This window comes from Malania oleifera, chromosome 3, assembly GCF_029873635.1.
Source record: "Malania oleifera isolate guangnan ecotype guangnan chromosome 3, ASM2987363v1, whole genome shotgun sequence".
In the NCBI taxonomy this organism is placed as follows: Eukaryota; Viridiplantae; Streptophyta; class Magnoliopsida; order Santalales; family Ximeniaceae; genus Malania; species Malania oleifera.
The window spans coordinates 60517391-60589479 of record NC_080419.1 but is presented as its reverse complement, the minus strand read 5'-3'; the positions used below and the strand labels follow the sequence as shown (position 1 = coordinate 60589479).

At 36.2% G+C, this 72089-nt stretch overlaps 1 protein-coding gene and 1 pseudogene across 1 annotated transcript; both read right to left on the bottom strand.

The window, feature by feature from the left end:
* Window positions 1-11805: 11805 nt before the first annotated feature.
* LOC131150649 (probable pectinesterase/pectinesterase inhibitor 35) lies at window positions 11806-15915 on the bottom strand. The gene is made up of 2 exons (XM_058101499.1): window positions 14825-15915; window positions 11806-12708 (listed from the first exon to the last, which is right to left on the bottom strand). Exons 1-2 carry the CDS (start codon window positions 15810-15812, stop codon window positions 12023-12025), a joined length of 1674 nt encoding a protein of 557 aa, XP_057957482.1. The 5' UTR covers window positions 15813-15915; the 3' UTR covers window positions 11806-12022.
* A 28804-nt stretch (window positions 15916-44719) lies between these two features.
* On the bottom strand, window positions 44720-57399 carry LOC131151325 (uncharacterized; annotated as a pseudogene).
* Between the last annotated feature and the right edge of the window lie 14690 nt (window positions 57400-72089).

Sequence of the window (72089 nt, the reverse complement as noted above, 5' to 3'; positions counted from 1 at the left end):
GCAAATGTTTTTACTCATCCTTTCAAAAATATTTTAACATTAAACTAAACCTAAAAAATTTTAACAAAATTTCGGTAGCATGCCGTCTGTAAATTGGTCGTTTTCCCATAAAACCTGCACCTGATAGGTTCAAATAGATCATTTATAAGAAGTTGAAGGCACAAAAAAAACCTATATCCACTACTAGCATGCAATACACATCAACTGCATCCGCCATGCAGGAGGCATTCTAGACTATCATGCAATCATGTAGCATATTCACGACAGTAATACATGTAACCATATCTTAAATTCAGAATATAAATAGTAGAGAACAGTGGATAGTATTGTGTTCAGTATAGTATTGTTATTCATCCAGGAATTTGGACATGAACGTTATGAGATGATGAGAGTATTTAATTTAAATAATTATGAAATTGATGCTCCATGTGAGATATGTATATATTCAACGTATGCCTTTTTTAAATTTTCAAATCCTTAGCCAAGTGTATATAATATTTTCAATGATTTCGGCACGACAATGAATGCTTTAAGCTTACTGGACCAAAAACATATAAATGAATGTCCGTTCTAAATGAACTAAGTCTACATTGCCTCATTTATTATGATTCTTAAATTTCACTCATCATTTCAAAAATATTTTAACATTAAACCAAGCCTATCTTTTCTTTTTGTTTGGAAAAATTTTAACGCAATTTCGGCAGCATGCTGTTTGTAAATTGGACATTTTCCCACAAAACCTGCACCTAATAGGTTCAAATAGATCATTTATAAGAAGTTGAAGGCACACAAGAACCTATATCCACTACCAGCATGCAATACACATCAATTGTATCCGCCATGCAGGAGGCATTCTAGATTAGCATGAAATCATGTAGCATATTCAAGACAGTAATCCATGTAACCATATCTTAAATTCATAATTTAAATAAAAATTGTTATCTCGAGTCATCCGACAATATGCTCGTTGAAAAACTTTTAAATGACTTAAACATATCCTAAAAAATCGATATGGAATTGGACTTGTGGATTAATGGGTACGTCTGAAAATGTGACATGTTTGAACTCAGCTCCTATGTATTCACTGAAGACACCAGAGGTGTTGGATGTTGTCTGGGTTGATGAAGAGGGAAAGGTATACAATCAAAAAAAAAAAACTCACTAATGGATCAAGAATTTATATAGAAAATGGCAATTTAGAAATTATAATAAATTATTAATATTTTCCTAAGAATTCATATACCAAGATTTTTATTTAAAAAAAAAACAATGAAAAAACATCTTATTATGTAAATATTAAAATTTCAATTTTTTTCAAAATTTTAATCAGAGCATTAGTGTCATAATCTTTTTTATTAAAATTTTTCACGTATATAAGTCCTATATTTATATGATGTTATAATAATATCTCATATCAATGTTTGTATTTTATAATTTTTAAACAAGGTGTTAATTTTTATAAATAACTCTGAATATTCACACTTTAATAGTGGTAAACTAAATTATGACAATATATTATTGACTCATCTTGAAAATATATCTAAAGTTTATTGAAACTATAAAAATATTTTACACATTATTATTTACATAAAATTACATCCAATACATATGACCTTCCAACCAGCATTGAACTACTTCTTAAAGAATAAAAGAAAATTTTGATAGTCCTTAAAGTGATAAATATGTAATGTTAAGTTTACCCTTATATTAAATAGAAATTTCACGTCTCAAAACCTACATTTTAACTCCATTGAGACCCTTCCTTTCCCGATCTATTCGGCTCATAACTCTTCAAATTTTAGTCCAACCATCTTCTATGGAACCCAAAACATTCACAATGGTGAATTAGCCTTCAAATTTATGTTGCCTATTATTGCAATACACATCAACTGCATCCGCCATGTAGGAGGCATTCTAGACTAGCATGATTTAACATGAAACTCAATTTGTGATCATAATACCTTATAATTAATCAGAGGAGCCACCCGCATCATCTGGTCTAGATTGGCGCATCCTTTCCTCTAACCACACTTACCTATCCATCATGGCTTGCATCTAGTCTCGAAAGCTGGAGACCACCGATCTCAATTCCGCGTTCTCCATAGCGATTATCTGCATCTGTCGAGCCATCTCCTGCTTATCATACTCGGCCTCTCGATGCTGTCATTCCATCTCTGCACGAGCCGCCGCACCCATGGATGATGATGTTGTTGGGGCGATGTAACCACTTCCAAGACATTTCACCCAGCCCCCCGCTAGTTTCCCAAGCACCTGGGAGGTGATCTCGAAATCTGTCATGTGCTGACTCCCCTCTGAAACAGGTGCATCCCTCAGCTCGACCATCCGTGCCTAATTTCAATCATGAAAATGATAAAAAGGAATAAGTAAGACTACAACTTTGATGTTTTGAATAAAGTAATAAACTAAATCTTTTGCTTCACTTACATATCTATCCTGCGCACACTCGCACCACTCCCCTTATCGTCGTTGATGTGTTCTCTGATATAGATCCGGCAGCGGCTCCTCTGTGCTAGTCTCGGGATCACGTTACATTATCATATAAGACTTCATTAGTATTATGTCATGTAATGGTTAGATAATTTTATATATAGTAATTACCTGACGATGATTTACGAATAGCCTCGATCCACCTCAATGCATCGTAGGGAGTTTGCTATGGTTCGTAGCATTTGTTTCACATATGGCCTACAAGGAAGATGTAATAACGACATATTCGTGACATCATTGTGAAAAATTAGTGATTATAATACAAACACATCACCTGATAGTGCGGGTCGTGGAAATGGCGACACACCACGTCCCAATCTTCTTAGGATATCTCATCGTATGGCCACGCTTCTACTTCATCTCCCATCGCTCGAAAATGGGAGCGCATTTTCGAGCGATAACTCTTAAATTTATTACACAATTGGACGTCGACTGCCCTCCTCACATGGTCATCCTTGAGGATGTCCATATCAAACTCCTCCTGCATATATAGGTAATACAATTACAATGTTAGACAGTTGTTAATTGGCTAGTATATTAAAAGTAAAAAAATATTTAAATTAAAAACAGCTTTATAGGGTTTGGGAACTTACAAAAATGCACATGTAAAGAACCATGCGCTGCTCCTGAGTAACTTGTGGCCAACTGAATGCGGTGACTAGAGCATATTGTCGGCATAGAATGCCAAGCTCCCTCATCCACGCGGTGCACCAATCGTTCAGCAGGGCGGTGTATCCTGGAGGAATGTCGATCCGAATCCGCTGTTTAGTCCTATCCAGGTGCTTCTTCAGTGACATGTTCTTTGCTGCACCACGGCCTGACCTGACCGTGGACGTAGATGCTGAAAGTAGAGTTAATTTAAGAACAACATTATAATCATACACGTGAATAATTATCATCAATAGTTGACCTGTAGATAAATTAATCGTATCCATACCAACATTGCTCATGACGGTTGGCAACTCACCCTGCATTTCAGTCGCATAAGTGGTATCCATGTCTGGACGAGGATGGCTCAAACAATGGTGTCGCCGCATCATGACCGATGGAGTCCGCCGGTCTGGAGGATGTCAGATCATCCTTATGCGATGTACTCGTGTGCATGAAAGGATTTCTCCAACATCGGCCTCCTAGTGCCATATCTGCAAATTAATAGACAAGTAAATATAAGAAGTATGAATATTAGATGGATGCAACATACATCTATTTTTAAGTGAATTGTGTTTTCACATTTTAAATTGTCTAAACATAGTATTGAATATAGAGCACATAGTCTTTGATTCTTAGTGGTGGGTTAAGGTGCATTTGTTTCCCAAATTAGGATCTTACAAGACTGGATTGAACAAGGGTTAGCCAAATAACACAATTAAACTAAATTGGCTATAACAATTAGCCTAGCATGAGTTCCGACGTCATCTATAAAGAACAGACAATAATTTTTTTTCCTTCATCTTTGATTTTATTTTATTTTTCGCCTTCGGTTTATCTTTGCCTTAGGCTCGAATCTCAGCTTCTTCACCGTCAAACATAGGCTAGACCTAGCCACTCATAGCCCATGAAAAAACACACCTTTACACCCGCATATAATTGGGAAAAAAAATAATAATAAGCTTCTAGGAGATTGTATTGTGCTTCGGAGTTTCCCAAAAAGACATGAGGTCGATCCCACTAGTGTCAGCCCCACAAGGGTCTTTACAGAAGACTCCTGGATACAATCTCCTAAAAAGTCAATCAAACTCCTAATAGAATTTCAAAAATGTCTCATCACCATAGTTTTAAGTGCCACTATCATTTAAATTTGTACACAAACTTGTCAGAAACAAAATATAAAAATATAACATATTGTAAGATCTATACAGTTTCAAATTTGTGTATCATCCTAAAGGCTGCTAGGTCGTGTTTGGAGCCATGGCTTTTAAGTTTTAGATATAAATTGATGTAGGTTTGGATGGGACTAAATATAAAATTTGCATTTCATCCAAAATTCATGAAAATCTGAAAACCTGAAATTTATGCTCTAGGTTAAGAAATTCTACAAGAATAATGTTGAGAATGAAATTGGAACACTACATAATATAAAGTAGTTTTACTTACTAGGTTGAACTCACGTAGCCTGCTGATTAGATTAAGAGACCCAACTAACAAATATTCTTGCATTCTAGTGTAGTAAGCAAAAAATTTTATCTTGTGCCTAAAAATTATATTTCCCAAACTAAAATCGAAAATAATTTTTTTGCAACTCCAATGAAACTAGCTATCATCATCGACCAAATTTCATCCCTATGATACCAACATCAACACTAAAAGGCCAAACCCTAACCAAGAACCCAGAACCCAAACCCAGCCACCTTTTTTTTTCTTTCCCTTGAGGGTCATCAAGGCATCCTGCAAGCTAGTTTGACCGTAACCCCAACCTAGTTTTTGTCAACTAAAGCTTCTAGATCCTCACTAATGCAGTTATGTAGATGTTCCTTTTCAACTTAAATTTGCGGGTTATGTAGATGTTCTACATCCTCACTAATTCATTTGGCTTACAATTTTCTTAAGAGGAGATGCAGATGAGTATCATCTACATGCATATTTGTATGATGTGTGCATTATGAGTGATCAAACAATTAGTGATAAGTATATCTTTATATATTGACTATTTCATCACTAGTAATTTGATCATTCATGATAGACAAGTACCATACGGATATACATGCAAAGAATATTGTTCTGCACCCTTGCTAATGAGAGAATCCTAGGCAAAGTGTATCTTTTGGTATTGTTGTAAGAGGAAAATGTCTTAGCAGAAGAATGCAATTACCATATATGCTCCCCTACATCACTAAAAAAATAACAAAATCAAACACAATAAACCCTGGAAGTGATAAAGATATGTATGCAATGGATTGTCTACTGCACCTTTGCAAAAGAGAGAACCCATAGGCACAAGGAGGTTTTGGGGTATTGGTGTTGAAAGAACATTTCTTGGTAGAAGAATGAAAGTACCATATGGTAACAAACACAACACCCACTGGTCATATGAACATAGGATGGTCCTCTATACCCCTCCTAAAAGATTTTTTAGTTAGTAAAAGAATGCAAGTAGCATATCCACTCTCCCCTCATCACCAAAAAAAAAAAAGATGAAAAGAAAAAACAGGCACAACATCCCCTCTTCATACAGGTATGCAAAGGATGGTCCTCTGCACACTACAGAGGAGAAAATCTTTGCTCAGGTGTATTTTTAGTCTTCATGCTGCAAAAAAAAAAATTTTAAGTAGAAGAATGCAAATACTATATATTCCCCTCGTCCCCCCTCCCGGCGTCCCCAACTCACAAACAAAATCACTTTAAAAAATGGGATCAAACTGAAATCTCTTTTGAGCATCCATGATCCAACTGAGTCACTGGCATATAAGATACAAATATTAGCATATCCCAACAAATATAATTAGCATATCCCCCCATGACCCATGATCTCCTACTGCAATTGTTAATGACAGCAACCAAAAACAACTGAAGGAGAAATGAGAACTTACTAGTTGCAGAAAAGGGCAGTTTGCCACAACCAGATTACAGAGGGGAACCAAGAGACGGCCTACGGTGACTCACAGGTGGTGGCTTGCGGCCGAGAGCAGGGGGAGACTAGGAGAGACGATCGAGGGAGCAGGAGGCCAGGGAAGAGGAGGAGCTGAAGCAGGAGGTTCGCGGGGGCAGGCGGAGGGGAAGATGCCAGACTGGAGAAGGAGGGGAAAGTAGAGTGGGAAAATATCTCGCAGAAAACAAATAAGGGTTTTTGGGCTTTAGTGAGGGTTTCAAAATCGTCACTACTACTCTCCATCTATTTTTATTAGTGATGGTCCAAAATTCGTCACTAATAATGGACTAGAAGTTACAAATATCGGAATTTGTCACTAATAAGGAACCAATGGTGACGAATTTATAAATTCGTCACTAATATTTTGAACTTAAATTTTTTTAAAAAAGGAAGTAGTAGTGACGAATCTAAAAATTTGTCACTATTGGTTCCTCATTAGTGATGAATTTACAGCATCGTCACTAATACTCTAAATTGAAATTTTTTTTATTTTCTTTTTTTAAAAAAGGAATTGCTAGTGACGGTTCTCAAATCCGTCACTAATAAGGGACAAATAGTGACAAATTCATAAATTCGCCACTAATACTCTGAATTTAAAATATTTGATTTTTTAAAAATAGGAAATATTAGTGACGATTGTCTATCTGTTACTAATAAGGGGTCAATAGTTATGACTTTACAAATTCGTCACTAATTGTAGTGATCCAAAGAATAATAGCATTTTAATAATAAGAGGGAGAGAAAATAGATACAGAAACAGAAGGAGGCTGTAGACTCTGCGTTCGTCGACGACATTGCATTTTGGAGATAATATTAAATAATCATAATTTCAGAAAATTGCCAAGCTTCGTCGACGAACACAGGGTTTCGTCGACGAAGGCCTTAAGGATTTCGTCGACGAATACAGGGCTTTGTCGACGGGAAAATACCGAGAGACAGATTTTGGGCCTCTGAATTTCGTCGACGAATACAGGGGTTCGTCAACGAATTTATTGAAAGACTCATCGACGAGGTGATATGTCTCGTCGACGAATCTGGTCCTATATAAGTAAGGAAAACCCGATTTTATCTCATTTTTCACCGCGCCTCTCTCTCTCTATGCCAGACTCTCCCTTCTCTCTTTGATTCTAGCCCCTTTAGTTGCTGAATCGATGATCCAAAGCTACCACGACAGTCCTGGAGGAGTTCTCTACACATTTTCCGAAGTGGATCGTTGAGAAAACAGAGTTGGATTTTATCCCAAATTCAGGGTAAAGCCTTTTAGCTAATTTTTGGCTTTCTGGAAGTTATAGGAAATGATATAGACGGAAAAATACTGATATTTTGTTCTGGCATATGTTGGTTTCAGGGTGTTTTGTAGGAGGCCCTGCGGGTGTTAGGCTTGTTTTCCCTAGGGGCTTTTCAAAGTTAAGGTAAGGGAAATATGCTATGTTAGGAAATTTCTAAATATTATACAATGTATTTATTTACGAAAATTATGTATTAAAGTATGGTGTGGCTTGTGAATATGTATGTAGTACGGGGATATGTTTTACGAATTGTAGTTTCATGATTTTTATGAATTTCAGTACCATGATTTTACAGATTTAAGTACTATGATTATGTGAACTTCAGTACCATGATTTTACGGATTTTTAGTACCATGATTATACGAATCTCAGTACCATGATTATACGAATTCCAGTATTACGAATATGCAGTTCCATGTTATGATTATTCAGATTTCAGTACATTTTGTAGCATCATGGTTATTATGATTACTTCAAAATCATGGTAAATCAGATAAATATATATAGAAATATATTATATGATATCAGACCCTGTTGGACTTGCAGCTACAGAGCACGGTACTGTTGCTACAGATACTATGTTACTTTATGAGTGCAACCACCTATTCAGATAATACGTGGTAAAGTCGACCACCTAGGCCCTTGAAGAGGTTAGGCTCCCCATCCAGATTTGGGTTGAGGTGGGCAGGTCGACTGAAGGAGTTCAATGATTTATTCCTAGTTGGCCAGCCAGGGTAAATCCAGCCTACGGGCCGCAAAACCTTGTCATGAGGGGGCATGTCATGACACACAGATAGCCACAGGAAACAGTTTCAGTTACTATTACTTACGTATGGATTTACAGAAACAGGGACCATATTTATGTACACTAGAAGTACTTTGAATTATAACCATAATACTGTTATGTTAAGCAACAGGGAAAAAGGGTGGGTATTTTATTATTTGTATGGTACTTTCGTATTTAGTTATTCATGTTTATATGAAAACAGATTTCATGATATATAGTAGCTCATTTGCCATACACTAGTAATAGCATATTTCTTCTTACTGAGCGTTGGCTCACCCCAGTGTTGAAACATTTTTCAGGTGATCCAAGCAGGCGAGCAGATCAGGCTCGTAAATAGAGGGGCGTCTGTAGTGCCCTATCAGAGAGTGAGTATCATTTTTGGAAACGTTTTTGTATAGCCCTCACTAGCTGACGATATTGTGGGAATACAGTTATATTTGTAAATATTGGAAAACATTTTAGAACTTTGGTATTGTATATAATGGTTATGGATGTGTTTATATGATTCTACTTCTTGCTGCTTAGGTTAATGTTGTGGTATTAGAGTATGTTAATTGTTACAGTTTGGTATAAATTTTTTTTTTTCAGTTAATTAAGCAGGTCGTTACACTAATACTCTGAACTTAAATTTTTTTATTAGTGACGGTTGTCAAATCCGTCACTAATACCCTAAACTAAATTTATTTTATATTTTTTAAATAAAAGAACTATTAGTGACAATTTCAAAACCGTCACTAATACCTTATTATTAGTGGCAGTTCTCCCAAACCGTCACTAATACTCTTAACTAAATTTATTTTATATTTTTTAAATAATAAACTAGTAGTGACGGTTTCAAAACCGTCACTAATATCCTCTTATTAGTGACGGATTTGGGTATCCGTCACTAATACCCTTAATTAAATTTTTTCTGTATATTCATAAATATTAGTAGTGACGGTTTGTTAATCGTCACTAATAAGTGACTTTTAGTGATGAATAAAATCCATCACTAATACCATAGAATCGTTGCTAATATTTTCCTGAAAAAAATTTCGCACGAAAATTATTTACCACGCAGTTTTTAGTGACGAAAGTATTAGTAACGATTTTAAACCGTTACTAATAGTTTTGTATTAGTGACGGCTACTAAAACCTCACTAATGCTTACACTATTAGTGACGGTTTTAAAGAATAGTGACTAATACAACACTATTAGTGACGGTTTTAAAACTGTCACTAATACTTTCGTCACTTAAAACCTGTTTTTTTGTAGTGGTATTTGTTGCCGCAGATATGGTGACTAATTTTAAACTGTCACTATTGATTGAACTGTGACTAATACTATTAGTGACGGTTTTGTGATTATTAGTGACGCTAACCTTATTTATTGTTGTGGCAACCATTCAATGGAATGAGTGTTTGAGTGTGTTGGCCCTTTGAATTCTTAATAGTGGGAATTTAAAGTGTTGCCTTTCTTATACGCAATTGTACTCCCGAACCTATTATCTTTGAAAAAGGTTCTCCTTTATTTTGTCTTTTAAAAAATAAAATAAAGTGGCAACTCCATTTTTAGATGCGTCAAGGGTTGGTGGTCTATACTTACTTGGTTTCAAAATGGTCACCAAATGTTAGCAACCCAAATGGGTCCTCAAACCCTAATGTTGACAAGGTTGTTCCACCATTTAAATTTCAAATTAGGAAGATTTAAAAGTTTACCTTCCATATTCACAACTATACTCCCGAACCTTTTTCAATGAAAGGTTTTTCTTTGTTTTACAATTTTCAAAAAATTAATAAAATGTGGTGACTTTGTTATAAACTTAAAAAGTAAGTAAAGGAAAAAAGATTGGTTCATTTTATTTACTTTGATTTTTTTTCAAGTGAACGAATGTCGGCAACTCAAATGGATCACCTAAACTAAATGCCAATAGGGTTCAGCAATGACGACGAATGGAACAAATGTTATCCTGTAGAAGCAACTTTATTTATATATTTATTTTTAAATATGTGTCTGCGTGTGGGCAGTGTTTGATCAAAGCCATTCAGTACTATTTTGCATCATATGATAACCTTTTCACCTCATTGTTTTCAATTTCTCACTGAGGCAACTTTTGTCGGCAATATTATATTTGTTTCTTAATCATTTAGAGCAGTTTTTTTTTTTTTTTTTTCACTCCTCTTTTTCCACATTATTACATCTTACCTTATTGTTTTAGTTTCGTCGCCATGTTAAATCTGCCATATCAGAAGCTGATATTACTACTGAATTCACACTTTGTCGGCGTAATTGGAGAAGCCTTTGCACTTCAAAGTCACTGTCAACGAGGAAGACAACTCAGGACGAGCAGCTCATCAGATAGCATGTTGCTACTTGAAGTATATTATACATTCAAGTTTGAAGGGGCATAACGATAAAATATATACTCAAATACTCCCATGGAATGTCACTTGCAAAGGCCCACTGCAATAACAAAGCCTCATTGCTCCACAGCTAAACCTCATCACTGCTGGCTAGGAAAAGACCCATGGGTCACCATTTTTCCACTTATGAAGGTGATGTGTGTTGCTCAAAAGTTTCTCTACTAGATTGTCATGGTGTAGGTTGGGACACCTTGCCAATCTCTAAAGTTAATACAAGTTCATGTAAAACTCAACAAAATGTAAAGTTAACTATTCAATATGTATCTAAAGTTAGGTGTCATAACTTCTAAACACTAATTATGTATGAAATTTAAATTTTGAATTTGCATTTGTGTATAAATTTTAATGAAATATAATATTAAATTTCTTCTAAATCCACGAAAATTGAAATATAAATTGTCAAATTTCGTAAATCCAACATTAATGCTACATAAACATATTATCAGTTTATGTGATATAAAAACTCAAATAAAGAGTTTAGCAGATTATTAAATCATCAAATCAAGATGATATAGTTTAAAGTAAAAAGGCCATGTAGTTGTCAAAGAATACATAAGAACGCAATTTAGGAAAACTAAATTTAAATATAAGAACTTTGACTGTGTTGATAATGGTTAGTCCCTTGTATACTGGATTCTCGATACTTCAATTCTTTGTACCCCTTTAAAAAAATTCTAATTTTTCTTTTATTTTGTCATTCCCTTTTTGAACGTGTTTTCCTTGATCATGTCAATTTCTTCATTTATTAGTTAAGTTTTATGCTTTTTGAAGAAAGACCTAATTGTTTCCTTATAACTTTATGCAAACATTGAGGACAAAGGAAAGAGAGCGGAGTACCAAAGTCTTGAAATAAAAAAAGAATGTAGGAAAATGTTAACGACCACATGTTCACATGACAAGAAATGATTTGATGCATCAAGTGGGGCTCACAATGCTTGATCTCTCCTAGTATGCCTGGAAACTAAAAACACAGGAAGATGATCAAACAAAAGGACCTTGACTAATTAATTGCGTTAAATTGACTTTATTAGGATTGAATAGTATTATTTTTGGGTGATAATATATTTGATTTTTTGTGAGTTAAAACAAATTGAAATTTTGAAAAATAATGAACGCAAAAGAATTCTGAATAACATTTTTAAATATTCGACCGAACTTTCAAATTTTAGTTATGATGTCCATACAAAGGTTTGCTCTGCTAATTACTGACGAAGAGGCTTCAGACAGGAGAATTAAAAGATAAGAGCAATACTATTCATCACGGGTACTTACTTAAACATAATTATGTAAAACTGTGTCATTTTCCTGACACAGAAACTATAGCAAATAGGTCCCATTCTTCATTTATTATACACACTTAGTAAATGTAGGATCCCTTATTTTGCACATTTCACATCAACACAATTGTATAATTTCTCTCATTTCACTTGGTCTTTTCATCCAGGCTAACTAAGGAAGCAGTCCGGGATCAAAAGACACGCCAGTGGAGGGCAACCAAAGATTCCCAGATATAAAATTCGCCACCGTGAATTTTTGTGCTTCCGAGGGCGCGAGCGCCGCGTGGTAGCCGGCCCACTTCACCCTGCCACCAGTCGACGCCCCCGGCCCTGAGTTCATGTACTCCCCGTAATACAGCGTCCCCAGAGCGAAATTTCCATTCCAACGAGCCCATCCCTCCGCCGGTACGACGTCGTCCAGGTACGACTGCATCACCACCGTCCTCGAATACTCCATCCAAGGCCTCCCCAGATACGTCCTCGCACTGCCGTGACCCGCCCCTGACTCCGCCGTGATCCGGCAGTTGTGAATGGAGAAGCCGGTGTTCTGGTTGGGGTCGGTGCGGGACTGAGCGGTGACGAAGTTATCTCCCCCCGACTTTCGGGAATAAATGTTGCAGTTCTGGAAGATGGCGGCGGAGTTGCCGCAGATGAAGTCGACGGTGCCGTAGATGTCCGAATCTCGGTAGAACTGACGCTTAGAGTAAGTGTAAAGGGTGTCTTGGTAGCCGACGATGGAGCATCGGAAGAATACCGACTTGTCGGAGGCTACGACGAGTGCGACGGCTTGGCCTTTCCCGGGGCCTGCGCTGTTCATGAACGTTATGTCTTGAGCCATGAATCCGTCGCCCGTCACAGCTGAAAAAAAAAAATAAATAAATACTAATAATAATAATAATAGTAATAATAATAATAATTGATTTCGTTCATCTTGCTTGAGATCGTATTGTAATCATTATATTTTAAAAAGGAAGAAAAAATTAATTAACGTACTGGAATTTTGAAGGAAAAAAAAAAAAAGAAAAGAAGCAAAAGCATGATTAGAGTTCAATATATAAATTTAAAATTTAAATTACATAAATTTAAATAAAATATAATATAAAAATACGTTATTTTTTTTAAAAAAAATTACCAAGTTGTATTCGAAATTTCAGAATTGGTACTTGTATTTTGAATTTGAATAAAAGTGAGTATAAATTTGTATTTTATTTATGAAAATAAATATAAATATAAATAAAATATAAATTTGAAGTTTTAAATCTAAACTTCTAAATACATACATAAAAAACTCATTAAGCTGTCATTACTATAAAAGTGAATTCTCTTTTAGGGGAGGCATAATTTTGAACTAGTAAATTATTGTTGAAATGATTGGATCTTATTTCATAAAACTGTATCACATGATTGGAATTTTGGTTTTATACTACGAATTAAAATTTCTTTGTTACACGCTCATTACACTCAATTTTTTATACCAAAAAAAAAAAAAAACATTTATTAACTATGAGTAAAAAGTGTTAAAGATATGGGATCATATTAATTTATAATAACAATACCTTTAAAAATATAAACGCCTCTAAAAATATTGCAATTAATCAGTTCAATGTTTTTAATGTATCTTATAATTGTGTAAAGTAAATACATGCATGTTTAGTGGCGAAATGTTTTTGTACAGGCTACAGAAATATTGAAGTTCTCACAGTGAAACAAAAAGTCAAAATCAAAATTTTTGAAAATCTATGACTTAAATTTTCTGCTTGAATTAATTAAAACTAAGTCGATATTTTGAAAATAAACCAATTAAGATGGATTGATTCAACTAGTCACGCTAAAAATATACCTATTTTTCTAGCTAATGTAAACATCATATTTTATAATATAATAATTTAGATAAAATAGTAAAATGATAAATTAACTGACTTGAACAAGCTAATTTGTACAATGATTAACTAAATAATATAAAATTAAATAATTTATTTTTTATTCATTTAAAGATTTACATTTAGATATAAAAGAAGTGACATTCAAATTTATAACTTATGTTTTTTTTAAAACTATATTTGATAGGTTACTTAAATTTTAAAAATATTGAACTATATTTATTTATTTAAAGATGTATTTATTTAGTCACTTAATTACGATGGAAATTGAATATAAGGAACATTCGTAGGCTCATAATTATTTAGGTATCTTTCTAATATATTAATAATTTTTTATTTTTTAAATTATTTTAAATATTTTAAAAATAATATAATTATGTTATAATGTTGATAATACATGATTTATTTTCATTGGTCACGTCAATCATTATAGGAGTCACTTCTTTGGCATGTGATCCACTTTTTAATTTGACTTTTTATACATTCATATAATTAAATGTTTGCTTCTTATATCTAGCTAGATATAAAGAGATATACTTAGAAGGGATGGTCTCTTTAGTTACAATTTGTAAAATGAAAAAAAAGGAGAGAAAAAAAAAAATAATACTATGTTATATTAATATTTGGACTTGATATACTAAGGATTGATTTTATTGTTGAACATGAAGTGATATCATTAAACCAATATCAAATTTATATTTTTCAATCATCAGTTAAAATGACATATAATATGATTGATTGTCATGACGGACTTTAATTATTGCTATTATTGGTCTTAAGGAAATAGATAACAAATAAGTATCAATATTAAGTTAACTAGTTCTAATTAAAATTTCTAATAAAATTTTCACAAAAAAATTGCTACATTTTCTTTTGAAAATTATGATTTTAATATATTTCTAGACAATAGATTTGGGTATTAAAAGCTTTACTGAACTAAAATAATAGGATTAAAATAATTTTGAACATTTTTTATTTTTTTCTTGATTTTTTGAAAATTTCGGGCAATTTAACTAAAATGCAAAGTTCTTAAAATATTCACATCGGTACATCGTACATCGTACATCGTACATATTCATACGGTCAGTCCTTACCAAAAGTAGCCGAGTCGAAGGTTGACGAGCCGCCGCTAGAGCTTTTATCACCTACAATGACCGTTTTGCCCTTTCCATCGCCATATAGCAGGACATTTGTCTGACCCTTCGATACTTTTATGTTCTCACGATAAGTCCCCGCCTTCATATAAATTTTCTTACGCTCGCCACCCACGGCCGCCACCGCCGCAAGCGCCTCCGCGAGGCTACGGTAACTTCCACTCCCGTCCGCCGCCACTACTGCGTCCGGTGCAATCTCTTCCGCAGAAGCTTCCATCAGCCTCCTCTCTGCAGCCCCCACCCACTGCGGGAAGCCATCGTAAAGCAATCTCCGTCCGCCGCCTCCGCCCGAACCACCCTTCACCGTTTTCTTTTTTCCCCCAGACACATAAAGCGCTAGGGAATTTCTCACGGAGTGCACCAAGTTCTGGGCCTCGGCGCTAACCGACACTCCTCGGCGTCCTGCACCGGGAAAATTAAAATTATGAAGTATTTCGAGGCAGGTTTCTTGATTGGTTAAGGCGGCGCTAAGCCAGGTGTGGGTGTCGTCGTTGGCGTTCTTAGCTTTAAGGACGGAATCGAGCTGGTCGAGACTGTCGTCGAGCAAGTCAACGCAGTTGCCGACGTGACCGACCGCGCCGGCGCGAGATTTCGGTTGATGTGAAAGGGTGAGGTTGTGGGAGAGGGTTCGAGCCAGGGACAGAACCTGATGTCGACTGAACTGAACGGAGAGGCGAAAGAGGTCCGGTGGGTTAACCTGGTGGGGTGAGGAGAGGAGGGCCATTTGGCACGCGTGCTGGTAAGGGGTGTTTGAGCAAAGGGTTGTTTGAGAAGTGTTGGTGCATGAAGCTGTGGGAGTTAAAAGCGTGATGATTATGATGATGATGGAAAGGGAGAATCGCTGCAGAATGTATTTGTTTCTTGGTTGGCTACCATATTTATTTCTTGGTTGATTTCCATGGTAGCAGAAGATTGGCCCTTGGGACATGCTTAATTAGTTTTTGTTTCCTTATGAGATTTGAGGGATGGAGTTGGGGGTGGAAGGATAGAAGGGAAGCGTATAAGAGAGGAAGTGGCGAGTTTGTTCATATAACTTACTGCTATTTATAGGAATTTCTTAGTGTTGAAGTACCGTCGCACGGCCTCTACTTGCATAAGAATATACGGAGGACCCATCTGCGGTTGTGAGCTAATAAATTACCTAATATGAAGTGAACTAAGTGACGTATATATATATATATATATATTCTCAATTGGATAAAAACAAATAAATTCTTTACAAAATAAAGATTTCAAACATTGAGGAGTTAAAATTTGATATTTTAAACTCAAGTTTGAAGTTGTCTGTGAAGGGACTTGCGAAATACCCTTAAGATCTGGCTGTAATGCATACAAATAACAAAAAAAACTAATTGTTAAAAGAAAAACTCTCAGTATTTCTTATTAACACTGTACAAGGCTTTATAGATAAAGGAGGTAGGGTATACAAGGGTAACTAAGAAAATATACAAGGGTACAAAGGTAACTTAAGAAGTATACTAAGGTGGCATTGAAGATGTCAACTGATGTCTGCATACTAAAGCATGATGGTGACCAGGTGGATGATCCTTTGTGAAGATATCAATCAATTGATCAGTCAAAGGAACTAACAAGAGGCGAAGTGTCCCTTCCTGAAGATGATGACGTACGAAATGACAATCGATCTCGATGTGTTTGGTGCGTTCATGAAAAACATCGTTGTGAGCGATCTGGACAGTGCTATGATTGTCACAGTAAAGCGGAGTGCGCGAGGGCTGAGGAACACTCATATCGTGGAGAAGCCAACGAAGCCAAAGAAGCTCAGAAGTTGTATCAATAAGAGCCCGATACTCAACCTCAGTACTAGAGCAAGCAACAACAGTCTACTTTTTGCTTCGCCAAGAGATAAGAGACTCACTGAATAGAATAAGAAAAGTAGTGGTAGACCGACAATCAGTATGGTCCCTTGCCCAATCAGCATTTGAATAAACCTGCAACGTCAAGGACGAGTGAGAGGAAAAGAAAAGCCCATGAAATAGGGTTCCCTTCACATATCATAAGATGCAAAGAAAAGCTGCATAGTGAACGGAACGAGGAGCCGACATAAATTGGCTAACAAGGTGCACTGCATAGGCAATGTCTGGTCTAGTAATAGTGAGATAAATCAAGCTCCCAACAAGTTTTTGGTAACGAGTGGCATCAAGAAGAAGCTCCCCATCAGTAGGATGAAGTTTGATGTTGGGCTTTAGCGGACTATTAGTGATTTTACAATTTGTGATACCGGCACATGTCAGAAGATCATAAGCATATTTAGCTTGAGTCAAAGAGTAGCCATTAGAGGTAGGAGACACTTCTAAGCCGAGGAAGTAGTGAAGAGAATTGAGGTCTTTCATCTCAAACTGCTGACACAGAAATTGCTTAAGCTCATGAATACCATAAGTATCATCACCAGTAATGATCATATCATCAACATAAAGTAGTAGAATAGTGATTCCAGTAGTTGTGTGACGGGTAAAAAGGGCTGAATCATAAGGGCTAGAGGCAAACCCAAGTTGTGCAATAGTGGATCTAAACTTGGCAAACCAAGCACGGGGAGCTTGCTTAAGCCCATATAAAGCACGGCGGAGACGATAGACCTTACCAGAAGGATGAGGATATCCCAAAGGGGGCTGCATATATACCTCCTCAGCCAAATCACCATATAAGAAGGCATTCTTGACATCCATCTGAAATAAAGGCCGATGGCGAGTAGAGGCAATAGCGAAAAGTGAGTGAACGAAGGTAATACGAGCAACAGAGGCAAATGTCTCCTCATAATCAATGTCATATTCCTTTGCCACTAAACGAGCTTTATGTCTTACTTTAGAACCATCAAAGTTCGTTTTCCATTTATGCACCCATTTGTTCCCAACTACAGTCTTTCTAGGAGGCAGGTCAACTAGGTCCCAAGTATGAGTTTTTTGAAGGGTGTCAAGTTCTTCAGATATAGCCTGCTGCCAAACAAGAATAGAGCAAGCTTCACGATAATCGCGAGGCTCATGAAGGGAATCAAGAGTAGAAAAACAGTGATAATCACTAAGATAGGTAGGAGGTGCCCTTACCCGACTAGAACGACATACATCCAAATCAGAGGACTCAGGCGGAGTGGATGCAATGGCATGATCATCAGACGGGCTAGGTTTGGGAGAGGTAGACATGGAGTGATCACCTGATGAGCTGTCATGATCTGCACTAGAGGAAAAATTGGGTGAGAGATTGATGGCAGGGTTAGTAAAAATGGGAGAGTATGAGGGACAATCAGAAGAAAATGGAGACTAGTGAACATTTTGTGTTCCCAAAACTAAACATGTCGAGAGACTCAAAGATGCTTGGCTATGGGGTCGTAGCACCGATAACCTTTATGTTCAATGTCATAACCAAGAAAGCAACAGAGACGAGAACGAAGTTCAAGTTTTGTATGTTCATGATGTGGGAGCAAAACAAAGCAAGCACAACCAAATACTTTGAGAAGAGAATAATTAGGTACCTTTCCATAGAGAACCTCATATGGGGATTTATTAGAAAGAGTAGGGGTTAGAACCCGATTAATACTGTAAACAGCGATAAGAGCAACTTCTCCCCAAAAGGATTCTAGGAGGGATGCAGAGAAGAGTTGAGAGTGAATAGTGTCAAGGATATGGCGATGCTTACATTCAGCACGACCATTCTATTGGGCGGTGAATGGATAGGATCGATGGGATAAGGTGTCGGCCTCGTGAAGTTCTACAATGAAAGGAGTAGAAGTATATTCTAGGGCATTGTCAGACCAAAAGACTTTAATGGTGCCATTAAACTAAGTTTTAATCATTTGCTTAAAGTCACGAAAAATAGTAAGTAACCTAGTGCGATCATGCAAAAAATAAATCCATGTATATCAAGAGTAATCATCGATAAAAATAACAAAGTAACGAGACCCGCCCTTAGTAGGGACATGAGCAGGTCCCTAAATATCAAAATGAACCAAATCAAAAGGTGAAGAAGACAAAGAATTACTTTCATTAAAAGGTAAAGCTTTCTGTTTCCCAAGTGGACAAGGCATACAATCAAAAGGTTCAAACTTAACATTTCCCAAGAAACCACTTGAAGCTAAAGACTGAACACGAGATAATGAGGTATGACCAAGACAAGAATGCCAAACACGGGAAGACACTATAGCAGAAAGAGATGGAGGAGAACACGAATGAGGCAAATGTAGAGACGTGAGCTCGGAAAGGTGACCAACTTTACGCCCGGTCCCAACAAGCTGGCCCGTCTTCAGATCCTGCACATCACAACCTTTGTGAGAAAAGGTTAAGATCAAACCACTTTTAACAAGTTGACCAACAGAAAAGGAGATTGAGAGACAAGTTAAGCACAACATATGTGTTAGGGATAGAAAAAGCAAGAGTAGAAACATGACCAAGATGACTAACAGACATATGCAAACCATTAGCAGTATAAATTAAGGGAACAGGAGTTAAAGACTGCTTATGCGTCACTAAAGAGGAATCAGAGGTCATATGATTGCAATAGGTAAAATCAATAAACCAAGGTGTAGAGGTACCTATGGAGACTGATAAGGTAGTAAAAGTGCGGAAGAGAACTTGGGTGAGAATTGCCTCAAGGTTAGCTATAGAAAGAGACAACAAAGGAGGTGCAGAAAATGGAGCAGAAACTGAGGAGCTGGTGGAGACAGCAGCAACAGGCCTGGAAGAGGAAGATGCCTTAGCCTTGAGAGCATCCTTAGCATCCTTGGCCTTCTTCTTAGGACAATCAGAAACACAGTGATCGTCTTCCTTACAATAGTAGCACTAACCATTGAAACCGAGCGGTCTACAAGAAGCAACAGCCGCAGCAGGAGTAGAGGAGCTAGATGGAGCAATAGCCAAGATTATATTAGTAGAATGAACCCAACGAGTCTGTTGTCGTGTCTCCTCAGAAATGAGCTCCGCAAGAGCAATCTCAAGTGTAGGAAGAGGAGATCGATGTAACAAAGAACCTCGAGTAGTCTCAAATTCATCCCGGATATGCATAATAAAGTATAGGAACTGACGACGATCTCGATATGCCATAAAAAGCCTAATTGACTACTCATCAGAAAAAGTAGGGTCAGCATAAGAAAGTTGATCTCAAATGCCACTAACGTGAGCATGAAACTCGGCAATAGACTGTCCAGGTGCCTGATGCATCTGAGAAAGCCTAGTTTCCAAATGAAACTCGAGAGCAGTATCACGACCACAGTTGTATCATTTGACCAAAAAATCCCAAGCAAGTTTGGCATTACGAAACTAGGAAGAAGACTCTGAATAGTAGGAACTGATGTATTAATAAACTAGGAAAGGATCTTACAGTGAGTACTTTCCCATTCATCAAGAGCCTCATCAAACTCCTTCGTGGATTGCGTGGCAGTTTTGGAAGGTTTCGGTTTTGTTCTAGTGACAAAACGCCATAATCACCGACGAATCAAAAAAACTGACATTTGTTGAGCCCATGCATTGTAGTTGGAGCCATTTAAAACAATCTCGATAGGGCGAGCAACATCAGTGAAAGACGCCATTAAAAAAAAAATGCAAGGACAATATTGGAAAATTTGAATCACAGTAAAGAGAGTAAGAACTCAGCAATTTTTTTTTTTTTAGTAGTGTGCTTTTATTGGAGAGTAGGAAATTTTTTTGTTTTTATTTTTTAATAATTGATTGGAAATTGGAATCACAGTAAAGAGAGAAGGGGCTCTTCTCTGGTGTTGGGAGAGTTGCAGTGGAACAAAGCCGACCATGCAGAGGGACCACCAGAAGGCGCAGCAGTGGAACCGTTGCTATTGCTGCCGGAGGGACGAAGCTGACAAGACGATGTCGATAGACGAGAGAAGTAAGATCGTCAGAGAATCAAGAACGCCGGAGAATCAAGAGGGACACGAGACCAAGACAGCTGAGAACGGAGAGTGGTAGCAGTAAAGTCCATGAGACCACAACCACGATGAGTGCAGAGATGATGAATGGAGATGATGCCGAAGAAATAGAGACGATGCCGAAGAAGGAGACGCGAGATGGTGGAGAATTGAGACGACGCCGAAGAAGGAGAAATAGAGGCGAGCAGCGAATTAAGAGACCACGAACAGACCATGATGTGCATGAGAGAGTGGCGATGATAATGATAGCATCGAGAAGCCAAGTGAACACCGAGAGGGAGCTAGAGGATTGACGAAGGGTACCAAAAACCAGAAGGAGAGCTGGAGCAGACAGCGGCGGCGAAAAGAAAAACAAAATTAAAGAACCCTAGGCTCTGATACCATGTTAAAAAAGAAACTCTCAGTATTTCTTATTAACGCTGTACAAAGCTTTATAGCTAAAGGAGGTAAGGTATACAAGGGTAACTTAGGAAATATACAAGGGTACAAGGGTAACTTAGGAAGTATACTAACACTAATCATGCGATCCCTAATTACGTTATTAGGATTATACCTGTGAGATCTATTTAGTTTGATCCCAAATCTACAAGTACAAAAGCAATCTCTTGAAAACAACTAGGAATCTTCTACTGTATTCCTTGAACACACCTTACTCCAGAGAGAGTGGGCTCGTAAGCAGCTGCTAGGGTTTTCTTCTCTTACGAAATCGTTTGCTTCTGTGAGAGTTCACTCGTCTTCCCCTTAGCTGTTAAGCGGAGCACATATATATAGGCTACAACAGAGACCTCTGCGCAAATATGATTAGATCTTCCCACGTAATTAAGAATTCCTAATCCGACCCGAATTCATCCTTAATTACGTTAATTATAATTCATACCACTAAAGAATTATAATTGCACTCCCTGTCATATTTGAAATTAAATTTCGAGTTTCTACTATTAAATGCTTATTTATCTCCCCTCGTAAAGATTATAGATACTTGTCTATTAAATTAAATTACTGATAATTTAATTAATCGACATATTAATTCCTTAAGATCTTCCATTTAACTTATTTGATGTGTTAGATTCAAAATCCACTTGCAGGGTTTCACACAATCAAAACTTATAAGCTTCCTCAAGGGGGTATCATCGATCCTGATACCAATACATGGATTCCATTAATAATTAATGTTCACCATACACATAATGTCATCACCCAACTCATTGAATTTTTTGACACATAAAGAATCTCACTCTTCTATGAATCAAAGTAATAAATATTATATGCACGTGTCCAATAATCGTATCAGGACTAAGAGTATAAGCACTCATAATAACCATGAGGTATTAATTGTTTTATATAGTCAGTATAAAAAAAATCCCTCAAGATGGTCTTGTTCAATACACACAAAGTGTACTAGAACAAGGAGTTGGAACTGTATCATTTCCAATAGAAAATACAAACCTATTAGAACCTTGTGATACAGTCCTACCAATGGTGTGTCCAATTTCATTTAATACTGTGAATAATAAACTTATATTCCATAAGAATTGATGATCTAATCTTCTGTGTATAAGTCATGCTCTACACACTAGATCACTTACTATATAGAATAAAAGACACAAATGCATAGTCATTAAATAAATAATGTCAGACAAACATTGCTCACAAAGATTCTTATTAAAATGGAATAACTGAACTTATAAATAAATACTAAAACCGTTTACATAAAACATGTAGCATGTCTTTTAGTATAAATCCCTAACAATCTCTCACTTAGACTCAAAGTCATGTTGCCATACATCTCACTTCCATTCCCTCTACATGACTACCAAAAGTACTAGCTGGTAAGCTCTTTGTAAATGGGCTAGCCAGGTTGCTTTTCGATGCAATCTTGATCACCATTACGTCCCCTCTTTGCACAATATCTTGTATTAGGTGATACTTACGCTCAATGTGTTTTTCCCTCTTGTGGGTGTTGGGTTCCTTTGTGTTAGCAACCACCCTATTATTATCACAATAAAGTGTAATAGGCAATTTTACTGAAGGGACCACTCCTAGATCCAATAGTGTAAAGACCCGAAAAATAATAGTAATTAAATAAAGAGGAAAAAAGGAAAAAATTAAGTAGGCAAAGCAAGGTTTGTCGACAAATGCTCTGACTTCGTCGACAAACTCCCATATGCGGTTCATCGATGAATTACAGAGCCTCATTAAAGAAGAGATACTGAAAGGGATAATTCAGACCCTTTTGGTTCGTCAACGAGCTCATCACTTTCATCGACGAGGTCTCTTCTTTTGTTCGTCGATGTGTCTCTTCAACGAGGCCACGTGGCCAACCATCAATAAATGTGCAAAAATCACATTTCCAGCAAAAATTTCGCCCCTCTTTTATTTCTCTCTCTAGGTTTTGGTTGCTCTGACTTCTTGCTACAAATTCAGCCCCGTTTCTCTGCGATTCAACGATTAGAAGTTGCCACGTTGATCCTGGGAAGATTCTCTATAACTTAGATGGTGCAGAATTTCGATTTGAGAAGTTTGGGAACCATCCCAAAATCAGGGTAAGTAGATTATTTAAGGGTCATTTGGTTTGTAGGTGATTCTAAACCCAAATTGGGTTATAGATGTTATTAAAGTGGTGTTTGGGAAGATTTATGTGGGTGTTGTGAATTCAGGGTGTTGGGGCTTTTACTGCAGGCAGGCTAGAGAACCTAGAGGATGCTCCTAGGAAACTAGGTAAGATAATGAATGGTTTATAATTTAGGAAATATGAGTATGAAAATTATTCTGAGTATTCGGTTGACTGACAGGAAAATATATGTGTATAATTTCAGGATTATGGAGTTATGAACGTCATGGGCATGAGTTAGAATCAGTAGGCGATTTTAGTTAGCCAAGTAAGGGAAATATACTATGCTATTAATTTTAAAAATTTTATCTGTAATATGTATGTGTTTCGGGGTAAATTTTATAGAGTATAAATTATCTTCATTATCGAAAAATACAGATTTTAGTACAGGGGTTTCTATTTATTTAGTTGTGTGGCATGAGTTAATATTAGAACAGTTTAGAATTTATAACAATTATTGGAATTGGTGTATTCCCAAGAGGGGGGGGGGGAGTGAATTGGGTATTTAAAAATTTCTCCCCTAGGTTCAACTAGTTCAGCAACAATATATTCACAACCAAGGATCAGTTTACCCAAATGCGCAGATAAGTAAAATATGTGGAATTTAAATCATGTGCACCATTCACACAATAACATACACGTGCGATAAATATAAAGTGCAAAAATGTAAATAGACACACGATATGTTATCGAGGTTCGACCAACTGTGCCTAGGTCCCCACCTCTAGCTCGCAAGCCTGAGGATTCCACTAAATCTCATTTAATGGGTGTAGCGGCACCGATTACAATCAGGTCAATTAGCACGGGGCTGACCTCAACCTTTACAACTAAGTCAATTAGCAGGGCTGACCTCAACCTACACCTTAATAGGATGGTGCACTTAGCTTTCCTAACCAAGTCTAAGCTAATCCGGGACTATTTCAAAGGGCTAGTCTCCATCTTAAGGCTCATGCCTGGAAATAAAACGGTATGTTCACAGTCAATGAAATGGTACAGTGATTATGCTTTCTTGTAAAGCAGATGTACACCCAGTTACGTGCTATCATATACACCACCAAATGATATAATGAAGTAAGCTCAATGTGGCCATACATGTCTACTCTCAAATATATTTGCAATTGTTGTGACCAGTGTGTGAGAGTGCAACCAATATGATCTTTGTATCACAAAATATATATTCAATCTAAATGCTCAAGTAAAGATATCAGTCAAATTTCCTATATCTCAAACAACAGATTTTCTCAATATATAAAGCTCAAGAGATATATATGTATGTATCTATATATATATATATATATATATATATATATATATATGGATTTGATTTGCAAGAGGTTTTAATCTTTGTATTCAAAAAATGATATTACACAATGAATATTGCAACAAAGATTTTCACCACATAACAAATATCTCTTCAAAGATTTTTCAAGATAAAACGCACTAGATATTTGAAAATGATTTGAAAGGATTTTTGTAACCAAAATCAAGTAAGAACTGCACAAGATATTGCAATGACGATGCAATACTCAAAAGCTCCAACGAAGTCTTCATAGGAAAGATTTATTAATAAAGCCCCCTAAGAACATTTAAGGATGTGCTCTCAAATAAAATAATTTCACACAAACACAATATTGAGAGAGCAGTCCTTAAGTAACAACAACACTTAAATCACACTTATAAAAGATATTTGAGTAGTAAGATCTGGTAAGAATAAGTGTTGGATGCTAAAAAATGAGTATTATAGATTTTGGAATTTAAAAGAATTTCTCTTAATTAAGATTGCTCATCCTCTTGCTAATTATTCCAAATGAAGGGGTATTTATAGACTTCCCAAAAAATATGACCGTTAAGGGCACAAATGGAATAATTATAAAAGTTTTAACATTATTAAAATAAATTAACCCCGTTTAAAAAATATTAACTCCGGTAAAAACAGGGGGCAACCCGAGAGCACCGGTCGACCGAGCCAAGTTCAAGTTGACCAAAGTTCTTGAGGTTTTGTCGATCGGGCATTAAATGAACTGGGAGTTCGGTCGACGGGACTTATAAGTCCAAGGGCGATTTTCCCTTTTTGTGAGGTTCAGTCAACCGGGGCCATTTTGAACTGAGTCGATCAGTCGACCAGACCGTTGAGTTCCCACACGTGGGAACTCGGTCGACCAAGTTGGTGATATACAAATTATACTCAGTCGACTAGGAGGTCAATAAAGTTAACTCCTAGGGAGTTCGATCAACCAGGGTCAAATGAATTGCAAGACTTTGGTCAAGTGGGAGCTTTCTATTCATGGGGGGTCGGTCGACCGAGAGTGCACACTTAGTTTTTTTCGGTCCTGTTTTAAGCATCCAATCACCCATTTCAAATAATCATTCATATGCGTGCATGAGTGAGTGTCATAGGGTCATTTCTAGGTCTTTTTGAAGACACCAAAAAATCTGGTGTCGGTCAACCAAAGGGTGATCCCTAAGGTCTTTCTAAGGTCATTTTCATTTTGAGCTTACCTCATATACCATGCAGGTGATGCATACAAATATTACAAGTCAGACTCTATTTACTATTACAGACCCATGATGAATATGGAAATTAAATACAATCATAAGGTCTTCAAGGCTTCAACTTCAACTCCTTGTGCCATCACATTGATATGGCAACTGTATACCTACACATAACCTCAAGCATGCATCAAATATAATAGGTATTTGTCATTATCAAAACCGGGCGTGACCTGTCAGGTCAACAACAGTCTTTCAGAATATCATGATTTACATTATTTTTGTACAAGAATATGCTTTACCAGAATTTACAAAATTATGAATTACAGTGTATTTACAGACATATATTTTGCAGATAGATTTTTCACAAGACAAATATTTTACAAAAACATATTTTATAGTATTTTCAGAATATCATGATTTTCAGAATTTCAAAACCATAACACTCAGATATTTCTATTTATTCAGGCAGATATTTAAGTTATTTCAGTAAGATATTCCAGTATTTTCAGAATAGTTTACGATGCCATGGTTATTTTGGAATCATGATGAAAAGGTAAGATGTATATATAGAAAATAGTGTTATATAGTATCAGATCATGATGAATCAGTTTAGATATCAGCAGAGCACGGTACCGTTCCTATTTCAATTCAAAGTGCAACCACATATCTTAGATAGTATGTGAATTTTTAACAGTCGATCGTGCCTTTGTTGTAGACAGGTTCCCCATCAGTTAGAGTTGAGGTGGCCAATTTGACTATCAGAGTTTAGTTGACTTATTCTGGTTGGTCAACCAGGGTTAAGTTCCGCCTACGGGCCACACAACCCTATCATGAGGGGTTAATTTATGACTTTCACTTATCCATCCAATGAAGTTTTATCAGATGCTATTATATATCTAGATATACAAAAACTGCAGTCTTACCTATAGATATTAAAAGTATTTTGAATAGAATATTCAGGAAAATAGTTTATGTTAAGCAACGTAGGTGTGAGTTATATTGTGTTTTATTTATATGTGTTTTCTCAAACTCGGCTGTTTACAGCATACAGTACTTTTAAATTAGATATTGCAGTTATTCAAACTCATCTGCCACATACTAGTAATAACATATTTCTTCTTACTGAGCATTGTCTCATCCCAGTGACTTAACATATTTTAGGTGATCCAGCTAGATGAGCAGATCATGCTCGCAGGTAGAGAGGTCGTCTACACTACCCTGCCTATAGGGTAAGTGTTGTCAGGGGGTTGTATTTTTTGTGTAGCATTCAGGAGTTTTGAGTAGTAGATGCTGGGATGATGAGTAGTTATGTATGTATATTTTGGAAAAATACTTGATTTTGGTATTGTAAATATGGACGTATGACTTTATGTTTTTCGCTGCATAGGTATGTTACTTTGTAAACAGGAATTTCCTTAGTGCCCACCTAGGGATTGAGATGTTATAGTAGATATTATCAAGGGTATCAGAGTATTTTATTTTGTAGTATATTTTATAAAAAAAAAAAATTGTAAGAATTTTCAGTTCGTGATAATTTGGTATTAAAGCCTAGGTTGCTACGTTGTGCAGACTCTAGAGTACAACAGAAAACAATACCAGAATATAGGAATGAAATTTTGGAGAAAGATAGAACAGAATATCAGTGAGCTAATGTTAAGAAACTAAGATGAGGATTTAGGGTTCTGTTTTGCAGTCAGAGAAGCAGGAATTTTGGGGTGGTTTTTGTGTTTTTCCTGGGGTGGCGATTTCGAAAAAATCATAGTAAACTATTGTCGATTTCTATTTTCATATGATACGACTAGACCTTAAATTAGTGATAAGAGGTATGAGGTATTTTACATAGAATAGCACTATGAGGTAGGGATTCTCAGATCATGTTTATTTCTTTTTAGAATAGACCCTAAAAATAGCGTTAGGAATGCTGAAAGAAGTGGTAATGTAGGAGCATTCAGTATAGGTCGCAGTGACTGTGAGTAGATGCTATGTGGTGCAGGCCAACAGGTAATGGCATGAATTGTGTGGAACCTTAGGGGACAGTACTAGTCATTAGCTAATTCAGATTGCCCTATCAAGTAGTTTACCAATATGAATCCCTCAACTTTTATGGGAGGAGCCAATGAAAGTATTGTGAAGGAGTGGATCCAAGAGTTGGAAAGTATATTGACCAGTATCCGATGTGCATACGAGTAGAAAATTTTGTATGCTGTCTTCATAATGATTAGGGAGACTAAGCGTTGGAGGATGTCGGTGAAGATACTTGAAGAACAAAGGCCAGATTCAGCAACCCTGATATGGAAGCGTTTTAAAGAAATTTTCTATGATTGATACATTCACTTTTCCACTAAAGACGCTCAGGTCGAGGAGTTTATGAACTTGAGCTAGAGGAAGAGGCCTATGCCTCATGAATTTCAAGCTGCCTCTAGCTGGGGCCCAAGGGGAAGAGGTGGACATAGCAATGAATAAAGGCAGGAGATTGGGAGCCGTGAGGTTCAGGGTAAGCAGATGTACCCTATTTGCCCCATATACAGTAAGAGACATATGGGAGCATGTCGATTGGAAAACAATGTTTGCTACAAATGTGGTAGACCAGGTCATGTAGCACAAAATTGTCGTACGTAGTATATTACAGCTTCCGCTCCCAGGTGACTTTGGGGTAATACTCAGGCGCCCCGCGGAGGCTAGCAAAGAAATACAGTGCAGGCGCAGGTTTGCACATCGACACTGGGAGATGTTAAGGCTGCTGGAGACATTGTGACATGTATTGTTTTACCATATAAAGTGGTTGTTTTAATTTGACTTAGGTACCATCCATCTGATTGTATCATTAGGATATGTTATATAGTTGCTAGATGTTGGATTGTTCGTAGTTATGCCAACTGGATTAGTTATGAGGTGTAGAAAGGTGCTTAAAAAATATCTAGTGGACATTCAGGAGAAAGTATTACTAGCTGACCTTATGTGTTAGACATGCGAGGGTTCAATATGATATTGGGCATGGATTGGCTGGAAACTAATTATGCCAGCATTGATTGCTATAAAAAAGAAGTGATCTCCAGACCCTCAGGTGGGCAAGAATTCAGATTTATAGGTTCAAGTGTGCATGCCTCGCCACACTTAGTGTCGGCAATTCAGGCGAGGAAGCTGCTTCGGGGTTGTTGCCAAGGTTATAATGCATATATAAAGGAGATACTAGAAGAAAAACTGAAACAGATTAACATTCCAATAGTCAGAGAATTTCAGATATATTTCTAGAGGAATTACTTAGCTTACTACCAGACTGAGAATTTGAATTTACTGTGGATCTATTGCCAGGGTCGGCACCAATATCTAAAGTGTCATACAGAATGAATCTAACCAAAGTAAAAAGAATTGAAAGATCAGTTGCAAGAGTTATTAGATAAAGGGTTTATCAGGCCTAGTGTGTCGCCTTAGGGGGCACTAGTCCTATTCATGAAAAAGAAAGACGGGACCATGAGGATGTGCATAGATTATAGATAAATAAAAAAATTGACAGACAATAATAAATATCCTCTTCCTAGAATTGATGATCTATTTGATCAGCTCCAGGGGACTCAGGTTTACTTCAAGATTAACCTTCGGTCGGGTTACCACCAGGTAAAAGTTAGAGCATAGGACATTTTGAAGATAGCTTATCGAACCATGTATGGGCACTACGAGTTCCTAATAATGTCGTTCGGATTAACTAATGCAATGATATTATTTATGGATTTAATGAATTGAGTGTTCCATTAATATTTGGACTAATTTGTTGTAGTATTTATTGATGATATGTTGGTCTACTCGAAGAGTTTTGAGGAGCATGTGGGTCACCTAAGATTGGTTATACAGGTGTTAAGGGAAAAGAAATGTGAGTTCTAACTAAGCCATGTCACTTTCCTCAAGCATGTGGTTTCCAGGGATGGAATATCAGTTGATTTGAGTAAAATAGAGGCAGTAGTGAATTGGGTGAGACCAATGAATGTTCAGGAAGTCAAGAGTTTTCTAGGTCTGACAGGTTAATACTGACACTTTGTAGATGGTTTCTCCAGATTATCTGGTCTACTAGCACGACTCACGAGGAAAATGTGAGGTATGAATGGACAGATGATTGTGAGCAGAGTTCCTACGAATTAAAGTGGCAATTGGTTATTACACCGGTACTATCCATTCCATCAGGGAAGGATGGATTTTTTATATGCAGAGATGCATCTTTGAAGGAACTTGGATATGTGTTAATGTAGCATGGAAGAGTTATTGCTTATGCATCACAATAACTTAAAGAGTATGAAAAGAACTACCCTGTGCATGACCTAGAGTTAGCGGTAGTGGTGTATGCCTTGAAGATCTGGAGGCACTATTTTTATGGTGGGAAATGTGAGATCTTTACTAAGCATAAAGGTTTAAAGTATTTCTTTACCCAAAAAGATTTGAATACGAGGCAGAGAAGATGGTTAGAGCTCATTAAAGATTATAATTGTACTATCACCTACCATCCAGGGAAAGCAAACGTGGTGGCTGATGCACTGAGCCGAAAGTTAGTGGGAGTAGCATTGTCAGAAATGGAGATTCAACATTTTATTTAGATGAATTTGGAGAGGCTACGTGTGGAGTTGATAGAGGGTGATCACCAAGCATTTATTGCCAACTTGGTGTTATATCCTACATTATAATAAAGAATTAAATTTGCCTAAAGGAATGACATCGAGTTGGTAAAGTTGATAGAGAAAGTGTAGGATGGTCAGGGGGAGGGTTCAGTATTTCAAAAGATAGAGCTCTTAGGTTTTGTACCAGAATGTGCATTCCTACGGATGTTGAGATTAGGAGGACTATTTTAGATGAAGCTCATAGATCCTTGTACATAATTCATCCTGGTAGTACCAAGATGTATCAGGACCTTTGAAAGTATTTCCGGTGGAGCGGTGTGAAAAGGGAGATAGTTGAATTTGTGCCAGCAGGTAAAGGCTGAGCATGAGAGGCCAACAGGATAGTTGCAGCTACTCCACATCCTTGAGTGGAAGTGGGATCAAATATCCATAAATTTTTTTAGAGGGTTATTGCCGGCACTGCATGGTCAGAATTCTATTTGAGTGATTGTAGACCAGTTGATGAAGACTACCCACTTCCTACTTATTAAATTTAGCTACCCTATGAATAGACTAGTAGAGATCTATATTCAGGAGATAGTTCGACCCCATGGAGTTCCATCATCTATAGTCTCAGACCGTGACCCACGTTTTACATCACAATTTTGGAGGAGCTTACAGAAGACTTTGGGGTCTTAGTTATCATTTAGCATGACATTTCATCCTTAGATTGATGGGCAAACAGAGAGGATGATCCAGATACTTGAGGATGCACTGCGAGCGTGCATACTAGATTTCGGGGGTAATTGGACCCAGTATATGCCGCTGGTTAAGTTTGCCTATAATAACAACAACTAGGCTAGCATCAGCATGACACCTTACGAGGTGTTGTACGGTAGGAGGTGTCGTTCTCTATTGTATTGGGATGAAATGGGTGAGAGGAAAGTTCTGGGACTAGAGTTTGTGCAGCAAGCGTACGATAAAGTCGTGTGGAGAAATTATGCAGTAGAGAAGGCCTCAAGGGAGCTAGAGAAGGAAATATAGTGAAAATACCTATACCTATTTAGTGGGGATCAGTAATAGTTAGGAAACAAACAACAATAGTTCAGATAGAGTAAGTTTTATTTTGATATTGTACAGAATAGTTGATGTATAAGTTATATAGTAGAATATAGGATAACTAGTATTTTGATTTTGGGAGAATTTTCTTTTATATATGCGTGTAATCACCTCGAACCCTAATTATAACCGCGATATTCCTCCGCCATAAGGGAAGGTAATTAATAAAATAAGTAGCCAATTTTCCTTAGAGGATGGTGTTTAATACAGATAGTATATTTTGACGATGAAATTTTATAAGAACAGGAGAATGTAAAGACCAAAAAAATAATAGTAATTAAATAAAGAAAAGAAAATGAAAAATTTAAGGAAGTAAAGCAGGGTTCATCGACGAATGCCTTGACTTCATTGACGAACTCTTATATGTGGTTCATCAACAAGTTAGAGAGCCTCGTCGACGAAGAGATACTGAAAAGGGTAATTCAGACTCTTTTGGTTCGTTGACGAGCTCTTCACTTTCGTCGAAGAGTTCTCTTCTTCTGTTCATTGAAGAGGCCACGTGGCTAGCGATCTATAAATGTGCAAAAATCACATTTCCAGCAAAAATTCCACCCCTCTTCTGTTTCTCTTTCTAGGTTTTGGTTGCTCTGACTTCTCTCTACAAATTCGGCCTCATTTCTCCCCAATTCGATGATCAAAAGCTGCCATATTGATCCTAGGGAGATTCTCTACAACTTAGTCAGAGCAAAATTTTGATTTGAGGAGTTTGGGAACCATCCCAAAATCAAGGTAAGCAGACTATTTAAGGGTCATTTGGTTTGTAGGTGGTTCTGAACCCAGATTGGGTTATAGATGTTATTAAACTGGTGTTTGGGATGATTTATGTGGGTGTTGTGAATTCGGGGTATTGGGGCTTTTTACTGCAGGTAGGCTAGGGAACCTAGAGGATGTTCCCAAGAAACTAGGTAAGATAATGAATGGTTTATAATTTAGGAAATATGAGTATGAAAATTATTCTGAGTATTTAATTGATTGACAAGAAAATATATGTGTGTATAATTTTAGGATCATGGAGTTATGAACGTCGTGGGCGTGAGTTAGAATCAGTAGACAAGTTCAGTTGGCCAAGTAAGGGAAATACACTATGCTAGGAATTTCAGAAATTTTATCTGTAATATAAATGTGTTTCGGGGTAAATTTTATAGAGTATAAATTATCTTCATTATTGGAAAATACAGATTTCAGTACAGGGGTTTCTATTTATTTAGTTGTGTGGCATTAGTTAATATCAGAACAATTTAGAATTTTTAACAGTATTTCAAAATATCATGATTTACATTATTTTTGCACAAGAATATGCTTTACCAGACTTTCTAGAATTATGAATTACATTATATTTACAGACAGATATTTTGTAGATAGATATTTTACAAGACATATATTTTATAAATAGATATTTTACAATATTTGCAGAATACCATGATTTCCAAAATTTCAAAACCATAACACAGATATTTTAGTTTATTCAGTAAGATATTTCAGTAATTTTAGTCAGATATTCCAATATTTTTAGAACAGTTTTCAGTGTTATGATTATTTTGGAATGATGATGAGAGGGTAAGATGTATATACAGAAAATAATATTATACAGTATCAGACCCTGATGAATTAGTTCAAATATCAGCAGAGCACGGTACCGTTGCTATTTCAGTTCAAAGTGCAACCACATATCTAAGATAGTATGTGGATTTTCAGTAGTCGATCGTGCCTTTTTTATGGATAGGCTCCCCATCAGTTAGGGTTAAGGTGGCCGATTTGACTATCAGAGTTCAATTGACTTATCCTAGTCGGCCAACCAGTGTTAAGTCCCGCATACAGGTCGCACAACCCTGTCATGACGGGTTAATTCACGACTTTTAGCTATCCATCCAGGAAAGTTTTCTCAGATATTATTATATATCTAGATTTACAGAAACCGCAGTTACAATGACCTGAAGTATAATTGTATTTTAATAATAATTAAGAGAGAGAAAAATGGGAATAGAAAATAGGGTGCAGTAGACTTTGTCGACGAATACTTCACGTTCGTCGACGACACAGTAATTTGGCTCGTCAACGAGGGTATGTCTCATCAATGAGAAAATACCAAGGAGGTTTCTGGTAATTCTAAATTTCATCAACGAGAGGTGAAGGTTCGTCGATGAAACTCTTCAGGGACTCGTCGACGAGGTGATGTGTCTCGTCGACGTGTCTCATCGACGAATCTCATAAAATTTATTAATCTCTCTTCTCTACGGTTCCTCTTTCCCCTCTTTTCGATTTCAAATCTGTCGTTCACTGGATCAACGATCTAAGGCCACCACAACGCTCCTCGGGAAGTTCTCTCCAAATCTTCCTGAGTGGATCATTGGTGGAAGCGAGTTGAAATTCATCCTTGAGTTGAGGTAAGACTTTTTATACCAAATTTGGTCTTTTCATAGTTACAGAAAATGATATTCACGTGAAAATACTGAAGTTTAGTTATGGGGATTGTTGAATTCAGGGTGTTGAATGGGGAACCTTGCGGGTGCAGGACAAGTGGAATTTTTGGGGGGTTTCTTTCCAGTGTCAGATAAGGGAATAAACTAAAGTAGTCATTTTTCCATACAAATTAGTATTATTTATCAGCAAATTAATTTTCAGGAAAGCATGTGTTATATTTGAATATTATTGAGAAAATGCATATTTGGGAAAATACTGCTGTTATATAGGAAATGAAATTTTAGAATGAAATGTATGATTTTACTCAGCATTGTGTGGCATGAATATTATTTTACGTTATAAGTATTATGTTATGGAAAATTTTACAAGTAAAGCACATTTTCAGGAATTATGAATATGATTTTTGAAAATACATGATAATTGATTTATTTATTCAGAATGATATGCGGCGCAAGGCCGTGATTGATAGCCGGCACAGGGTCGTGTTTTACGTATGATTTTGGCGCGAGGTCGTATTTATGAAATGTTTGGTACGAGGCCGTATTTATGAAATTATAGAAAATGCTATCAATCCATTTATGTTAAATGCTATATTATCATGTATTATATATTATCAGAACCCGAATGTTAATTTAGTTTAGTTTTAGGAGTACGGTACCATAGCTATATAGATCAGATATCTATGTTCAAATTGGTGCTAACCACCCCACGAGGGGGTGGGAGATGGATAGTCGATGTGGCTTTTAGTGTAGAGTTGTAGACGTTCACCTGGCAGTCCGGACTAGGGTGTGACATGCCCATCGTACTTACATGCATTTTTTACTCGGTAGTGGTCAGCCAACCATTGTTGGGTCTCACCTTTGGGTTGCATAACCCGTCATGGGGGGTAGTACATGATATCAGCTAGCTATTCATCTTGGGTATGTTTTCTGTATTATTAGCTATACCAGATATATTGATTAGTATGGTTTATTAAAAATATGAAGGTATACGTTTATGTAGTTATTAAATGATTAATATTTTCTAGTATGGAAAATACACTGTATATCTGTATTATCATTAAATATTCATGTTGCCACATAGCTGTATTTAGTTTATTTTTCCTTACTCAGAAGTGCCTCACCCCTGAACTTAAATAATTTTCAGGAAACCCAGAAGGACTGGCCGGTCATGGCCGTCGTTGATTCCATCATGCTACCTCGTTAGGAGGGTAAGTTTGAACTAGGATCAAGAAATTCTGATGTGGGATCCTAAAGATATTTTTGTGTTTTTGAGAGATTGTATATAAACACAGTGTTTTGGGATTATAGTTAACTATGGTATTATGTATTTTATGGTATTGATTTGATGATTTACATTTACTGCAGCCTAGGTTCCACTGTGTATGACAGGTGTCCCCGCTACCCATGGGTTCAGGTTGACTATTTTACTTAATATGTTTTATTATATGATTAGTTAAGGGGGTCATTATAGTTTGGTATCAGAGCCTAGGATACTAGGTTCTGTAGACTCTATAATGCAGTAGTAATAATACCAGAGTATAGCATAAGGGGATTTGAGGTCTCGTTTTGTAGTCTAGATGCAGGACTTCAGTGGTGGTTTGTGTGATTTTCTTGGGGTGACGATTTCAGGAAACTCATGGTAAACTATCGCTGGGTTGGGTATCTAGGTTGCAGCATTTACCTTGAATTAAGATCAATAGAGATGAATTAATTAGGAGTATATACTATATTGGTTGGGTGATATGTATAATGAAAGGGTTCTGAGTTAAGTTATTTGTTTTTTAGGATGGACCCTGGTGGTAGTAGTGCCCATGCCAGTGGGAATGAGGGTGCTGGACCCTTAGGTGCTATGGCTGATGATTCGGATGCAGTATTACGCAACGTGGCATAGCAAATTATGGCCAAAATTGCCAGGAATTCCAGGGAGCTGGGTGGTTTGTCTACTGGCCATGGCAGCTCGATTGAGAAATTCATTAAGATGAATCCTCCAGCTTTCTTTAGAGGAATTGATCTTGTAGTTTCTAAAAACTAGGTGCAGAAGATAAAGAAAGTGTTTGCAGTGTTATAGTGTTCAGAGGAGTAGAAGGTGCTATTTGCTACATATAAACTGACTGGAGAGGCTGAGAGATGGTGATCGACGGTGAAACTTTTAGAGCTGCAAAGGATAGTAACTATGGAGATGACATTGGAGCGGTTTAAGGAGACATTCTTTGACATGCATTTTTTGGCTTCGTCCAGGGAAGCTAAGATAGAGGAGTTCTTGAATATGAAGTAGGGATAGCAAACCATACAGCAGCAAGGTTCATCGAATTATCTCGCTTCACCCTGTACATCATACTAGATGAAGCAAAGAAGGTACGATAGTTTGAGAGAGGTTTGAGGAGAAAAATACATAAGCAGGTATCGATATTGAAGTTACAAGATTTTACTGAATTGATGGATAGGGCCACTATAACAGAGGTTGGAGAGTGGTTAGAGGCTGAGGAGCGGAGATAGAAGAAGAGATTCTCACTTTTTGGTTCCCAGAAGGGAGTTGGCCGTGGTTCGTGGAAGAGAGGTGGTTACTATAGAGATTGGAGCTAGGAGACTAGGAATCGCGGTTTTTCGGGTGTGTAGCCATCCCCAGCTTTCCTGACGTACGGGAAAAGAAACTTGGGGGAGTGTCGTGCCGAGCGAGGTGTCTACTACCGGTGTGGGGAGTCAGGGTATATGATAAGGGACTTTCAGGCTTAAATTGGTGCTGCTCCTGCTCCTAGACCTACTCGAGGAGGCTACCAAGTGCCACATGGAGGTTAGTAGCAAAATATGGCCCCAGCTAGGGTTTTTGCTCTAACGTTAGGTGATGGTGAGATAGCTAGCGACGTGGTGACAGGTATGGTTAATATGTTTTCGTTAAAATTATTGCACTTTTTGACTCGGGGGCTACACACTCGTTTGTATCTTTGGGATGTGTTAAATTATGTGGGGCTGAAACATAGACATTAGATGTTAAGTTCCTAGTAGATACATCGATCGAGTCAGCAGTGAGATATAGTAGGGTGCTTCGTGGTTGTCTAGTTGATGTTTAGGGGAGGATTCTATCTGCTGATTTGGCAATGCTGGACACGCATGAGTTTGATATTATTTTCAGCATGGATTGTCTAGCAGCTAATTTTTCCAATATAGACTACCGTGTGAGAGAAGTAATATTTAGACCGCTAGGAAGACTATAATTCAGATTTATAAAGTCAAGAGTGCAATCTTTACCTCAGGTGATCTCAGCTATCCAGGCGATGAGAATGCTTCTAAGTGGTTGTCAGGGATTTGTAGCCTTTGTAAAAGAAATTTCATAGAATGAATTGAAGCTTGTTAACACGCCTATAGTGAAAGAATTTATAGATGTGTTTCCAGATGAATTTCTAGGTTTGCCACCTAATCGTGAGGTAGATTTTCCCATTGATCTACTTCCAGGTACATCGCCGATCTCTAAAGCACTGTATCGAATGGCGTCGATAGAGTTTGTAGAATTGAAAAATCAATTGCTGAATTTACTTGATAAGGGTTTTATACAACCTAGTGTATCTCTTTGGGGAGCTCTAGTACTATTTGTGAAGAAGAAGGATAGGTCTATGGGATGTGCATACATTACAGGGAGATTAATAAAGTGACAATCAAGAATAAGTATCCTCTACCCCGTATCGATAATTTGTTTGACCAACTCCAGGGTACACGGGTATATTCTAAGATCGACCTCAAATCAGGCTACTATCAGGTAAAGGTGAGAGTAGAAGATGTATCGAAGATGACTTTCAGGACCAGATATGGACATTGCGAGTTCTTTATTATGCTATTTGGTCTAACTAATGCTCATATGATATTTATGGATTTGATGAATAAGATTTTTCATCCATATTTAGATCAGTTTGTGGTTGTTTTTATTGATGATGTACTGGTCTATTCGAGAAGCTATGAGAAGCACGAGATACAATTAAGGCAGGTCTTGCAGATGCTCAAGGAGAAGAAGCTGTATGCCAAATTCGGTAAATGTGACTTTTGGCTCGAGAAAGTTGTGTTTTTGGGGCATGTTATCTCAAGAGATGGAATTTATGTGGATCCCAGTAAGATTGATGCGGTAGTGAATTGGGCTAGATCGAGGAATGTCTAGGAGATCAGGAGTTTCTTGGGGTTAGATGGATATTACCGTCGTTTTGTCAAGGGGTTCTCAGCTTTATGAAGGCCTTTGACACAACTGACTAGGAAGAATGCCATATTTGAATGGGATGACAGCTGTGAGCAGAGTTTTCAAGAATTGAAGCAAAGGCTAGTCACAATACTAGTTCTGATCATCCCATCAAGGGGTGAGGGTTATACTATTTACAGTGATGCATCCTTGAAGGTACTTGGTTGTGTATTGATGCAGCATGGTAGGATAGTGGCATATGCATGCAGACAGTTGAAAGAATACGAAAAGAACTACCCTACCAACGATCTTGAATTGGCTGCGGTGGTACACGCATTGAAGATTTGGAGGCATTACCTGTACGACGAGCAGTGTGAGATTTTTTCCGACCACAAGAGTTTAAAGTATTTCTTCACTCAGAGGGAACTGAATATGTGATAGAGAAGGTGTTTAGAGTTAATTAAAGATTTTTGATTGTACTATTAGTTACCATCTAGGAAAAGCAAACGTGGTAGCTGATGCACTGAGCAGGAAGTCTAGGGTATCGGCGTTGGCGGTTATGGAGATCCAGCATTCGATCGTGATGGATCTGTAGAGACTCGGCATTGAATTGATTGAGAGTAATCTTTCACTAGGTATCGCTAGCCTAGTGGTACAACCTACTCTGCAGGAAAGAATTAAAGCCGCTCAGAAGGAAGATCCAGAATTAGCAAAGGTGATAGATAGAGTGTAGATTGACCAGGGTGAGGAATTCTGCATTTCAAATGACGGAGCTTTATGATTCCATTCTAGATTGTGTGTTTCTACTGATGCTGACATCAAGAAGACTATTTTGGAGGAGGCTTACAAATCTTTATATACAGTTCATCTTCGTAGTACAAAAATGTACAGGGGTCTGTGAAAGTTTTATTGGTGGAGTGGTATGAAGAGAGAGATTGCCGAGTATGTAGCCCAATGCTTGACATGCCAGCGGGTCAGTTGCAGCCGCTATTTATCCTATAGTGGAAGTGGGATCATATATCTATGGATTTTTTCTCAGGGCTGCTGTCGACATCGCATGCCCAGAATGCGATTTGGTTAATAGTAGATCGGTTGACTAAGATTGCCCATTTCCTCCCTATCAAAATCATCTATCCCCTCGGCCTTTTGGCAATGATTTACGTCCATGAGATAGTTCATTCTCATGGAGTGCCTGTTTCCATAGTGTCAGATCGAGACCCGCGTTTTACGTCATGGTTCTAGAGAAGCTTGCAGGAAGCTCTAAGGTCTCAGGTATCATTTAGCATGACATTCCATCCTCAGTCAGATGGGCAGACTAAGAGGACGATACAGATATTAGAAGATATGCTCCAAGCATACGTATTAGATTTTGGGGATAGTTGGACTCAATTCATACCACTAGTAGAGTTTGCGTATAATAACAGTTACCAGTCCAGCATTGGCATGACACCATTTGAAGCTCTATAAGGTAGAAAATGTCGTTCACATTATATTGGGACGAGGTGGGTGAGCGGCGAGTGGGACCAGAGCTTCTACAGCAGGCATACGATAAGGTTCGGCTCATTAGGGATAGAATTAGTGCAACTTAGAGCCAAGATAAGATTTATGCTGATAATCGCCGTAGGAATTTGGAGTTCGATGTTGGTGATAATGTATTTTTGAAGATAGCTACATTGAAAGGGGTTATGAAGTTTGGTAGGAAAGGTAAACTTAGTCCTAGGTTTATTGGTCCATTTGAAATTTTAGAGAAAGTGGGGCTGATGGCCTATAGGCTAGCTTTATCACCTACACTATCCAGGATGCACGATGTATTCCATGTTTCTATGTTGAGGCAAATACGTCCCAAACCCTTCTTATATTATCAGTTAAAGTGAATTAGAGCTTAGGGATTCGTTAGTCTATGAGGAGGTACCAATGTAGCTTCTGGATAGAAAAGAACAGGAACTACGTAATAAGAAGATTCCTCTAGTAAAAGTTCTATAAAGGAATCATGCAGTAGAAGAGGCTTCTTGGGAGCTCGAGGAGCAGATAAAACAGAAATAGCCACAATTGTTTCAAGAAGTTCAGATGTAATTAGGAAATGTAAGTAAATGTGTAGTAATTCTTTTGCAGGTACATGTAATACTATAGTTAGTAAGTAATATTTTAGTTTTTGGAGAATTTCCTTTTGATGTATGTAATCTCCCAGGACTCAGAATGTAACCACGGTATTCCTCCGCCATAAGTGAGGGTAAGTAATAAAATAAGTAGGCCATTTTGCCTTCAAGGGATCATGAGTTGTATAAATAGTAAATTTCAAGGATGAAATTGTATAAGGAGGGGAGAATGTAATGACACGAAGTATAATGGTATTTTAATAATAATTAAGAGAGAGAAATAATGGGAATAGAAAAGAGGGTGCAGCAGACTTCGCATTCATTGACAATGCGACAATTGGGCTGGTCGACGAGGGTATGTTTCGCCGATGAGAAAATACCGAGGAGGATTCTGGTAATTCTGAATTTCGTCGACAAGAGGTGAACGTTCATCGACGAAACTCTTTAGGGACTCACCAATGAGGTGACGTGTCTCATCAACGAATCCAACTCTATAAATAGCCTAAAACTCAGATTAAACATAGAAAAATCAGAAAATTTCTTAGTCTTTCTCTCCTCTACAGTTCCTTTCTCCTCTCTCTTCGATTTCGAATCCGTCGTTCGCCGGATCGATGATCTTAGGCCACCACGACGCTTCTGGGGAAGTTCTTTCGAAATCTTCTGGAGCGGATCGTTGGTGGAAGCGAGTTGAAATTCATTCTTGAGTTGAGGTAAGTCTATTTATGCCAAATTTGGTCTTTTCCTAGTTATAGGAAATGATATTCACATGAAAATACTAAAGTTTAGTTCTGGGGATTGTTAAATTCAGGGTGTTGAACGGGGAACTCTACGGGTTTAGGACGAGTGGATTTTTTGGGGGGTTTCTTTTTGGTGTCAAGTAAGGGAATAAACTAAAGCAGTTGTTTTTCCATGCAATTTAGTATTATTTATCAACAAATTAATTTTTAGGAAAGCATGTGTCATATTTGAATATTATTGAGAAAATGCATGTTTGGGAAAATACTACTGTTATACAGGAAATGAAATTTTAGAATGAAATATACGATTTTACTCAATATTGTGTGGCATGAATATTATTTTATGTGATAAGTATTATGTTATGGAGACTTTTACGAGTAAAACTTGTTTTCAGGAATTATGAAATAATAAAGTACATTATGATTTTTGAAAATACACGATAATTGATTTATTTATTCAAAATGATATGTATAAGATATTCGGCACAAGGCCATGATTGATAGCCGGCACAAGGCCGTGTTTTACATATGGTTTCGGAGCGAGGTCGTATTTATGAAATGTTTAGCATGAGGCCATATTTACGAAATTATAGAAAATGCTATCAATCCATTTATGTTCAACGCTATATTATCATGTATTATTTGTTATCAAAACCCAGATGCTAGTTTAGTTCAGTTTCAAGAGCACGATATTATAGCTATATAGATCATATATTTATATTCAGATTGGTGCTAACTACCTCACGAGGGGGTGGGAGATGGATAGTTGATGTGACTTTTAGTGTATAGCTGTAGAAATTCACCTAGCAGTCCAGACTAGGGTGTGGCGGGCCCATCGTACTTATAGGCATTTTTGACTTGGCAGTGGTTGGCCAGCCATTGTCAGGTCCCGCCTTCGAGCTGCACAACCCATCATAGGGGGTAATACATGACATCAGCTAGCTATTCATCCTGGGTATGTTTTCAGTATTATTAGCCATACTAGACAGATTGACGAGTATGATTTATTAAAAATATGAAGGTATACGTTTACACAGTTATTAAATGTTTAATGTTTTCTGGTATGGAAAATGTATTATATATCTATATTATCATTAAATATTCATGTCGCCACACAACTGTATTTAATTTATTTTTCCTTACTGAGAAGTGTCTCACCCCTGAACTTAAATAATTTTCAAGAAACCCAGAAGGAGTGGTGGGTTGTGGCCGCCATTGAGTCTGTCGTGCTACCCCGTTAGGAGGGTAAGTTTGAACTAGGATTAGGAAATTCTGATGTGGGATCCTTGAGATTTTTTTGTGTTTTTGAGAGATTGTATATAAACACAATGTTTTGGGATTATAGTTAACTTTGGTATTATGTTTTTTTTGGTATTGAGTTGATGATTTACAATTATTGCTGCCTAGGTTCCGCTATGTATGACAGGTGTCCCCGCTACCCACGGGTTTGAGTTGACTATTTTACTTAATATGTTTTATTATATGAATAGTTAAGGGGGTCGTTATAGCAATCTTACTTATATATATTAAAAGTATTTTGACTAGAATATTCAGGAAAACATTTTATGTTAAGTAACGTAGGTGTGAGTTATATTGTGTTTTATTTATTTGTGTTTTCTTATACTCAGTTGTTTACAGCATACCATACTTTTAAATTAGACATTACAGTTATGCAAACTCATGTGCCACACACTAGTAATAGCATATTTCTTCTTACTAAGCGTTGTCTCATCTCAATGACTTAACATTTTTCAGGTGATCTAGCTAGACGAGCAGATCAGGCTCGCAAGTAGAGAGGTTGTCTACACTACCCTGCCTTTAGGGTAAGTGTTATTAGGGTGTTGTATTTTTGTGTAGCATTCAAGAGTTTTGAGTAGTAGATGCTGGTATGATGAGTAGTTATGTATGTATATTTTGGGAAAATACCGGATTCTAGTATTGTAAATATGGATGTATGAGTTTATGTTTTCCGCTGCATTGGTATGTTACTCTATAAATAGGAATTTCCTCAGTACCCACCTAGGGCCTGGGATGTTATAACAGACATTATCAGGGGTATTAGAGTATTTTATTTTGCAATATATTTTATAGAAAAATGGTTAGAATTTTGAGGTCGGGACAAAAGAAAGTTCCTGAGCCAAACGGCCTTCTTGGCCGCCTTAGAGGCTGCCATATATTCATCCTCCATAGTGGAATTAGCAGCACATGATTGCTTGATACTCATCCAACTAATGACTCCACCTCCAAGGGTAAACACATTTCCCGAGGTTGATTTTCCAAAATCCTTATCTGATTGAAAATCTGAGTTGGTGTAGCCAATGGGTACAAGACTATATGCCTAATAAACCAACATATAATCCCTAGTCCTTTTTGTTAGCTTTGATGTATTCCCAAAAGGGGGGTGAATTGGGTATTTAAAATTTCTCCCTAGGTTTGACGAGACATTTGCAGTATTACATAACCTAGAGTCTATCTATGTAATCCCAAATGTGCAGATAAGTATAATATGCGGAAATTTAAATCATGTGCATCATTCACACAGCAACATACATGTGTAGGAACATAAATTGCGCAAATATAAACTGACACACGATATGTTATCGAGGTTCGACTAACTGTGCCTACATCCCCACCTCCAGCTCGCAAGTTTGAGAATTCCACTAAAACTCACTTAACGAGTGGAGCGGCACCGGTTACAACCAAGTCAATTAGCACATGGCTAACCTCAACCTTTACAACGAGGTCAATTGGCGGGGCTGACCTCAACTTAAACCTTACTAGGATGGTGCACCTAGCTTTCCTAACCGGGTCTAAACCAGTTTGGGATTATTTAACAGGGTTAGTCTCCTTCTTTAGGCCCATGCTTGGTGTAGACACCCTATTTTTACTCTAACCAAATAGAACAAGAGATCATTTCTCATTGTATTATTATTATTATTACCTTATTTTTATTATTATTATTTTATTACCATTATTATTATTATTACTATGATTTTTTGTTATTTATATTATTATTATTATTATTATTATTATTATTATTATTATTATTATTATTATTTTCACTATTATTATTATTATTATTAATTATTTTCCTATATTGATATAAGTAATTTATTATTATTACTATTATTTTATTATTATTATTATTATTATTATCATAGTATTTTATAATTATTACCATTACCACTCTCATTACTATTATTAATATGTTATTATCGTTATTTTAAATATTATTTTATTATTATTACTTTTCTATTATTTTTCTTATTATCCTTATTATTATTTTTTATTATTCTTATTTTTAAATATCACTTTATTATTATTATTATTATTATCGTACTATTATTATATTATTATTTTCAAATCTTGCATTATTACATTATTATTATTTATTATTAATATATTATTATTATTAGTTATCATATTTATTATTACCATAAAAATACGAAAAAGAAAAAGGAAAAAGGATGTTTGGGTTTGGTTTAGCTTATAAAAGAAGAGAAGAGGCCCAAAGGAAACACGGCCGCAAGGGGGCGTCGGGGGGGGGGGGGGGGGGGGGGGGGGGGGGGGGGGGGGGGGAGAGGGGACAGCCAAAGAAAAAGAAAAAATTTTCTCTGCTTCAATTCCTCTTCTTATTCTTCTTCTTCTTCCTGCGGAATCTTCATCTTGCAGCCCCACCATTCCCTCATGCACAACACCATCCATCCGCAGCCACCATAATGCACAACCATCATTTCTTCCCGCTGCCGCCTCGCCTCCAAGCCGCTGCTTGTCTGAACTCTCCTGCAGATCCAACGAAAGCAGCCTTGCCGCAGCGCTGTTGCCGTCCACGCCCTCTGCTGTCGTCATCGCTGCCACTGGCCATCACCGCCACTCTCGGGTCTCCGCAGCGCACAAAGCCATCCCCCTCACCTGCACAGCAGCAGCAACTAGCTGCGGTACTGCCCTCCTCCGGCGAGTACTCTTCGCCAACTCCTGTAGTCACCCCCACGTTGAGTTCTCTGCACATACACAGCACCATACACAACACTGCACGCACACACAGCACATATCACACATCACACACAGCACACAGCCCACACACTGCACACACACAGCACCATACATAGCACACTACACACACACACACACACACACACAGAGTAAACACAAATACACACACAACACACATGCATTTTTTTCTTTTTTTTATTTTACATCTTTTTTTATTTTGGTATATTTTGAGACACTGAAACTGTTATTTATTTTTGCAGGCATATATACATATAGATATACATATTTTTTTGATTTTGTTTAGAAGCTAATATTTAAGGGTAGGAGTCTATGGTATTTAGTTTTGTATATGGTTATTATTATTGCTATTATACATATTTATCAATATCATGTTCATGTTGTCTTCCTTATAGAATTTTTATTTTTATTATATATATATTTATCTTGTATTATTATTTAAATGTTTATATGTGGGTTCTAATATTTAAAGTTTAAGTTTTTTTGGTATACGTGTGAGTGGTATTTGATATTGTATATTGTTGTTAAAGTTTGTTTGTTTTTTTTTTTTTTTTTTACTTATTGACATTTATTTATTATTATTATTGTAATACTTATTGATTATATAGTCCTTTTTTTTTTTTTTTTTTCTTTCTTTCACCATGTTTGTTATTTCCATAGCATTTAGGGTTTTTTATTATCATCATTTATGATTGTAATTATGTTATGATATTATTTAAGTGTGTTTAAGATTTTTATTAGTTTCCATATTTAGGGCTTAATTGTTTCCATATGGCTTGTGTACTAATTTTAGAATTGATTTGTCTCCATATTGTATAGCTTACACATTAATTGTAGGATTGGATTGTTTCCCAATTTCATTAGTGGTTTTGCATATTGGTTTTAGGGTTGATTTGTCTCCTTAATTGCATTAGCTGCTCCCATACTTATTATTGTATTTGGTATATTAATTTTAGGATTGATTAGTTTCCAAATATAATATTGTATATTTACATATTAATTTTAGGGCTTTACGCGTTTCCATGTATATATATTTTAGGATTGATCAGTTTACATTGTTTTAGGTATTTTTAGGGTTTCCTTTATTACATGTAATTATTATGGTATTATAGTTATGTATTGTGATATATATATATATATATATATATATATATATATTTTATCTTAAATTATTTAGTACTAATTATTTTTGGTATCTTAATATATTTAGTATTAATTGTTTTTAATATCTTAATACATTTAATATTAATTAATCTTAATGTGTTTAGTATTAATTTTTTTTCAGCATCTTAATATATTTAGTATTAATTATTTTTTAGTATCTTAATATATTTGTGTTAATTATTTTTGGTATCTTAATATATTTAGTATTAATTACTTTTAGTATCTCGATATATTTAGCATTAATTATTTTTTTATAGTATCTTTAGTGTCTTAATATACATAGTATCATGGTATTTCATTACTTACTTTGATATTTGTAATATTTTAGCATATATGTATCCCTATTATTATTACATGTATTATGGTAATTTAATTTCTTAGTTTATTATCTTATTAATATATATTTAAACCTCACATACTAGTATTTTCCTATAAAAATTTTATATACAATTTCAAAATTTGGGATTGTATTTTTTAAAGTATTTTCTTAATTATCATCCATATGATTTTAATGCGGGGTTATGAGCCTTTGGGCTTCACATACCTTTAGCTCTGAGAGAATATGTAAATATTTATATATTATGTATATTTTTGTATTATTTATTTATTTATTTGTTTATTTTTCTTGTGTATTAGTAAATTCACTAGAGGAGTAATTTTAAAGACTTTTTAGATTAACTTAGGGATAATTCTAAATCAATTAGGTACTGTTTGTAAGAACGAGCGCATAGGGGGTGCTCATACCTTCCCCTCGCGTAACCGAACTCCCGACCCCAACTCTGGTAACGTAGACCCATTCTACCCCTAACGGGCTAGTAATTATGTGTTCTAACCACACTAAAAGGTTAGTGGTAACTCTGATATTCCTATTTTTCCTTGAAAATGAAAAACAATTTTTATTTCGCCACCCCGGGGCACACGCGCTCCAGGACGTCGCGACACTTGGAATACAAAAAATATAAAATTTACATACCAAAAAATGCTTCTTACACAAGCTGATATGTACAACTACGCACAATATAATCAATGCACATGAATATGTATGAACTATAAGCTCGATGCTCTTCGTGTGCAATCAATACTTAATAAGATGTATAATCTCAAATATGTGCAAAGTTTTCTAACAAGCTAATCTTTGAAAGCAAAGTATATCAAATCTTAATATCAAATTAGTATTTGAAAGATGCTAGCAATAATATTCAAATGAACTCAAAAATATTTTCTCAAATGTATCTAGCATAAGAATTGTTTGAAATCTAACTTTGTAAAATATTTTTGCACACAAAAGTATAAGCCCAAATGAGTATTGCAATGATAATGCAAACTCACTTAGCTATGTGATTTTTCCCAACCAAAGATTTATCAAATGAATTTGGGAGAAAAATCTAACTCAACCCTCAATATGAAAATCCAATGTGTAATATACAAGTGAGGGTTTCTAGCACAATATAACAAACAATAAACACTCACAAGGTAAAATTTCTCAAAGGAATGAAGGTATTTGAGTGTTATGGGGTTGGAATGAACAAATAGGGTTTATGAAATTTGAGAGAGTTTTTGGCAAATCCTATTTGCTAATCACCACTAATCTAAGCAAATAAGCCCGTATATATAGAGAGGGCCAAATTATGACCATTGGGGACACCAAGGGTATTATTAAATTTATTTTAAAACCCATTAAGAAAATTAACCTTGTTTACTTAATTTTAATCTCGGTAAAAATAAGCAACTCGAGAGGTTTCGAGTGGCTAAACCTTAGTTCGGTTGCCCGAATAGACTATGTTCAAAAATATATATTTTTAAACATTCGGGTGCTCAAGTCTGGGTTTAGTTGGCTGAACAAAGGCAATTTTCCTATTGTCTACGGTTCGAGTGCCTGGTCCAACATTCAATTTATTGAACTCACAAGTTCAGTCACCCGGGTTGGTGAAAAGTACCCTGACACAGGTTTGGTTGCCTGAGGACGACAAGTTCATTACTGGTTCGGTCGCCTAAAACTAGGTCAACTCGCTGACTTTCCAGTGGTTCGGGCGCCTTAGTGTTTTGAACACCAAGGGTTTGGTTGCTCGAATCCTCATAATTTTGATCCTTTAAGTCAAATTTTAAACCAATTGATTCCCCTAATTATGTAAGTGATATGGAGATTGTTTGTGCATTTGTTTAGGGACCTAAGGTATTTTTATCTTACTGGAAAAATCCGGCATCGGTTGAAGGGTGATCCCTAAGGTCTTTCTAAGGTCTTGAGCTTATAGTTCTACATGCATGATATGTAGATTATTATAGACCTTGGATGATTATTATTACAGACCTAGAGAAATGAAATATAGATTACAACAATTAAAAACATTTTGGGTCTTCATTTTCCTCAAGTTTCCATGTGCCATCAATATGATCTTCCTAATATGGTCCTGCACACAAACTTGACAAACATTAAATATTGGAGTATTTGTCATAATCAAAACAGGGTATGACCCATGGGATCAACACTTTTCAGGTACTTGATTATATGTTTTACTACAGTCCAGTGTTCTCGCTTTGGGTTAGATTGTTATTTGCTGATCATGCCAATGACAAAACAGATTTCAGGTTTAGTGCAAAGCACAGCATACATGAGGCTTCCTACTGTTGATGCATAAAGAGCTACCTTTATGTTCTCTACCTCAATCGGTATTTTAGGACACTGATCCTTGGATAGAGAGATTCCATGTCTGAAATGGAGTAACCCTTTCTTGGAATCCTTCATGCTAAAACAGGCAAGAATCATATTGACATAAGTAGCTTGTGATAAGCCCAACATCCTTTGCTTGCAATCTCACAAAATTTGATCCCAAGGATGTGTTCGGCTTCTTCTAAGTCCTTCATATATGACTCGTTCTGAGTTATGCTTCCAAGTGCAAAAGTGTCAAGTTGTATCAAGGATGAGTCCAGGATCGTATTCCACAGGGACCACTGAGTATCAAAGTGTTTACGCAAGTTTAGTGAAATCCTGTTGCTGAAAAATGGAGTTTGAAAATCTCTTTGGTCTTTTAAGATTTTGAAAACAGTAAACAAGTGAGAGAAGGTTGAGTAAACTATCAAAATGAAACTAAAATTTTATCAATTTTCTAAAAATGTAAATCTAATAATGCCACCAAAACTAAACAGATTAACTGAAACTGTTTTACCAAACACTCGGGTTACAGGTCAATGTCTGCTTGCTTCCATAGTCTACTAATTCCCTAGGCCTTACTCCTCTTCTTGTTAATCCAATCAAGGCATTAATAAGATGAAATTTTATTACTAAACTCGAGTAAATTTGCCACATCCAAACAGAAGAAAATATAAACTCTCATTAAGCATCAATCGAATGTCATGTAAATTAGTTGATGAAAATCCTAGATTAAATCAAGGTTTTGATGTGCCTAACGTTAATAACAAAACAAGAAACAAGAGCTAGCGCTTTATCAACGATGCCTTCAATTTTTGGTTTTAACCAAATAAAAGTTTAACAATGATATCATAGGATAACTAATAAACCATGAAACGCAAACGACATCAACCCACAACCCGAGTTACCAAACTTAGTCACTCATGCTTGCAATAGAAAAAAAATGGAAATCCTATGTCTAATCGAGCAAGTATCAAAACACACGTTAACTAAAGACAATAACTTTGAACACAAAATTAAAACACGCACCAATAAAAACTCAATGAAACACATACGTAGACAATAAAAACCAAACCTTTAACAAAAATTATGAATAAAAATAATTAATATAAAACGAATAAAATTCACTGCTAATATTACTTGAGAATTCAAATAAATAATTGAAATACAATAACATTCAAAATCAATTTTTTTCCAATTAACTTCAATAAATAAAAACATTAATCATAACCAACTTAATAATAAAAGAAGAAATAAAAGAAAAACAAAGGGAGAGAGAGATAGAGAAGGAAAAGGGAAAAAAAACAAAGGGAGGCCTCGGTGGAACTCTCGGGCTGCTGTGGTGGAGACTTGCCGGAGTTTTGGCTGTGGCAGTGATACTCCCGGCCTGGAGATTGGCTTCGGGGAGGCTAGAATCACGGCTGGCTGTAGGGCTTGCTATTGTTGGGCTGGAAAATAGAGGGAGGAGCGCTCGGGTTTGCTGCTACGGTGCAGAGTGGCCGAGATGGTGTTGTCGCTGGTGGTGGTTCGTGGAGTTGCAGAGTTGCTGTGCTCTGCTGTGTATCTACTGGAGAGGAGGCCGAAGGGATGGAGAAGGATAAAACAGAGAGAGATAAGGATAAAGGGAAGTAAATAGGGGAAAGAGAAGAATGGTGCCGGGGGGTCGTGGCCGCTGGCTCACGGCTGGTTGGCTGGAAAAAAAACAACAGAATGAAGAAAGGTTGGGGAGAAGAGGGGAAGAGAAGAGTGTGTCCGGAAGCCCCCAATAGAGGAGAATTTAAAGGGGGAAAAAAAAGAGAAAAACCTAGACCCGGCTAACCTAACCCGACCCGGCCATGCATGGCCGGGTCACATCAACACAAATATTTACATATATATTTATATATTTTTAGTTTTTGTTCTTCACGAACATGGTCTTTTTTGACCTTTTTGGAGCTCGTTTCTCACAAAACTCAAAAAATGAAAGTTGTAGATAATCCTTTCCTCTTTCTCCAGAAATTTGAATTGTCTCGATCGGAGCTCGTATAGAAAAGGTATGCACAAAATACAAACAGGTGTCGGTATTGGCTCCCAGGACTTTTCCTGCAACAAAAAAATACCAAAAATTCATAAATTGTGCAATGAAACTTAAAAATACTAAATTCGACACTTTGTTAAAATATTAGACATAATTGGACATTTAATTAAAAATATAAGCCGTAAAGGCCGAGTTAAAGTCATCCAATTACGCAGTTTCGGCGCGTAATCACACCCCCCAACTAACATTTTGCTAGTCTCTAGCAAATGACGTGAATGTATCTTAGGGTGGTATCTACAACTACATACTCCAGTACTCATGAAATCAATGCACATGCGACATAATTATACCACTTCACATACAAGAACATAACTGAATTTCACACAAGCTCGTTCATATTCAGTACACACGACTCCAAAGCACGTCACTCATGCATGTTTCATCGTTTATATGTGATTTGAGAGCAGTATACTCACATGAAGTTAATCAGAGGCACATTTAGAGTTAATGCAATCATATAAGTTCGAGTATAAACAGGTAAACTCTCGAGGTGTGTGTGATGTGTGTGACTCAGTACACCTAGGACGCCAGTGGATACCTACAGAACGGTCGCTTTGACTTGGCCTAACTGGTATACCCTCAAAAACACTCAAAAAGAAAGAAATGGGTTCACTCATTATATGTGAGGAGGAGTGTTGCGATCAAACATCCCACATATTAAAAGGAACAACACTAAGTATATGAAGTGAACTAGTCTAGAAAGGATCTAGCCTATCAATGAGGTGTCGGGTCCTTCACCCTAGCATCTTCTCACCTACTCGTCACATCCAACTGAGACCACCTTAGATCAACTTATTCACAAACTTGTCGTGAACACATCTGAGGCATTAACTGGTTGAAGAATCTTCGTACGTAGAGAACATGTGTTGTGTCTTTGACTTTTTGTGATATTTTTGTGGAGCAGACATTAGCATGCGCATTTTTATTTCTTATCCTTTCTTCTGCTCATTTTTCATTTTCTGTCTTTTCTTGATCAATTAGGACAATCATAACACTTCTTTTGTAATCTCCAAACAATCAATGGAATTTGAGCTTGAATAGGGGTCCATGAATTAAGTCTATCTCTAGGGGTGGTTCAGCTTTCACATCTTGAGTAGGCTACAAGACCTAGGTTTCTATCTCCCCACTAGAAGTCACCTTTAGGTTAGCAAATCAAATATAGACTAGTGTACAAAGGAATCATCCAGAAAAAGAGAATTTAGTTCCATGAACTCTGATTTGATATTAACGCTCAAAAGGACGATAATAGCTCAAGAATATCTCACAAGGTGTCATAGTCTCCACAGGTGTTCTCTTAGTACTCACAAGGAACCCTAAGTGCAATGAATCACGTAAATGTGTTTATTTAGCCTCGTGAGATGCATGTAAATATAGGAAATTATATAGTCAAATTAACACGAATGTACTACCAATCAATTTTTTATGGAGTCATAAAATCATATAAAGAGAAACTACGCATAAATGACTCAAGTGTGTAGTTCTTAGGTTATATACAGGTATGTGAAGGGTACGAGTCAATGTTAAAAATGGGATAATACAGTGTAAATCTTCAATGCTCCTCTTTTTTTCTCTCTTTCTTTTTGATTTTTTTTAAAATTTTTTTTTTTAATATAACACCATTTTCCCAAGGCAAACCACATATGTTTAAAGCATGCAAACCACAGGGTAGATTCTCTTCCACCCCCCAACTAGAATGTAGCATTGTCCCTAATGATGCAGGAGAATTGAAAGAATTTACCCAAGAGAGTATTTAAACGTAAAGCAAAACAATTTTAAAAATATAAATGAGAAAAAGAAGAAGTACCTGAACCGCTTTGAAAAGAATATAATGCTAGAGAATAAGAAATAACAACTACAGAACAAAGGAAAACAATGAGAAAAAAAAAAAATATATATATATATATATATATATATATATATATATAAATGAGAAAAAAAAACACAAAAAGGGAAAAGAAAAGAAAAGAACATGAACTATACTAAGTGGGATTAAGCAAATATAGAGTAGATTCCTCAGGTGCAAAGTTAGAAATAAAAGGCTTGAGCCTTTGACCATTAACCTTAAAAACATTACCATTTTGAGGATTCAGAATCTCTACAGCACCATAAGGAAAAACAGTCTTCACCACAAAAGGTCCACTCCACCGAGACCTTAACTTACCAGTAAACAAGTGTAGGTGAGAGTTGTACAATAGCCTCTGTTGGTCGGGCTCAAAAGTCTTACGCTAAATGTGTTTATCATGAAAGTTCTTCATTCTCTCTTTGGACAATTTAGAATTATTGTAGGCATCCATCCTCAACTCGTCCAATTCAGATAACTGCAATTTTCTCACGCAACCAGCATTATCAATGTTAAAATTGCATTATTTAATTTCCCAATACGCCTTATGTTCCAACTCTACAGGAAAATGGCAAGCCTTACCATACACTAATCTATATGGAGACATGCCTAAAATGGTTTTAAAAGCTATTCTATAGGCCCACAAGCTATCAGATAATCTTAAAGACCAATCCTTCTTATTTGGGTTAATAGTTTTCTCAAGGATGTGTTTAATTTCCCTATTTGCTAATTCAACTTGCCCGTTGTTTGAGGATGGTAGGCAGTAGAGATTTTGTGATGGATGCCATACTTCTTCAATAAGGCTGAAACATGTTTGTTGCAAAAGTGCGTGCCTTGATCACTGATTATGGCTTTAGGTATGCCAAACCTTGCAAAAATGTTTTCTTTTAAAAATTTTATAACCACTTGATGGTCATTAGTTCTGCAAGGGACTGCCTCAACCCACTTGGAAACATAATCAACGGCAAGCAAAATATATAAATAGCCAAAAGAAGAAGGAAATGGTCCCATGAAATCTATACCCCAACAATCAAAAATTTCAATCACTAGTATAGGTTGCAAAGGCATCATGTTTCTCATAGTGATTCCCCCTAATTTTTGACAAGGTTCACAAGCTTTACAGAAATTCAAAGCATCCTTAAACATACTTGGCCAACAAAACCCACTTTGAAGAACTTTAGCCACTGTTTTGTGGGCGAAAAAATGCACACCACAAGCTTCTGTGTAAAACACTAGAAATTTCATTGTTAGGCACACACTTTCTAATGATCTGATCTAAACAATATTTAAAGAGATAAGGATCATTGTAAAAGAAATTCTTAGCTTCAGCCTTCAACCTTCTTATGTCTTGAGCATTCCAACGAGGTGGAGTTTTCCCTATAACCAAGAAATTTACAATATCAGCATACCATGGTAAATATTCAACGGCAAATCATTGTTCATCAGGAAATTTATCAGAAATTAAAGAAAACTTCTCAGAAACTTCTGGTTGAAGCCGAGAAAGGTGATCTGCCACCATATTCTCCACTCCTTTTTTATCTTTTATTGTGAGATCAAATTCCTGAAGCAGAAGTATCCACCTTACCAGTCTTGGCTTAGTGTCTTTTTTTTACAGTAGAAATTTCAGAGCTGCATGGTCAGTGAATATTATGACAGGAGAACCAAGAAGATAAGATCTAAACTTATCCAATGCAAATACTATAGCTAGTAGTTCTTTTTCTGTGGTGGAATAGTTCTTTTGTGCCACATTTAAAGTTTTACTAGCATAATATATAACATATGGCAGTTTATCTCTTCGTTGTCCAAGAACAGCCCCCACAGCGAAGTCACTTGCATCGCACATTAATTCAAAAGGAAGTGACCAGTCATGAGATCAAATGATAGGTGCAGTGGTGAGACATGTTTTCAATTCATCGAAACCATTTTGACACTCTTGGGTCCATTCAAATTTAACATCATGCATCAAAAGTTTGCAAAGAGGTTTAGAAATAAAGCTAAAATTCTTTTTGAATCTTCTATAAAAACCGGCATGCCCTAAAAATGATCTAACATCTTTCACATTTTTAGGTGCAGGCAAATTTGAAATCAAGTCTATTTTAGCTTTATCCACCTCTATGCCTCGAGAGGATACAATGTGCCCCAAAACTATTCCTTGTTGGACCATAAAGTGACATTTTTCCCAATTTAACAACAATTGCTTTTCTTCACATATTTTCAAAACAACCTGCAAATTAGACAAACATGCATCAAATGTTTTTCTAAAAACTGAAAAATCATCCATGAATACTACACTGTCCTCAATCAAGTTGCTAAAAATACTTAACATGCATCTTTGAAAAGTAGCCGGGGCATTTCATAGCCCAAATGGCATTCTCCTAAAGGAAAAAGTTCCAAAGGGACAAGTGAAGGTAGTCTTCTCTTGGTCCTCTAGAGCTATTTCTATTTGATAATAACAGGAGAATCCATCTAAAAAACAGTAATATTCATGCCCTGCCACTTTTTCTAAAACCTGGTCAAGGAAAGGCAAAGGAAAATGATCCTTCCTAGAGGCAACATTCAATTTCCTATAATCTACACACATCCTCCAACCTGTGGTCTCTCTAGTAGGCACCAATTCTCCCTTGTCATTTCTACAACGGTTATACCAGATTTTTTTGGGACAACTTGTATTGGACTAATCCATTTACTGTCAGCAATTGGATATATGATGTCTATGTCTAACAATTTCAAAACTTCCTTTTTTACCACTTCTTTCATTGTGGGGTTTAGTCTCCTTTGCATCTCTCAAGAGGGTTTCGAATCCTCTTCCAAATATATCCTATGTGTACAAATGAGAGGGCTTATACCTTTAATGTCGGCTATGGACCAACCAATGGTTGATTTGTGTTGTGTCAAAATTCTCAACAACTTACTTTCTTGGTCAGGAGTCAACAATGCAGAAATCACCACTGGGAATGAGTTCTCTGGTCCAAGGTAGGCATATTTTAGTTCCAGCGGCAGTGGCTTCAATTCTAACACTGGTGCCTTCTCATCGAATGGTTGTGCACGGGTTTGTATTGCCGGTAATGGTTCAAATTTAAGCTTCCATTGCATCTTCGTTAAGTCACCTGCAACACAAAGCGAAGAAAAATGGTCAATGGACTCAGTTAAATCAAGGGAATCTTCTAATTCCTCCCACTGCTCATCACAATCATAGTTTAACCAAGGAGTGTCTACAATTAAAGATTCCAATGAATTGACTTCTTGGATTTCTTCATGTTCTTGAGGTTGCCTGCACAAATTGAAGATATTCAGTTCTAAAGTCATATTTCCAAAACTCAATTTTAAAACACCACTCCTACAATTGATTATGGCATTAGAAGTTGCTAAAAATGGTCTTCCCAAAATCACAGGTGGTGAAGAATTTGCGCGGGATGACACTTTCATATCCAAGACCACAAAATCCACAGGGTAGTAAAATTTATCCACTTGGAACAAGACGTCCTCAATGATACCCTTAGGAATTTTTATGGATCTATCAGCAAGCTGCAAGATAATGGATGTGGTTTTCAATTCCCCTAGCCCCAATTGTTCATACACACTATAAGGTAGAAAATTAACCCCCGCACCTAAGTCTAGCAAGGCCTGCCCTATCTTAGAGTTTCCGATGACACATGAAATAGTAGGTGACCCAGGATCCTTGTACTTAGGCGGTGTGTGATTTTGAATAATAGCACTAACTTGCTCAGTGAGGAAGGCCTTTTTATGCACATTCACTTTGCGTTTTATAGTGCATAAATCCTTTAGAAATTTAGCATAAGCAGGGATTTGTTTTATAGCATCTAGAAGTGGAATATTAATCCTAACTTGCTTAAAAATTTCCAAGATTTCAGCATGCTATTTATCCTTGTGCAAAGAAACCAAACGTTGTGGAAACGGTGCAGGTATGGAACATGCATCATTATGTGAATTTAAAGTACTCGACTCACCATTGTCAAGAGGAGGATTAGCATTTTTACCTGAACTTCCTATACTATGGGCAGGGTCACCCAAAACCTTACCATTCCTCAAAGTTGTAATAGCTTTCACTGATTTCACATTGCTCCCTTCACCTAAATGCTGAGATGATCGACTGTGCCCTTGTGGATTGGGCTGGGGTTGAGCTGGAAACTTTCCTTTCTCCTGGTTACTCAAAGTGGTGGTTACTTTAGTGAGACCTCTAATGTCATTGATGGCTTGGGAGTTTTGGTTGTTGATCGTGCTCTGACTCAGCATAAACTGTTGCAAGCTAATAATTAGCTGTTGTATGGAGTCTTCCACTCCTTTTCTTTGCATTTGGGGTGGCTGATTTGGAAAATGAGGTGCCCCTAAGCCTTGGCTAGCGACTGCATAAGGATTGTACTGACTTGGTTCTTGCGTAGATGGCCCCACTTGGTCATTTTTCCAACTGAGATTTGGATGATTTCTCCAACCTGCATTATATGTTTTAGAATAAGGTCGAGAAGAATTCTTAGAAACCATATGCACTGGGGTAGATTGATCAAGCAAAACTTCCTTAAAAGCAGGAATCATTGGACATGCATCAGTCACATGCCCTGGATCCTCACATATGCTGCATTTTTCAGAAGATGATGGTAAAACGTGCATTTCATTTACCTTCTTAAGTTCAATGGACTCTAACCCTTTAGACATCAATGCAAGCCTAGTATTCCAATCATCAACTTCTTTCAATTGATACTTACCACCCCCACCAATGCATTTTTGCTTTTCAGATCTATCATACACATCAGAGACATCCCAAGATTGGGCATTTTCAGCCAAGTAATCAAAATAATCAAAAGCTTCTTCAGGCCTTTTATTGAAAAACTCACCATTGCACATTGTTTCTACAAATTGCCTCATCTTTGGTTGCAATCTCTCATAGTAAAAATTAATGACCCTCCAATTTTCATACCCATGGTGAGGACATGCATTTAAGAGATCTTTGAAACGTTCCCAACACTGATAAAATGTCTCCACATCCTTTTGGCAAAAATTCATTATTTGTCTTTTCAAAGCATTAGTTCTTTGCATGGGAAAAAATTTCTTTGAAAACTCCGTTTGCATTTCTTGCCAAGTCCCAATGGATCTTGGTCTTAACGAATTCAACCAGGTTTTTGCTTTGTCTTTTAAAGAAAATGGGAACAATTTCAATCTTATTACCTCCTCAGTGCATGTTCTATCCATGAATGTGGAACAAACTTCTTCAAACTCTTTAATATGCAAATATGGGTTTTCAGATTCAATGCCATGAAAATGAGGTAACAATGGAATCATTGCAGGTTTAAAATTAAAAGCATTTGCATTCAAAGGTAGAATAATGCAGGATGGGGTGCTGGTCCTAACAGGTTGCAAATATTCTCTGAGTGTCCTATTAGGGTTCTCCATATCGTGAGGTTCATTTTCAGTTATGATGCTACACGTGTCAGATGGTGATTCAAGTGATTCAAGTGAAACAGGTTCACTCGATGATGAGATGGATGAGTCTGTCCTGACTAGTCAAAATGTGTTATCTCTAGCCCAACCAGTCATACAAACTTAGTATAAATGAAATAAAAGCAAACAAATCAAAGGAGAGGAAGTAGATATCACCCAGGCTGTGAAGACGTTCACAGCTCTAAAACACCTCTCTAAAATTTGAGAAACACTTCGATGACACCAATTAGTCCCCAGCAACGGCACCAAAAACTTGACTTGTTCTGAGTTATGCTTCCAAGTGCAGAAGTGTCAAGTTGCATCAAGGATGAGTCCAAGATCGTATTCCACAGGGACCACTGAGTATCAAAGTGTTTAAGCAAGTTTAGTGAAATCCTGTTGCTGAAAAATGGAGTTTGAAAATCTTTTTGGTCTTTTAAGATTTTGAAAACAGTAAACAAGTGAGAGAAGGTTGAGTAAACTATCAAAATGAAACTAAAATTTTATCAATTTTCTAAAAATGTAAATCTAATAATGCCACCAAAACTAAACAAATTAATTGAAACTGTTTTACCAAACACTCGGGTTACGGGTCAATGTCTGCTTGCTTCCATAGTCTACTAATTCCCTAGGCCTTACTCCTCTTCTTGTTAATCCAATCAAGGCATTAATAAGATGAAATTTTATTACTAAACTCGAGTAAATTTGCCACATCCAAACAGAAGAAAATATAAACTCTCATTAAGTATCAACTGAATGTCGTGTAAATTAGTTGATGAAAATCCTAGATTAAATCAAGGTTTTGATGTGCCTAACGTCAACAACAAAACAAGAAACAAGAGCTAGCGCTTTATCAACGATGCCTTTGATTTTCGGTTTCAACCAAATAAAAGTTTAACAATGATATCATAGGATAACTAATAAACCATAAAATGCAAATGACAGCAACCCACAACCCGAGTTATCGAACTTAGTCACTCATGCTTGCAATAGAAAAAAAATGGAAATCCTACGTCTAATCGAGCAAGTATCAAAACACACGTTAACTAAAGAAAATAACTTTGAACACAAAATTAAAACACGCACCAATAAAAACTCAATGAAACACATACGTAGACAATAAAAACCGAACCTTTAACAAAAATTATGAATAAAAATAATTAATTTAAAACGAATAAAATTCACTACTCATATTACTTGAGAATTCAAATAAATAATTGAAATACAATATCATTCAAAATCAATTTTTTTCCACTTAACTTCAATAAATAAAAACATTAATCATAACCAACTTAATAATAAAAGAAGAAATAAAATAAAAACAAAGGGAGAGAGAGATAGAGAAGGAAAAGAGAAAAAAAAAACAAAGGGAGGCCTCGGTGGAACTCTCAGGCTGCTGTGGTTGAGACTTGCCGGAGTTCTGGCTGTAGCAGTGATGCTCTCGGGCTGGAGATTGGCTTCGGGGAGGTTGGAATCACGGCTGGCCGTAGGGGCTGCTATTGCTGGGCTAGAAAATAGAGGGAGGAGCGCTCGGGTTTGCTGCTACAGTGCAGAGTGGCCGAGATGGTGTTGCCGCTGGTGGTGGTCCGTGGAGTTACAGAGCTGCTGTGCTCTGCTGTGTATCTGTTGGAGAGGAGGCCGAAGGGACGGGGAAGGATAAAACAGAGAGAGGGAAGGATAAAGGAAAGTAAACCGAGGAAAGAGAAGAATGGTGCCGGGGGGTCGTGGCCGCTGGCTCACGGCTAGTTGGCTGGAAAAAAAACAACGGAATGAAGAAAGGTTGGGGAGAAGAGGGGAAGAGAAGAGCGTGTTCGGAAGCCCCCAATAGAGGAGAATTTAAAGGGGAGAAAAAAAAAAGAAAAACCTAGACCCGGCTAACCCAACCCGACTCGGCCATGCATGGCCGGGTCACATCAACACAAATATTTACATATATATTTATATATTTTCAGTTTTTGTTCTTCACGAACACGGTCTGTTTTGACCTTCTTGGAGCCCATTTCTCACAAAATTAAAAAGATGAAAGTTGTATATAATCCTTTCCTCTTTCTCTAGAAATTTGAATTGTTTCGATCGGAGATCAGATAGAAAAGTTATGCATAACATACAAACAGGTGTCGGTATTGGCTCCCGGGACTTTTCCTGCGACAAAAAAAATACTAAAAATTCATAAATTGTGCAATGAAACTGAAGAATACTAAATTCGACACTTTTTTAAAATATTAGACATAATTGGACATTTAATTAAAAATATAAGCCGTAAAGCCTGGGTTAAAGTCGTCCAATTACGCAGTTTCGGCGCGTAGTCAATGTACAAACTGTTTGAATAACCATACCCCCACATCATTTTCGATGAGTAAGAGATCCTCCATACATAGCACCAAGAATACGACCACATTTCCATCATGCATTTTGCATACATTTGACTAATTAGGGCATTGATCGACACAATAAGATTTAATGGCTTGAATAAAACAAATGTTCCAAGACCTAGATGTCTGCTTAAGTTCATAAATGGACTTCTTAATTTTGCACAACATGTGTTGTCGGCCCGCTACTGCAAAACCATTTGGTTGTATCATATAGATGCACTCATCAAGACTTCCATTAAGGAAAGTTGTATTGACATCCATTTGCCAAATTTCAAAATTGAAATGAGCTGCAATCGATAAGAGAATTTGGATAGACTTTAGCATGGCTACTGGCGAGAATGTTTCTTCATAGTCAATTCCTATTTTTTGAGTAAACCCTTTCGCAACAAGCTTAGAATTGAAGGTGTCCACCCTCCTATCTGCTCCTCTCTTCTTTTTATAGATCCACTTGCATCTAATGGGTTTTATCCCTTCAGGTGGCTCTACAAGATCCCATACTTGATTAGAGTATATGGACTCCATTTCTGATTTCATAGCCTTCTGTTAGAGTTCTACATCCTTATCTTGAAGTGCTTCATAGCAGTTGCTTGGTTTGGTATCCAGTTCATCAAGGATCCTATCATATAAGACTCTCTAAAGAACATATACCGATCAAGCTAGTGTATAACCCTCCCACTACAATGAGGCATGTTTTGTTGTGTTGATCCTGATCCTTGTGCACCATCATTCTACCCTGGTTGTACAACCGGCGTATTAATGGCAGCTGCATGTGATGGGTCAGACTCAACTCGAGTTACAACATTTCTCCCACTATGACGAGGCAATGGGATGTCAATAACTCTGTATAGTGGTGGTTATTCTTGCATTATTGGTAGAGTTGGTATATCTCCTCTCAACTCTTTTAGAACAATCCTACTTCTGGATTTGTGGTTCATTACATAGTCCTCTTCTAAGAACGAGCATTGGTGCTAACAATGACCTTCTGATCCTTAGGACAATAAAAAGAACCACCTTTCATTCCTCTAGGGTAGCCAACAAATAAATAGACATTTTCCTTGATTCCAACTTATCTATTTTCCCTTTTAGCACATGTACTAGACTACCCCTTATCCAAATACGCCACGGACTAGGTTTGCATCCAATCCATAATTCTGTGGGAGTAGTAGGTATTGACTTAGATGGGACCAAGTTCATAATATAGGCTATTATTTCTAGTGCGTGCCCTTAAAACAATTTGGAAAATCTGAATAACTCATCATAGATCTGACCATGTGCATAAGAGTCATATTCCTTCTTTCTGCTACACCATTCTGCTGTGGCATACCGGGTGTAGGCAATTGGGATTCAGTTCACTCATCTGATAAGTAATCCACAAATTCTCCTAAGAAGTACTCACCACCACGATCATATTGTAGTGTTTTGATACATTTACCTTGATGCTTCTCCGTTTCTGCCTTAAATACCTTGAATTTATCAAAGCATTCAAACTTATGGCGCATCAAATAAATATACCCATACCTTGAGTAATCATCAATGAAAGTAATGAAATACTCAAAGCCACCTCTAGCCTGGATATTCATGGGGCCACACAAATCAAAATGAACTAGTTTTAATGCCTTCTTTTGCTCTATAGCCCTTAGCCAAAAAAAGTCCGTTTGGTCATCTAACCTTCTAAGTAGGATTCATAGATTGGTAGTGCCTCCACTTCTAATGAACCTAATGTTCTATTCTAAACCAGCCTTGAAATCCATCTCAGATTAGTATGATATAGACATAAGTGCCAAAGATAAGTTTGGTTCAATTCAGAAGGTTTCCTTCTCTTACATAGTAGTTTATCAGTGTTATTCAATTCATTTAGTTGCACTGTATGAGAAACATGATTAATAATATAAAGACCATCCATCAATGTACCAAAACAGATAAAATGTTTATTTAACTTAATAACAACTAAGTTATTAACATAAATGGAATATTTATGATCAACTAACTTGGAAACTGAGATCAAATTACTTCTAATGAAAGGCACATAGAGCGAGTCTTTCAATATTTAAATCCCATCTATACCAAAAGAAATGTGAATATCTCCTACTGCAACTATTGACACTCTCGTGCCATCTCCCAAAAATACATAAATCTTCCCATCACTTAGTTGGCGGGTTTGCTGGAACCCTTGCCAATAATTGCAAATATGATTAGTGGCTCCCATATCTACACTCTAGGTACTGGTACATATTGTTGGCCTAACAAGGTCTTTCAATTGGTTTTGGTGATAACAAAAAAAAGACTGTTTAACTTGGAAAGGTTGAGTTTTTGTGTTTTAGGAAATATGGATCAAGTGTGATTCAAGTAAAGATCAAGTATGACTCAAGTGTGGGTTAACTAATCAATGATCCAAGGAGAAACTAAGGCATTTTCAGATAAAGTTAGCTCAAGAAAATTTTCAAAGAACTTCAAGAGCAACGAATGAGAAAGAATTCAAGCATGACATATAAAGGATTAGGAAACAATTTGTACGTATTTCAAAAGCTAAAATATTGTTTGAAATATGTTTTAAAGCTCTTACAAGAGATTATGAGGACTTAAAGACCTATTTAAAATTTCTGAAATATTCTTGTAAAAATCATAAGAGAGCAAATAAGTTTTAAAAGAAAAATTTTTCTAAAACAGGTTCTTGGCAGATCAAATGACTGAACTTTTCAGTTCAGATGTCTGAAGTGGTAACTTCAGATGGTTAAACTTCATGTTCAGACATCTAAAGAATTACTTCAGAAGTATGAAGATTAAGTGCTGATGTCTGAAAATTTTATGGATCAAAACAGAAACTGGCAGTAGCAGTTCAGACGTCTGAACTCGAGACTTCAGACATCTGAACCTGGCACCTTAGATGTCTAAACCCTCTCTTCAGATATCTAACCCTGTGTTCAGTTAAATTTTTAAAGTGTTTCAGGAACTTCAGACGTCTAAACTCGAATCCATAGACATCTGAACACTGTTCAATGGGAAATTTTTTTTTAAAATCTAATTTTTTAAAATATAGTCGTTTGAGCCCCAAATTTTCTAACAACTTGGGAAACTCTTTAAGTAAGTTCTTGCAACAAGGAAACTTGTTTTGGGAGCCTATAAGTACATGGTTCTTGTAAATCAAACATACACCAAGCATTGAAAATCTCTCAAGCTCTCTTGCTCTCAAAGTCTTACCTTGATCAATCTCTTGCAAGCTGAAAGTGCTCTAATTACGATATTCTTACTCATCAATTCCTGAAGAAAGATTGCTGACTTCTCATCTAGAGAAAAGGAATTTTGTGAAATTCTTGTTAAGCTTCAAAAGTTTATTTCTCTTTTGATATTTATCTTTTGAAGTACATAGTTTCAATTTGTACTAATTTGCTATTTGTGCGAGCATCTCTTGTACACCAGTTTTTTGATATCTCTTTTGTAGATTTTGGTCGATTCCGGGCTATTGGATCATTGACCGAACAAGGGTATATTGTTTGGAGAAGGCGGGCTTTAGCCTTAGGCAAGGAGTGATTGTAAATAGGCGTTGTTCCACCCGGCAACGGAACTGCTATAGTGGAACCCTTCGATGTTTTGCCAAGGGCGAGGACATAGGCTGTGTTGAAGCCGAACCTCATAAAAACCTTGTGTTTTTCTTTCTTCTTTACTCTTTATTTTCTGTACTAGCTGTTGTTGTGTAATTTAAAGTGCAAGTTGTAGGTTTTAAAGTTAGACATAAACAAAGACTCTTGATATTTAGAAAGTATGTTTTGATTAACCGTTTGCAGAATCCCAAAAGGGAGTACGTTGGTTAATCTGTGAAAATCTTGATCAAGAGAAGTGCATACAAAGAGGTTACTCAAAAAAGGTGGTAAACATTCACAGGGAAATTGACAAAAGTTCTAATATTCTTGGTTGAGTAGTTGAATTGCTTTGGTTTCATTGATTGGCTTGTGAATTAAAATTTCAGTACTTTCAAGTGTGATTATTAGTTATTAATTGTGTTTTTCTTTGTGTCATAAGCAAAAGCTAAAAAATTATTAAACTAAAAAAGAATCCAATTCATCCCCCTTTTGGGAAGCTATTCCTAATTTCAATTGGTATCAGAGCCTAGTTATAGAAATTCCTAACAGGAAACTATAAAAGGATCTAATGACAAACATTGGAGTAGCACCCTTTGGTGAAGGTCAATCCTCAATCCATCCACCAATCTTTTGTGGACACAATTATACATTTTAGAAAAAGAGAATGGAAATATATCTCCAACACATGGATTGGAAATCATAGGAAGTCGTTATGGATGGAAACCTTATTCCCACTAAGATAGTTGATGGAAAACACATTCCAAAAGAAAAGAAAGATATGACTGACTTAGATTATAAAATACTTCAAACAAATGCAAACACTATAAATGTGTTATATAGTGCATTAGATGCTAATGAATTTAACGGAGTCATGGCTTGCAAAACAACTAAGGAGATTTGGGACAAATTAGAAGTAACTTATGAAGGAACCATTGATGTTAGAGATAATTGGATAGACATGTTAACAAACGAATATGAAGCATTCAAGATGAATCCTGATGAAACAATATCAAGTATGTACACCAGATTACCCATATAATAAACTTTTTAAGCACCTTAGGAAAAACCTATACTACCTATGAAATGATCAAAAAAATTCTAAGAGGCCTTCCCTCTATTTGGGAACCAAAGGCTACAGCTATCACAGAAGGTAGAAACCTTAAGACTACTTCTTTGGATGAACTTATAGGCTCACTTCTCACCTATGAAATGGCCTTAAAAGAAAGGAATCCTGAACCAAAGCATAAAAGATCCATATAACTAAAAGCATCTAGTAACAACACTAGTGAAGAAGAAAGTGAAACAAGTGACTTAGAGCAAGATGAATTAGCATTCATTACTAAGAGACTAGGAAAATTTTACAGAAGAAATAAAAGGTTTCCTAGAAAGTTTAATAAAAAGAAAACCGAAAAAGGAGAGACAAGTAGGAAAGAAAATAAAGGTAAGAATGAACCACCAATTTGTTATCATTGCAAAAAACCAGGGCATATCAAATTGGACTGTCCATTGCTCAAGAAAGACAAAAAGAAAAGGAAGGAAGCTATGAAGGCCACTTGGGATGACTCAAGCTCTAGAGAAACAAAAAAAAAAACAAGTGGACAAGAAATGGCAAATATATGCTTCATGGCCAATGACGAAGAGGTAAATTCTTACTACTCTTCAACCGAATCTCAAAATGAGTCTTGTGATGAGTTGTGTGATAGTTTGCCTTCTTATAAAGAATTACAAGCTGAGTTATTCTCCCTACATAAAAGATTCATAAAAATCTCTAAGAGAAATATAACTCTGAAAGATCAAAATAAAGAACTTGTGAGGCAACTTGACTTATTCAAAGCTATTGAAGAAGAAAGAAATTCTCATATAAAGAAGTTGGAAGAAGAAATAAATATAGCAACACAAGAGTTAGGTAAAACTCATAAAAATAACGTGAATAAAAAGGATGTAGAAATAAATGAACTCAAAAAGGCAGTTGAAGATAAAGAAAACTTTGAAAAGATGATTGGACAGCAAAGGCTTCATGGGAACAAAGAAGGAATAGGCTACAATGATAAAGAAAATAAAAGGAATAAAAAGTTATACATGGGATATTTTGTTAAGGAAGCTAAGCACTATGCTAGCACTTCCTCAAACAATAAATATGAACACACCACTTGCTATATTTGCAAGACTAAAGGACATGTGATGTTTAATTGCCCATTAAAAAGAAAATATGTCAAAGTTCAAGGAGAATGGAAAGCCAATAGTGGAACTAACAAAAAAACAAAGAAAGTCAAAAGAATTTGGGTTCCAAAAACTAACATATAGTATTCCTCATTGTAGGTTTGCCTTAGGACAACAACGACAACGGACAAATGGTACTTGGACAGTGGGTGCTCAAGGCACATGACCGGTGACAAGACCAAGTTCACTACATTAAAACAAAAGGATGGAGGATATGTCACCTTTGGTGATAATGTCAAAGGTAAAATCATTGGTATCGGAAAAATTGGTAAAGAACCTTCACTCACTATAGATAATGTGCTATTAGTGGAAGGACTAAAACATAATCTTTTAAGTATTAGTCAACTAAGTGATAAAGGGTTCGAAATAATATTTATGAAAGAAAAATGTATTATCCAAAATCCTGAAAACAAAGAAACTCTGTTTATAGCTCATAGAATAAATAATGTCTATTTCATAAATCTTGAGAACTTAGCTAATCAAAACATAACTTGTTTGACAACTACGAATGAAGTAAGTTGGTTATGGCATAGGAAACTAGGTCATGCTAGCATGGACCTACTATCCAAATTATCTAAGAAAAATCTTGTAAAAGGACTACCAAATACTAAATTCATAAAAGACAAGTTGTGTGATGCATGTCAAAAGGGAAAACAAGTAAAAACAAGCTTTAAAAAGAAAAAAATACATATCCACCAAAAGACCCCTAGAACTCTTGCACCTAGATTTATTTGGTCCAACTAGAACCTTAAGCTTAGGTGGAAAACAATATTCTTTTATAATAGTAGATGACTATTCAAGATTTACTTAGGTAATCTTTTTAGCAAACAAAGATGAAACTTGTAACCAATTAATAATCTTATACAAGAAATTACAAAATGAGAAAGGCTATAATGTAACAAGCTTTAGAAGTGACCAAGGAAGAGAGTTTAAAAACAAGGAAGTTGATAAATTTTGTAATGAACATGGAATAACTTATAATTTTTCAGCACCTAGAACTCCACAACAAAATGGAGTTGTTGAAAGAAAAAATAGAACTCTACAAGAAATGGCAAGAATAATGCTTAATGAAAATAATCTACCTAAATACTTTTGGGCAGAAGCTGTAAATACAACATGTTATATTGTAAATAGGGTATCAATAAGATAAAAAATAGATAAAACACCATATGAACTTTGGAAAGGTAGAAAACCTAATATTTCTTAGTTTCATGTATTTGGATGTAAATGCTTTATAGTTAATACTAAAGATGATTTAGGAAAGTTTGATGCAAAGTCGGATGAAGGTATCTTCCTAGGTTATTCTACAAATAGTAAAGCTTATAGGATTTATAATAAAAGAATTTCTACTATTATGGAATCAATTCACATAACTTTTGATGAATCAAATAATCATGACATTAAAGATAAGAATGATGAAAAAGAAGAAACTCCACAAAAAGAAGAAGAGCTTGAAATAAAAGAAGAAAAGAATCATGATGCTCCAAATGAAAACTTTACATAAAATCTGAAACTTCCTAAAGAATGGAAATATGATAAAAATCACCCAAAAGAACAAATTCTTGGTGAAACATCAAAAGGAATAACCACTAGAGCGCCACTAAAAAATATTTGCAACCATTATGCCTTCTTATCCCAAGATGAACCAAAAACATTGAAGATGCTTTAAATGATGATTCTTAGATTATAACTATGCAGGAGGAACTAAACCAATTTGAAAGAAGTCAAGTATAGGAACTAATACCTAAACCCAAAGATAAATCAATCATAGGAACTAAATGAGTGTTTAGAAATAAGAAGGATGAAAATGGAGTTGTTGTAGGAAATAAAGCAAGACTAGTAGCACAAGGGTATAATTAAGAAGAAGGAATTGATTACGATGAAACCTTTGCCCCTGTAGCAAGGATGGAAGCAATTAGGATGCTTTTAATTTATGCAGCCCATAAGGATTTTAAGTTATATCAAATGGATGTAAAGAATGCATTTTTAAATGGATATATAAATGAAGAAGTGTATGTCAAACAATATCCAGGTTTTGAAAATTCTAAAAATCCAAACCATGTATTCAAATTAACAAAAGCCCTTTATGGTTTGAAACAAGCTCCAAGAGCTTGGTATGAGAGGTTAAGTAAATTTTTACTTAAAAATGAATTTACAAGAGGAATGGTTGACAATACTTTATTCATTAAATCCAAAAACAAAGATATGCTAATAGTTCAAATATATGTGGACGATATTATATTTGGAGCTACAAATGAAGATCTATGCAAAGAATTCGCCACATGTGTGCAAAAAGAATTTGAGATGAGTATGATGAGGGAGCTAAATTATTTTCTAGGATTACAAATAAAACAAGCTAAAAATGGAACTTTCATAAATCAAACTAAGTACATCAAGGATATGCTAAAAACCTTTGATAAGGAACAAAGTAAACCCATAGGAACTCCTATGAGTACAACCACAAGCCTTGATAGAGATGAAAAAGGAAAACAAGTAGACATAACATACTATAGAGGAATTATTGGTAGTTTACTATATCTAACTGCTAGTAGGCCTAATATTATGTTTAGTGTGTGTATGTGTGCTAGATTTCAATCAGCACCTAAGGAATCCCACCTAACAGCCGTTAAGAGAATTCTTAGGTACTTGGTAGGATCACTTGATCTAGGCTTATGGTATCCAAAGGACACTGATTTTAATATGATAAGTTACTCCGTTGCTGATAATGCCAGATGTAAAATTGATAGAAAAAGTACAAGTGGCACATGTCATTTTTTAGGACAATCCTTAGTGTCATGATTCTCAAAGAAACAAAATTCTATAGCCTTATCAATAGCCGAAACCGAATATGTGGTAGTCGGAAGTTGTTGTGCACAAATCTTATACATGAAACAACAATTAAAAGATTTCAATCTAGAGTATAAGACAATACCAATAAAGTGTGATAACACAAGTGTCATAAATATATCTAAAAATCTTATTTCATACTCAAGAACTAAACATATAGACATAAGACATCATTTTTTGAGTGATAACGTTCAAAAAGAGGATAAAATTCTTGAATTTATAAATACAAGTGATCAATGGGCTGACATATTTACAAAACCCTTAAGTGAAGAAAGATTTATACATTTTAGGAGAGAACTTGGGCTAATCCATAGCAGAGAAGTATATTAGAAATGAAATTTCAACATTTTTATGCACTTCAGACGTCTGAACTTCACATACCAGACGTCTGAACATTGTAGTAGATAGATTCAGATGACTGAACCTGGGACTTCAGATGTCTGAGGGCCTACTGACTTTTCAAATTCCGGGCTCTAAAATGTTCAAACATCTAAAGATAATCTTTAGACATCTGAAGTCGCGGGGTTTAAATATTACTTGCAGACTAAACCCTAATTTCATACTTCTGAAGTTGCTTGCTTCACTCATCTAAACACCTCCCTCTTCATCTTCTCTCATTCTCACTTCAATCTGAAGCTTCTACTCTTCAAAGATTAACCTCACAAAACCTAGGGCATTCAAAAATACGTATCTCCATGCCTCAACACAAGAAGACTGCAAACAAGGGTTCTTTATTGGGGAAAGATGCTCAAAATATTGACAAGTGGTTGGTTGCTCCTCGAGCTCGAATCCGTTATCGTACTTCACTAAGTACTGTAAAACCAATCTTAGGTAAAATTCTGGATGTTTCATTCTTCAATACTAAGTTTCTAGATATCCTTTCGTTATTTCATGACATTCTTTGGCTTGATTTCATCACTCAACAACCCAAAGGTTGTTTTCCCCAACTTGTCAAAATTTTCTATGCTAATATGACATGAAAATGAGATTTTTTTTTTTTTCCGAAAGTTAAAGGAAAGAAAATTTTGCTGAATTCTGAAATATTGTCTCCCATTTTCAAAATTACTCTAGGAGATTTTAACTGTCCTATGTTTGCTCAATCTTGGATCCTAGAACAAGGATTCACTCCTGAAGCTTTTCTTCCAATGATCATGGGAAAAGAACCCATCTATTTTGCACATCTTCCGCTATATAAACAATTGAACTTAAAAGGCCAGATTCTACACAAACTTGTTTCAAATAATATCATACCAAAACAAGGCTCTTTTGATCATCTTTCATATATTGAATGCTTTGTTCGTTGGTGTCTTCTTAAAGGAAAGAAACTAGACTTGGCTAGTTTAATCATTCGGTGGATTTGGACCAAACTGGAATCTTCTCGAGTCATTCTTCCTCATGGAGGAATTCTTACTCTTTTCTTTACTCATCTAAATGTTACAAATATTTATGAATTCTTTACAAAGAGAACCCGATATGATCTTTTCAATGAGACTTCTCTCAAGAAAATGGGGTATGACAATGGGAGTTCAGGATGGTACTTGAAAACAGGAAGAACTTCACATGCACCACCTGCATCTACAGCAGCCTTAGGTTCAGCTTCAGCCTCCGCCTCAGCACCAGTATCAACAGCAGCACAATCTTCTTCTACATAGGACTTTAGTTCATCTCAAGATAGACCTTCATGGTTATTACCCTTTCAAAGGGATTTCTCTAGATTTTCCTCTAAAGTACACACTGGACTTCAAAATATTATAGAAAAAGTCACATCACTCGATAAGCGGGTCACTTATATAGAACAATATCAGGCAAAATCCTCTAAGGGAAGTGATCCTATGGATATTAGCTTTGCTCCTCAGAGTGGAGATGATGATGATGATGATGATGACTCTGTAGAAAAAGAAGGAAATTTTGAAGAAGAAGGTGATGAAGGGAATACTGAAGAAGAAGGAACCCAAGAAGAAGAAAAAGAAGAAGAAGAAGAAGAAGAAGAAGAAGAAGAAGAAGAAGAAGAAGAAGAAGAGCAAGGAGATGGATCTGAAGAAGAAGATTAGGATAGTTAGAAACTACCTTTTGTGTTACATTTCTATTCTTGTATGGGAACACATGAAAATTCTATGTATTGCCTCTTGTACTGATTACCTTTTGTTATAAGAATGAATTTTTGATGGTTTTTCATAATCTTGTTGCTCTTTTTGACTAATGACAAAAGGGGAGAGAGTGCTTAGTAAAGATAAAATAAATAGAGATCTTGATGAACTATATGAATCTTAATATATATGGACACACATGAAAACTTGATGAATGGAATTTAAACTGATATGGATATATGATGAACTTTCTATCTTTCTATGGCTTGCTTACTAATGCTCATAGTAAGGGGGAGTACTTCATTTCATTTTACATGGCTTGCTTATTAATGTTTCATAAAACCTTTATCTTTACTCCTTGTTTGTCATCATCAAAAAGGGGGAGATTGTTGGCCTAACAAGGTCTTTCAATCGATTTTGGTGATAACAAACAAAGGACTATTTAACTTGGAAAGGTTGAGTTTTTGTGTTTTAGGAAATATGGATCAAGTGTGATTCAAGTAAAGATCAAGTACAGTTCAAGTAAAGATCAAGTGTGGTTCAAGTAAAGATCAAGTATGAATCAAGTGCGGATAAACTAATCAATGATCCAAGGAGAAACTAAGGCATTTGCAGATCAAGTATGAATCAAGTTAGTAATGAATGAGAAAGAATTCAAGCATGACATATAAAGGCTTAGGAAACAATTTGGAAAGCATTTCAAAAGCTAAAATATCGTTTGAAATATGTTTTGAAGCTTTTACAAGAGATTAAGAGAACTTAAAGACCTATTTAAGATTTCTGAAATAAGTCTTGTAAAAATCATAAGAGAGCAAATAAGTTTT

Bases quoted from the DNA above. Each gene is read 5' to 3' on its own strand.
- LOC131150649 (XM_058101499.1), bottom strand. From the start codon at position 15,812: ATGTCCCAAGGGCCAATCTTCTGCTACCATGGAAATCAACCAAGAAAT. The intron at 12,709-14,824 runs GTAAGGACTGAC...TTTTTTTTTCAG, and splicing joins CTTCGACTCGGCTACTTTTG to CTGTGACGGGCGACGGATTC.